Source organism: Dendropsophus ebraccatus, chromosome 1 (assembly GCF_027789765.1).
Source record: "Dendropsophus ebraccatus isolate aDenEbr1 chromosome 1, aDenEbr1.pat, whole genome shotgun sequence".
Lineage (NCBI taxonomy): Eukaryota > Metazoa > Chordata > Amphibia > Anura > Hylidae > Dendropsophus > Dendropsophus ebraccatus.
Window position 1 is genome coordinate 22,784,110 of NC_091454.1, and position 72,089 is coordinate 22,856,198.

Genomic DNA, 72,089 nt, shown 5'->3' on the forward strand with positions numbered 1-72,089 from the left:
ATGTCAGGAACTGTCTAGAGCAGCAGCAAATCCCCAGGCAGCAGAGAGCACAGTGTCAGACTGGAAAGAATACACCACTTCCTGCAGGACATGTAACAGCTGATAAGTACTGGATGGCTTCAGATTTCTGAATAAAAGTAATTTACAAATCTGTATAACTAGTTGATTAGAATTTTTTTCCTCTCACATATCCCTTTAATTAAAAATCTGTCTTTACCGTTCTGTCTTTACTGCTTCTAGCCAGACCTACATGTCTCCATGGCTACAGACTACAAACAATCCCTGTGTGAATTAAAGGGGTTATCCAGTGCTACAAAAACATGGCCACTTTTCCCCCTACTGTTGTCTTCAGGTCAGGTGCAGTTTGCAATTAAGCTCCATTTACTTCAATGGAACCGAGCTTCAAAACCCCACCCACACTGGAGACAACTGTAGGGGGGAAGTAGCCATGTTTTTATAGCGCTGGATAACCCCTCATTTACTTCAATGGAACTGAGTTTGAAACCTCACCCAATCCAGAGACAAGAGAGGGGGAAAAGTGGCCATGTTTTTGTAGCGCTTGATAACCCCTTTAAAAGACATACATGGCATGGAATGTGGGTGCAGACTATAGAGGGGTGTTCTCTAGTCTGTAATGCTGGCACATATTTTCATTATGTCTGGGGTTAAAGGGATACTCCAGCAACAAGTTATTTCTTTGATATCCACTGGTGCCAAAAAAAAAAGTGCCAGAGATTGGTAATTTACCTCTTTTTTAAAAAAAAAAAAAAAAAAAAAAAAAAAAGTCTTCTAGTACTTATCAGCTGCTGTATGTCCTGCATAAAGTGGTTTTCTTTCCAGTCTGGAGAGCAGGATAGGTTTCTATGGGGATTTGCTTTTGTCTTTTACAGTTCCTGGCATGAACAGAGGTGGCAGCAGAGAGTGCTGTGTCAAACTGGAAAGAATACACCACTTCCTGTGGGATATACAGCAGCTGATAAGTCCTGGACGACTGGAGATTTTTTAATAGAAGTACACTGCTGTCTACAAGAGTCAAAACGTCTTGTAAAAGATCAACATTCAAATTTTTTTTTTTTTTTTTTACTTTTAATCACTTCAAACATTTCCCATAAGAACCAACAAAAATACGAATCTAGCAGAGGTAATACATGATTTATCTGGAATGATGAAGTACAGGACTGTCAGCCCTAAACAATGGGAAAGAATACACACGGACATAGAAAATACATGACATAGAAATACTGGAAAAATAGATCCTTCATATCGCCAGAAAGAAATGTTCTGTAAGGTTCAGCAACATAATAGACCAGCAATGACTAAGGAAAAAAGTGCTGCGGCTAGCTACAGATACAAGGTGTTATTATAAGAGCATACTGTAGGGGGCGCCAAAAGTCACCAGCTAGAACAACGTACAAGCCCGAATTTTAAGAGTAAAAGTTTAAGTCCTAACACATGACAGTATCACAACCTTTTACTGCAAATGTTTGTGTCTCCATGGTTACAGACTACAAACAAACCCAGTGTAGTCTGATCCTGCTGTTTCAACAGGTCATAATCGTAGCGGGTTTTGAATATCAGTTCCATTGAATTGAAGCGCTGAATTGTAATACCACACACAACCTGAGGACAGGGGCGGCACTGTTTTGGCAAGAAAGTAGCTGTGCTTTTTCTAATCCTGGATAAACCCTTTAAGGATCAGACCTGATCTACAGCTAAGGAGATGCATCTGTGTAGGAGATGTCTGCAAACATTTTAAATGAAATGTGGAATATTCCTGCAATTCCTATTTTAGAAGCCTTGAAGCAATAAAGAATCAACTTTTTATGCAAATATACTATATAAAGCACGATTCCAATAAAAAGCCTCTACCCGCTCTCAAACACCTCTTACCTGGTTTTATTGAGGGTTAAAAAAACATGGCCGCTTCCTTTCAGAAACAGCGCCTCTCCTGTCCTCAGTTTGGGTGTATTATTGCAGCTGAGTTACACTGAAGTGAACTGAGCTGAATTGTAATACCACACACAACCTGAGGACGGGGGTGGCGCTGTTTCTGGATCCTGTATAACCCCTTTTCAGGTCAGTAAGTATGCCAGGTAGCCGATTGTGGTATAACCTGCGGCCTGCCCCCATACCAGTGCAGACTGTATGCCTGTACTCTACAGCCCTGGCACCTGAGGACTGGTATGTTCATACGCACTGTATATGCTGGGGATATGGATATAAATAACTGGACATAGCATAAAATCTGCAGTGTATACAGCACATGTGAATATACCCTAGGAAAGGACGTCCTCTAAGTGCTACATGAGGATCATCTTATACCAGGGCAAGAACGGACATGACCCCTTTAGAACTACAAGACTTTTTGTTCTCTATTTCCCCATTATATCCCATGACTTTGGAGTGTATACGCTCACCCAGCCAAAACTCCAATACACGCGCACACCTGGCTCACCTGAGCGTACATGTGTTCATGTGCATCTTATTCCCCATGAGAACAAAGTATCGGACATTATAATCCTACATGTCCCTGACATTTGTTATTGAGGAATTGGTGGGACACTGACATACATATTAGACGGTCAACCGATCACGCAAAATTGGTAAATTCAGCCAACGTGTATGGTCACCTTAAAGGGTTTTTACACTAACGGCCATCAATGTCTGATCAGTGGGGCTGGTACCTCTGCTGGATAGCGGAGGCGCTCCAGCATATACACAATGAATGGGTCCAGAGGCAGATACATTGTGTAGTGGCCATGTTGGGTTACTGCAGCTTAGCTCCCACTGAAGTGAATGCTGATCAGATATTGATGGCTTATCAATGTAAAAGTCCCAGAAAACCCCTTTAAGAATCTGTACTCCCTGTCCAGCCTAGGGAATATTCTACACAGAGACACATCATGATCAAAACACCATAGTCACAGCAATAACCACTGGCACACGCTGCTACATGCACACTGTATAATGGTAACGTGGTCAAGTGTGATGCAACTGTACAATGCTATAACCCAATAGTACATAGGTGATACCTAAGGCTTCTTCTCTACAGGACCGAGGTAGGGCAAGCTACCCTGCCCCATGGAGAAACACTGTAGTGAGAGTCACTGATATCCTATGGGAGCTCATTTTGGATAGACCTTTAAAGGGGTTATCCAGCGCTACAAAAACATGGCCACTTTTGCACCACCTTTGTCTCCAATTTGCAGGTGCAGGTTTTGAAACTCAGTTCCATTGAAGTAAATGGAGCATAATTGCATACCGCACCTGAACTGGAGACAACAGTAGGGGGAAAAGTGGCCATGTTTTTGTAGCGCTGGCTAACCCCTTTATGTCTTCAGTTTAGATGCAGGTTTTAAAAACTCAGCTCCATTAAAGTAAATGGAGCTTAATTGCAAGCCACACCTGACCTGGAGACAAGAGAGGGGGAAAAGTGGCCATGTTTTTGTAGCTCTGGATATCCCCTTTAAGAAAACCCCCAAAGCTACAACGGGGGCCTGGCCATAAGCTCAGTACTACTCAGGATTCCCTTCTATCTAATATGCAATGTAAGCAAAGAATCATTCACATCAATGGAGCTTTGGTTACGACAATGACTAGATACATAAGGTAACTAATTTCTCAGCAGCACTAAAGGGGTTGGGATGATCTATAGGGCACTGCATGCATTGTGGGGTCTATGGCAAGTCAGTTGGATGTTACCTATGAAAAGGCCATCAATGCTAGATGGTCAAGGGACAACCCCCCAAAATTCCAGCTCAGGCCTAATGCTGCTGCTGCTGCCAATATGCAACAAGGCAAGGGTGAACCTATGTAAACCCTTTAAGCAGATGATTGGAAGGGGTGCCAGGAGTCAGACCACCACCGATCTAACGTTGATGATAATCACTTTATAAGTGGAGCATATTCGAGTCCGATCGTTCAGTATTTGATCACCGGTGGCTGAAGAAGTTGGATGCAGCCTAGGGAGTCCTGGAAAACATGGATACTGCCTATGGCCTATGACTTCCTAGGGCTGCATCCAACTTCTTTAGCCAAGAAGATGCTAAACGATCAGACTCATCTAGTAACCATATATTAGTGCCATACAGGACTGCCGACCTCCTGTTATTCCAGTTAACAAAGCTCAGATGGCAACTGTCCTTAAAGAGCCCCTGGCACTTGAAAACTTTACCTGTGTCGATATCGATTATGGTGTGGGTGCTCGGGCATCCTCATATTGTTAGATGGAGCTGGAAGAAGCATGCGGCTGTGCGCTTCTCTCTGAAGAAGATGGCCGACACAGAGTTATAATGGAGACTGTCTGCAGCGTGACAGAAAAGGAGTGAAGGGAACAGCTGCACGCTTCTCCTGGCTGAGAGCGTCTGAACATTTAGACCCTAAATGATTGAAATGTTTGATACTTCTATTTGATTCCATTATGGATATATTTGATATCCATTAGCAGGACCTACCACAGGTGTTTGGCTATAAGAATCAGGTTGAGGGGCGCCATGCCTGGCGCTGATCTGTAGACAGCCGTTATGGGGGTCTTACCTATTGACTGGCAAGATGAGGTTTGCTCTGCTCTGTTCAGATATATGACTAGTCTGACTAATAGTCCATTTGAGCGAGATCTGACAATGTTACGTTGACCAAATGCCAGTCAGGATTGGGTGAAGCTTTCTTCTCAATTCCCATCCGAAGCCAATGGTATAATTCCGCAGGATCCAGGATTCAGACAGCTGCGGATGCTCGGAAAGCTTTTAAACAACAAGCGCTGAGCAAAGTCACGCTCCTGACAGTCCTATGAAGACGCACTTAGGTGTCTACCAAGGGCAAGCGGCCGAATTAGAAAACGGCTTTGGAGGTGTGAGGAAATAGGAGGTGACAAAAAAGGAAGGAAAAACATCTGCAAACTCACAGATTTAAAGGGATTCTGCAGCACGTCTCTCTTCCTCCTGATCTGACACTAAAGACACGGTATAGAGGAGGAACGGTGTTGTCAGTCGCTTCCTCCTCGTTGCCCACTTGCTGTCTGTGCTATAACCCGAACAAACAGTGAGTGAGGAGCTGTGGTAGGGGGTGTTCAGACGATCCCTAGATCGTCAGGGTGGCCCACTGAAGTCGATGGTGGTCAGATGCCGCCGCTCCTACTGCACGGGGCGAACAGCAGCGGACTGTCACTGACCTGATCGGGCCGTTTCATCATGTTGGAAGACCGCGGATCAGCCGACATCATGCATGTACTACATGTCAGGAGATGTTGGAACTTGCTGGGAGGGAAGCATAGGAAACCTTAGACCCTCTAGCCGTTGCAAAACTACAATTCCCATCATGCCTGGACAGCCAAAGCTTTGGCTGTCCAGGCATGATGGGAATTGTAGTTTTGCAACGGCTGGCGGGCTGAAGGTTCCCCATGCCTGACCTAGAGGGATCTCTGAGTCCAATTATCTGCAGCTACATCTCCCCACACCCTATGTTCGATTGGGCAGAGGCGAGAGGTGCCGCACAACCCCTCAAACATGGAGCTCTGCTGTATACTATATGTAAATGACAGCATCGGACAAAAACCATGCCATAAAAGGCTTTGTCCAGAAAGAGTGCCGCTCTTGTCCGCTGGCTGTATTTGGAATTGCAGCTCGATTTAAAATGCAATACCAGACACAACCACTGGATGAGAATGGCGCTGTTTTTGGAACAAATCAGCCATATTTCTCTCTCTTCATACGACTAGAAACCCTGATGAGTGATATAAGACGTTAATAACTAGATGGCGCCAGTAATGAGATCTGTAACAAGGTGGCTTGGCACAGCTCCGTAATGAATGAGGTGGACTGTATAAATGTACACTATCTGTAACAAGTCCGAGGAGCTGAGGCGGCGGTCACGCGGTGGCTTCGGGTGCTGTGTCCTCCTCATCCACCACGGTAATAACCTCCTCCAGGCAGGCTGACTGGGCACACTCCTGAGAATGGTTGGTGTTGATGCTCTGGGTCTCGCACTGGGGATGGACGGACACATTGACGGCTATCTCCTGCCCTTGGACAGAGCTGTCCTCCGAGTCCCCGGCGGGGGATCCACTCCGGTTCATACCTGGACTGATGGTATAGATCCCGCCCACGTGATCTTTCTCAACCTGGTCCGGGTCATCCAGCCGTACGGCCTCAAACATTTCTTCCATGAAAGCTCTGCAGTTAAAGATGAGCGGGGGCAGGGGAATACTTCTGGCTAGCTCTTCTATGTAACGGGCAAACTCCATGGTCTTAAACTGGGTCACCTTGGCCAGCTCCAGGGTCTTGGCGGAAGTGATGATGGGGATCCGTTTTGCGATTTCGAAGGCCTTCTGCAGCTTCTCGGCCCCCTCGGTACGGAAGAACTCGTTGATGGCTTTCTCAGTCTTTCGGAGGTGGCTGCTCATCATGCAGAGGCGAGTGATATTCAGGATGAGGGTGATGGTGAAGGTCACCAGGCAGACGATCATGTAGTAGATCCCCATATCACCGGACGTAAAAGTCACACGGAGGGTAACGGTGTAATAGGAGGTGGCGTTCCCAACCGGACACATACAGGTGTACCTCCCCCGGTCAGCGAAGGTGACGCTGGTGATGTTAAGGGCTCCGCTGGACGAGATAAACCATTTACCTCCTAGAACGTAAAATACAAAAGAAAGCAAAAAAATCAGCAATAGTCACACAACATTTTTTCAGCCAGTTTTTTTTTTGTCTAAAATAACAGACGTTATTTAGCTGTCTGGCAATGACGGCTGTTGGTACATTATTCTAGTTTGGGGTTTCTAATTGGACTTGCGGCTTAATTGAAAAGTCCATTGAATTTAATAGTAAAAACGGAGACAGAACGGTGGAAAAAGAAAAACTAAGAACTAATAAAAGACGTCCGCTGTTTGAAAAAGACGTCCGAAAATAATGATCATGAACGTCAGGTGTAAAAACGTCTGTTATTCGATACACTGTGTGCATTGGACGTCCATCTTTCCATTGACTTCAATGCATTGACATTGCAGTCAGTCAATTTGCGGCAAAAACGGACGTTATTTTAAACATCATAATCGTCCGCCTTTTCTCTATTTTTTAACATTGTGTGAACATAGCCATAAAGTAAAACATAATGTTTTCATAAAATCTATTGGGTAATTCTGGGCTAATACACAGGGGATTCTCTGTTAAAGGGGTAGTACAGCGAAAAGATTTGTTATTTACTTCTATGTAAAAATCTCCAGTCTTCCAGTACTTTTTAGCTGCTGTATGTCCTGCAGGAGGTGATGTACTTTTTCCAGTCTGACACAGTGCTCTCTGCTGCCATCTTTGTCTATAGCAAAAGAGGTTTTCTATGAAGATTTTCTACGGCTCTGGACATTTCCTGACATGGACAGAGGTGGCAGCAGAGAGCACTGTGTCAGACTGGGAAGAATACACCACTTCCTGCAGGACATACAGCAGCTGATAAGTACTGAAATTATCAAAGTAAATTACAAATCTATATAACTTTCTGACACCAGTCGATTTGAACTCAATTTTTTTTCACCGGGGTACCCCTTTAACACTTCAACTCTCTTATGGTGGTACTGATATCTTTTTTAATATATTATCCTTGTGGCTCATAATCACTAAAGCAGTGACAACAGTGGTCATGAAAAAAAAAAAAAATAAATAAATTGTCGTTGCTGCTCGTTCTGTTGACAGCCATTCCTCTTGATCCCCCTTAGCAAGGCTAAGCATGGTGGATGTGCTCAGAACGGGAAGAAGGGGATGAATCACTGATAGACACCTCTGACAAAGGACTGGATGTGATGAAATACAACCGGTCAGCCTGTCCAGAAGACATGGGTAGCTTTGGCTAATGTTCATCTAATGCACAGGTGTTAAACTTGCGGCCCTACAGCTGTTGCAAAACTACAAATCCCATCATGCCTGCATAGCCAAAGCTTTACCCATGGCTGTCCAGGCATGATGGGAACTGTAGATTTGCAACAGCTGGAGGGCCGCAAGTTTGACACCCCTGCTGTAATGTGTTTCCGGTGAAAATCTTTTTTTTTCAGATCAACTGGTTTTAGAAAGTTATATAGTTTGTAATTTACTTCTTTTTTTTTTTAAACTCCAATCTTCCAGTACTTATCAGCTGCTGTAAGTCTTGCTGGAAGTGGTGTTTTTTCTTTCCAGTCTGACACAGTGCTCTCTGCTGCCACCTCTGTCCATGTCAGGAACTGTCCAGAGCAGCAGCAAATCCCCCTAGAAAATTACTGGACAGTTTCTCTATTAGGGTGGGTACACACTACGGAATTCTCGCGGATAAACTCCGCGGAATTCCGCTGAGTTTACCCGCAAGAATTCCGTAGTGTGAACCCACCCTTAGACAGAGATGTCAGCAGAGAGCACTGTGTCACACTGAAAAGAAACAAACAATTCCTGCAGGACATATTCTTTTCTTTTCAGTGTGACACGGCGCTCTCTGCTGACATCTCTGTCTAAGAGAGGAACTGTCTAGTGGTTTTCTATGGGAATTTGCTGCTGCTCTGGACACTTCCTGACACGGACAGAGGTGGCAGCAGAGAGCACTGTGTCAGACTGGAAAGAATACACCACTTACTGCAGGACATACAGCAGCTGATAAGTACTGGAAGACTTGAGCTTTTGGCTTTCTGCACCAGCTTACCTCCTTCCACCTCTCCCAGCGGACGCCCTTTGGAATTAAACCACACCACGTCCCCATTCTGGCTGGCATTAAGGTGGCACTCTATGACAGCGCTGCTTCCCTCCTTGGCGATCTGGTCGCGGTGTGCAGGTGAGCTGGCGGAGATCTGCAGCTGGGCATGGAAGGAAGCATTGTGCAGGCTGAGCAGGTAGGAGCTATTGGGTGAGATTTGGGCGCTGGTCAGCCGTCCTGCCAGGCTGCTGCAGACAAGGAGGAGGAGGGGGAGGCAAGTAAGAGATTGTTCCATCTGATCATATAGATGCAGCTATACGCTCCACAGCAGAAGGCTCAGCTCACGAGTCTGAAGTGGAAGCTCGTTCTTCTCCACCATCGTCTTGCAGCCGTGATCCTGTCTTGAAGAGAAGAAAACAGGACTGGTTAATCTTCTCTGTGACTACAGAAAGCAGTCATCACTTACAGCTATATACATGCTGAAAAACAAGTTCCATGGAAGCTACAGCGAAAACCAGATCCTGCCAGGTTCCCCCCGCGTCAGCACTTGTGGTCACGAGGTTATTGTCTGCAGATCGCTCAGAGACGAGAAGTTCTGCGGCACAATGAGAAAGACGTCTGGAGTACGGGGGAAGGTATTACAGTCAGCACAAAGGGACACCAGCTCCAGTGTCTTATGTCACATCCCCCCGGTGGGTGAGGCAATGCCATGGTCTTCACCTAGCTCTAACGGAATTTTTTTTTTCCTTTCAAATCAACTGGTTACAGAAAGTTATATAGAGTTGTAATTTACTTCTATTTAAAAAATCTCTAGTCTTCCCATACTTATCAGCTGCTGTATGTCCTGCGGGAAGTGGTGTATTCTTTTCAGTCTGACAGTGCTCTCTGCTGCCACCTCTGTCCAGAGCAGCAGCAAATCCCCATAGAAAACCGGACATGGACAGAGGTAGCAGCAGAGAGCGCTGTGTCAGACTGGGAAAAAAACATCATTTCTTGTAGCACATGCAGCAGCTGATAAGTATGGGAAGACTTGAGATTTTTCATAGAAGTAAACTACAGATCTAAACTTTCTGACACCGGTTGATTTGAATGAAAAAGATTTTTAGAGGAATAGGGAGAGGAACTGAAGAGGAAAGTTTTCTGCTTGAATTTCGTTGCCTATTCAGCTCTGGCAGACTAGGAGCAGAACTGGAGCTAGGGATGCACCATGCACCGAAATATCGATATTTCGGGCTGAAAAACGGTTCGGTACCAGGATTTCCTGGTATCGATACTTTATTTTAAGCTGCACTATTAGGCAGCTTAATATAAAGTATAGCGCAGAGAACACGGCCAGCGGCTATCTGAGCGCCGGCCGTGTTCTCTATGTGCCTCTCACTGCCCCTGCAGTCTCCTCCTCTGCACTTCCTTCCTCTGCTCCCGGCGGCGCCAATTTCAAATAGCCGGCACTTTGCGATTGCTTGTGCCGGCTATGTAACTGTGTAGATGCCCCCTCCTGAGCCGCTCCGTATGCAGCAGGGGTCGGCTACCGTGTGTAACAGACTCCCGCTGCCAGTGTCTCTCTGATAATAGAGTGCGGACTCTATTATCAGAGAAATGATTTATGCTGAAGAGTCGGAGCTGCACGGAGGAGAGCGGCTGGAGGGGGAGAGGAGGACGGAGAGGGAGAGCGGGAGGGCCGGGAGAGGACACATGTGAGGATCCAGCCGGCTGGCAGGTGGGGGAGGTGCGGGGGCTGTGAGGTGCCGACATCAGCATAAGTATAAGTAGTGCATAGCAGAGCCGAGTGGGCAGGGCATAGCAGAGCCGAGTGGGCAGGGCATAGCAGAGCCGAGTGGGCAGGGCATAGCAGAGCTGTCTAAGCATTGTATAGCAGAGCCGAGTGGGCAGGGCATAGCAGAGCTGTCTAAGCATTGTATAGCAGAGTCGAGTGGGCAGTGCTTAGCAGAGCTGTCCATGATCGCAGTACGCGGTATAGCGGAGCTGTCTAAGTGATCACTGTACTCTGTACACAATTATGTAAAAAACGTAAACCTTTATTTTTAACGTAATAAAATTAAAAAAAAGCCCATAAATTGGTATCTGTAATAGTGCAGGCCTGAAGAGTATAGAAAACATTTCAGGTTTCTATCATTTGTTTTTTAAATATTTTAATAAGTATCAAACTGGTATTGAGTATCGAAATAAAAAAGTTAGTATCGGTATCGAACTCAAAATTCTGGTATCGTGACATCACTAATTGGAGCTCCCATTGACTTCTATGGGATTTCTCTAGTGGAATCCGCCCAAAGAACTCAGGAAAAACTGTACAAAAGTTCCACCGTGTGAATAACAGAGGGGAAATCCCATTGCGCACAATTCACAACTGAACTCAAGCGGAATCCACAGCTAATTTCATGTGGATTCCGTTTAAAAATTCCTTGCTTATTCCACTACAGAATTCGTGTGGACAACTTCCAGCGGATTCCGTTGCTCGTCCCCCTGCCGCTTGAAGTTCTGCCCGTCCCATAGACTCCATTCTATGCTCAGGCGGATTCCACCGCCCCCCCCCCTTCCCCAAAGAATTGTCATGTCAATTCTTTGGGTGGACGGCAAAATCGGCCTGAGCATAGAATGGAGTCTATGGGACGGGCGGAGATTTAACAGAATGGGCAGGAAGTTATCCGCTTGATTTTCAGTGTGCACATACCCTTAGGGCCCTATTCCACCGGACGATTATCGTTCGCATAATCGTTAACGATTAACGATGTCAAACGACCGCTATTGCGAAAGACCTGAAAACGTTCACTTATTTCCATGGAACGATAATCGTTACTTATGATCGTATCTGCAATCGTTTTTTCTTCGCTATTTCTTCGTTGTTGCGTTCGCATCTACGGCGAACGACCGAACGACGTCTTATTCAATGCGAACGATTTGTGAACGAGCAACGATAAAAATAGGTCCGGGTCTTATAAAGCGATCAACGATTTCTCATTCGGTCGTTAATCGTTAACTGCATTTCAACCGAACGATTATCGTTTAGATTCGAACGATTTAACGATAATCTGAACGATAACCGTCCGGTGGAATAGGGCTCTTACATATAACCTCAAGATACACTGGGACAGACAGACCAATAGCTACAAGTATAATAGCTCTATGTGCTCGAATTGTATAGTGGCCCGTTTAAGTAGCTGAACACCCCCCAAAATCTGTATGTGCTGCAAAGCTGCTGCAATGTGCAGTAAAGCGCACCTGGTAGAGATTTTTCTGCGGCGTGTAAACCTCTATTCTTTCTGTAAGAAGTGCCCTGCAGCGTGGGATAATCCGGCACGTATAAGTGAACTTTACACACACACATTACACATGGACCTGACTGACTGGTCTGTGCACTTTTACCTCCAACTAAGGACAAGTCGTGCTGCCGTATGACTAAGAAAGAGGCTGTAAACAATAAGAATAAGATCATAATAAGGGGCTGAGAGAATAAGAGCGCCATAATAAGGGGCTGAGAGAATAAGAGCACCACAATAAGTGGCTGAGAGAATAAGAGCGCCACAATAAGTGGCTGAGAGAATAAGAGCGCCACAATAAATGGCTGAGAGAATAAGAGCGCCACAATAAAAGGCTGAGAGAATAAGAGCGCCATAATAAGTGGTTGAGAGAATAAGAGCGCCATAATAAGGGGCTGAGACAATAAGAGGGCCATAATAAGTGGCTGAGACAATAAGAGCGCCATAATAAGGGGCTGAGAGAATAAGAGCGCCATAATAAGGGGCTGAGAGAATAAGAGCGCCATAATAAGGGGCTGAGAGAATAAGAGCGCCATAATAAGGGGCTGAGAGAATAAGAGCGCCCATGTACTAAGTAGCCAACTGAATAAGAGCATGTGTAATATGCAGATAAGAGCACTACAGCTGAGTGTATAAAGGACAGCCATGTCCTAGGTGGATGTGTGAATAAGGACACCTGTGTGCTAAGGAGCCGAGTGAGTAGGAGCACCAAAAATAGCCAGGTGAAAAATACCATGGTGTTAGGATAAGTGACTAAGAGCACCTATATGGTGAATAAGTAACTGAGCAAATAGGAGCACCCATGATAAATGAAGTGAGTGGATAACTGCACCCTCTACAAATAGCTGAGTGGATAAGAGCACTAATAGGTGGTAAGATGACTAAGAAAACCCAGAAAATACAGCTCAGTGGATAAGAGGGCCCCTATATAGAGCTGAGTGAATAAGAGCGCCCACTATATACGGCTGAGTGGATAAGAGCGCCCCCTATATAGAGCTGAGTGGATAAGAGCGCCCCCTATATAGAGCTGAGTGGATAAGAGCGCCCCCTATATAGAGCTGAGTAAATAAGAGCGCCCCTATATAGAGCTGAGTGGATAAGAGCGCCCCCCCTATATAGAGCTAAGTGGATAAGAGCGCCCACTATATAGAGCTGAGTGAATAAGAGCGCCCACTATATAGAGCTGAGTAAATAAGAGCGCCCCTATATAGAGCTGAGTGGATAAGAGCGCCCCCCCTATATAGAGCTAAGTGGATAAGAGCGCCCACTATATAGAGCTGAGTGAATAAGAGCGCCCACTATATAGAGCTGAGTGGATAAGAGCGCCCCCCCTATATAGAGCTAAGTGGATAAGAGCGCCCACTATATAGAGCTGAGTGAATAAGAGCGCCCACTATATAGAGCTGAGTAAATAAGAGTGCCCCTATATAGAGCTGAGTGGATAAGAGCGCCCCCCCTATATAGAGCTAAGTGGATAAGAGCGCCCACTATATAGAGCTGAGTGAATAAGAGCGCCCACTATATAGAGCTGAGTGGATAAGAGCGCCCCATATATAGAGCTGAGTGGATAAGAGCGCCCACTATATAGAGCTAAGTGGATAAGAGCGCCCACTATATAGAACTGAGTGGATAAGAGCGCCCACTATATAGAGCTGAGTGGATAAGAGCGCCCACTATATAGAACTAAGTGGATAAGAGCGCCCACTATATAGAGCTGAGTGGATAAGAGCGCCCACTATATAGAACTGAGTGGATAAGAGCGCCCCCTATATAGAACTGAGTGGATAAGAGCGCCCACTATATAGAGCTGAGTGGATAAGAGCGCCCACTATATAGAGCTGAGTGGATAAGAGCGCCCCCTATATAGAGCTGAGTGGATAAGAGCGCCCCCTATATAGAGCTGAGTGGATAAGAGCGCCCCCTATATAGAGCTGAGTGGATAAGAGCGCCCACTATATAGAGCTGAGTGGATAAGAGCGCCCACTATATAGAGCTGAGTGGATAAGTGCACCCACTATATAGAGCTGAGTGGATAAGAGCGCCCCCTATATAGAGCTGAGTGGATAAGAGCGCCCACTATATAGAGCTGAGTGGATAAGAGCACCCACTATATAGAGCTGAGTGGATAAGAGCACCCACTATATAGAGCTGAGTGGATAAGAGCGCCCCCTATATAGAGCTGAGTGGATAAGAGCACCCACTATATAGAGCTGAGTGGATAAGAGCGCCCACTATATAGAGCAGAGTGGATAAGAGCGCCCACTATATAGAGCTGAGTGGATAAGAGCGCCCACTATATAGAGCAGAGTGGATAAGAGCGCCCACTATATAGAGCAGAGTGGATAAGAGCGCCCCCCCTATATAGAGCTAAGTGGATAAGAGCGCCCACTATATAGAGCTGAGTGGATAAGAGCGCCCACTATATAGAGCTGAGTGGATAAGAGCGCCCACTATATAGAGCTGAGTGGATAAGAGCGCCCACTATATAGAGCAGAGTGGATAAGAGCGCCCACTATATAGAGCTGAGTGGATAAGAGCGCCCACTATATAGAACTGAGTGGATAAGAGCGCCCACTATATAGAGCAGAGTGGATAAGAGCGCCCACTATATAGAGCTGAGTGGATAAGAGCGCCCACTATATAGAACTGAGTGGATAAGAGCGCCCACTATATAGAACTGAGTGGATAAGAGCGCCCACTATATAGAGCTGAGTGGATAAGAGCACCCACTATATAGAGCTGAGTGGATAAGAGCGCCCACTATATAGAGCTGAGTGGATAAGAGCGCCCCCTATATAGAGCTGAGTGGATAAGAGAGCCCACTATATAGAGCTGAGTGGATAAGAGCGCCCACTATATAGAGCTGAGTGGATAAGAGCGCCCACTATATAGAGCAGAGTGGATAAGAGCGCCCACTATATAGAGCTGAGTGGATAAGAGCACCCACTATATAGAGCTGAGTGGATAAGAGCACCCACTATATAGAGCTGAGTGGATAAGAGCGCCCCCTATATAGAGCTGAGTGGATAAGAGAGCCCCCTATATAGAGCTGAGTGGATAAGAGCGCCCCCTATATAGAGCTGAGTGGATAAGAGCGCCCACTATATAGAGCTGAGTGGATAAGAGCGCCCACTATATAGAGCAGAGTGGATAAGAGCGCCCACTATATAGAGCTGAGTGGATAAGAGCGCCCACTATATAGAGCAGAGTGGATAAGAGCGCCCACTATATAGAGCAGAGTGGATAAGAGCGCCCACTATATAGAGCTAAGTGGATAAGAGCACCCACTATATAGAGCAGAGTGGATAAGAGCGCCCACTATATAGAGCAGAGTGGATAAGAGCGCCCCCTATATAGAGCTGAGTGGATAAGAGTGCCCACTATATAGAGCTGAGTGGATAAGAGCACCCACTATATAGAGCAGAGTGGATAAGAGCGCGCACTATATAGAGCAGAGTGGATAAGAGCGCCCACTATATAGAGCAGAGTGGATAAGAGCGCCCACTATATAGAGCAGAGTGGATAAGAGCGCCCACTATATAGAGCAGAGTGGATAAGAGCGCCCACTATATAGAGCAGAGTGGATAAGAGCGCCCACTATATAGAGCTAAGTGGATAAGAGCACCCACTATATAGAGCAGAGTGGATAAGAGCGCCCACTATATAGAGCAGAGTGGATAAGAGCGCCCCCTATATAGAGCTGAGTGGATAAGAGCGCCCACTATATAGAGCAGAGTGGATAAGAGCGCCCACTATATAGAGCTGAGTGGATAAGAGCGCCCACTATATAGAGCAGAGTGGATAAGAGCGCCCACTATATAGAGCAGAGTGGATAAGAGCGCCCACTATATAGAGCAGAGTGGATAAGAGCGCCCCCTATATAGAGCTGAGTGGATAAGAGCGCCCACTATATAGAGCTGAGTGGATAAGAGCGCCTACTATATAGAGCTGAGTGGATAAGAGCGCCCCCTATATAGAGCTGAGTGGATAAGAGCGCCCACTATATAGAGCTGAGTGGATAAGAGCGCCCACTATATAGAGCTGAGTGGATAAGAGCACCCACTATATAGAGCTGAGTGGATAAGAGCACCCACTATATAGAGCTGAGTGGATAAGAGCGCCCCCTATATAGAGCAGAGTGGATAAAAGCGCCCCCTATATAGAGCTGAGTGGATAAGAGCGCCCACTATATAGAGCAGAGTGGATAAGAGCGCCCACTATATAGAGGAGAGTGGATAAGAGCGCCCACTATATAGAGCTGAGTGGATAAGAGCGCCCCATATATAGAGCTGAGTGGATAAGAGCGCCTGTCTTTGTTTTCCATAGCAACCAATCACAGAGGAGCTTTCATTTTACCAGACCAGTGTAAGAAATGTAAGCTGAGCTGTGATTGGTTGCTACGGACAACAAGGAAATATCTCTGTAACAAGTAATCTCTGTATTGATAGATCAGCCCTGATCCCTGCAGGAGACACCCTGACACCGGGTAAGAGCCCCACACCGGCGGTACCGGTAACCGCCTCCTTCATGGAAATCTCCGTACCGTACAGTCACACAGCAGCCCCCGCCGCCTCCTCCCTCTCACCGCTCTCTCCGGACACTCATCCCCGTCCTTCCTGCAGCGACATCAGCCTCTCCTCCCAGCTCTCGCCACCCGGAAGTCCTCCCAGCCTGCTGACAGATCACTTCCGGGTCACGGCCGCTTCCTTGACCCCCGCGGTGTCGGATTACCGGAGCTGTCAGTGACGTGGCGGGACGGCTGCGGACACCGGGCACGCTCAGCTCCAGCACGCAGGTAACGTCAGTGAGGACTACAAGGCCCAGCATGCCTCACCGAGGATGGGGGTTATAGTCCTGCAGCGGTGTCCTCACTACAACTCCCAGCCTGGCGCACACTGCACGGAGCTCACACTGTCACTTGTTTATATGGGGAGAAAACTTTCTTTTCTGACTTTTAGAATATTTTTTCTCTTATCAGGTTGTAGTTAAAGGGTTTTAGAAAGTTCTACAGATTTGTAATTTACTTCTATTTAAAAAATCTCCAGTCTTCCAGTACTTATCAGCTGCTGTATGTCCTGCAGTAAGTGGTGGATTCTTTCCAGTCTGACACAGTGCTCTCTGCTGCCACCTCTGTCCATGTCAGGAACTGTCCAGAGCAGGAGAGGTTTTCTATGGGGACTTACTACTGCTCTGGACAGTTCCTGACAGAGGTGGCAGCAGAGAGCACTGTGTCAGACTGGAATAAATACACCACTTCCTGCAGGGCATACAGCAGCTGATAAGTACTGGAAGACACGAGATTTTTTTTTAAATAGAAGTTACAAATCTATATAAATTTCTGTAACCAGTTGATTTGAAAGAAAAACATTTTTGAGAGAGTACCCCTTTAAAGATCCCATAAATAGGTGACATAACAGGTGTAGGGCTGTCAATCACGCCGAAGCCCCGCCACACAGCTGTTTAGCAGTGTAGACTATGTGGAGTGTATAGATCAGGGATGGGGAACCTTCCGCCCTCCGGCTGTTATAAAACTACAATTCCCATCATGCCTGGACAGTTCTTGCCTTGTAAATGGGTGGTTTGAGAATTTTGTAGGAGCAAAAAAAAAGGAGAACAATTATAGAATTAAAAAAAATAATAATAATAATTAATTAAAGTAATAATAATAATAATTTGATTAATTTATTAATTAAATAAAATAATAAAAATAAATAAAAAAAAGTTGAATCCCCACTCCTTTAAAATAATTTGTTTTCCTTCTAGATGTTTTAACCATGTCTGATAAAGACAGCATAGAGAACAGCGGGGAAGCCGCTCAGCCCCAGGAGGAGGAAGAAAGCGCAACTTCTAAGAAGAGCAGCAGCTCAGAGGAAGGAAAAGCCGTCTCAGAACCGGTGGCCATAACCCGCAAACGTCCCGAGGCCAAATCTAACAGCGTGTCAGCCGAGGAGGAGGAGGAGAACCAGGCGGCTGAGAGACCGGAGCAGGTGAGGAAGAGGTCACCTCTGTGTGCAGGTGCTTGTCAGAATGGGTTTAAAGGGAACCAATCACACTAAAATTGGGCATAAAGCTAAGGAAACGTACTGGTACATCAGCCAGCACGCTTCCTAACCATCCCCCTGCCCCCTCCGTCCCATGAACATTCAGCCCGCAAAGTTAGTTTAATCGTGCCCTGCGCTCTATGCAAATTACCATACAAGTAGTCATGGTGGGCGGGACGTCTGTTCAAGTACAACGGTGGGCGGGGTCTTCGTCAAGTAGTCACTGGGTCCTGGGCCGACTCCTGTAATCACGTGTTGTAAAGCGGCGCCTGGTGACGTCACTTGGGGGGGGCAGCATTGCACGTCGGCCACGCCGACGTCTTTACTAAGCTGCGCATGCGCAGTGCAGCCTGAGAAGACGCTGCTATACTGCTCTTGCGTGGCGTAGTACAGCAGCGGCTTCACCCACTGTACTGCGCATGCGCAGCTTACTACAGACGTCGGCGTGGCCGACGTGCAATGCCCCCCCCCCGAGTGACGTCACCAGGCGCCGCTTTACAACACGCCTGGAGGGGCGTGATTACAGTGCAGGAGCCGGCCCAGGACCCAGTGACTACTTGACGAAGACCCCGCCCACCGTGACTACTCGAACAGCCGTCCCGCCCACCGTGACTACTTGTATGGTAATTTGCATAGAGCGCGGGACACGATTAAACTAACTTTGCGGGCTGAATGTTCATGGGACGGAGGGGTCAGGGGGATGGTTAGGAAGCGTGCTGGCTGATGTACCAGCACGTTTCCTTACCTTTATGCCCAATTTTAGTGTGATTGGTTCCCTTTAATACCATCCCTATAAAGCTTTTATATATTTTTTGGTGTCATTTTTTGTGCAGTGATCTGTAATTTTTTTTTTTTGGTACCTCACTTGCACATTTGTGACTTTTTGATCACTATTTATTCAAAATTTTCTGGTTGTGATGTGACCAAAATTAAGCAATTTTATACTTTTTTTTTTTTTTTTTTGCTTAGGCTGGGTTCACACTACGAATGAAAAAAATGGATGGATTTGTGTGCATCTGTTTTGATTCGTTTTTTTTCATTGATTTACATGTCAGTGTGGTTGACCACATTTTTGTGTATGCTAAAAAAAACGGATAGGTTTTGATTAGAGATGAGCAAACCTGGAGCAAGCTGGAGTCCATCCAAACCCGAACTTTCGGCATTTGGTTAGCGGTGGCTGCTGAACTTGGATAAAGCCCTAAGGCTATGTGGAAATCATGGATATAGTCATTGGCTGTATCCAGGTTTTCCAGACAACCTTAGAGCTTTATCCAAGTTCAGCAGCCCCAGCTAATCAAATACCGAACGTTCGGGTTTGGATCGACTCGAACCCGAATCCGGTTCGCTCATCTTTGATCCCTTTTTTTTTTTTTTTTTATTATGGAAGTCAATGGAAAAACAGATCAAAATGGATGCACATAAATGCATCCGTTTTTTTTCATCTGTTTTTTGTTAAAACTTGGTGTGGACCCAGTCTAACGCTATTCACTATGCAAAATCAGTAATGGCATAATTTTATTGTTTTTCGGGTGATCCCGCACGTAGCAAATATGTTTTTTTATTTTTTTTATTCATTTTTAAAATAGGAAAAGTGGGTAATTGAAACTTTTATTATGGCATAGGATTTTTATTAATAAAGAAAACTTTTTTTTAACAGTAATTTGTAGCCCCCTGAGGTGACATCTGTGAGCAATACACAGATTGAACTTAGAACTTAATGCCATACATATGCACTGCAATGATCTCTGCAGTGAGTGATTCATTACAATTACTTCATTATTGTGCGTTTACATGTAACGATTATCGTGCAATTTTGCACGATAACGATCGAATTCGAACTATAATCGTACGTGTAAACGCAGCGAACGATCCAACGACGAACAAGAAATCGTTCATTTTGGTCTTTCAACATGTTCTCAAATCGTCGTTCGTCGTTAACAAAAAATTCGCAGATCATTCCGTGTAAACGGTCGTTCGCCGATTTAACCAATGTGTAAGATAGGCTTAAGCGATCGCAAAACGATTTTCCGTACGATATAATGTACCGTCTAAATGCTGATCGTTATGAAAAAAAAAATCGTTACTCCGACATCGTTAATCGTACGATCGGGCCAATTATCGTTTCGTGTAAACGCACCTTTACTGGAGCCCATAGCAAACAACTGCTAAGGCCGGATCAGCGTCATTATGCTGCTGAGGCCCCGCAAGTAAGAAGGATCGATTCTGCCTGCAGACCACCAATTACCCTATTTATTATTTAAATGTTGCTGTCATTTAAATAGTTAAATAGAGAGCGCAGGGGCAGTGCCATCCACTACCCTACTGTTCGCTAATTTTGACAATGTAGTCTCATAGACATTGTCAGAGTTAGCAGATCTGGAAATACAGCCGGGGAGTAGTTTTAATTTAACAAGGTTGGCCACTTTATAGTAAAATACTTGAGTCTACAGTATTAGTTGGTGTACTCACTGTATATACTGACAGCAGCTCCCTGTGTACCTCATAGACTCCTCTTCTCCAGGTTGTGCTGCCCTGCTCTGTGGTAAGTCTGTCCATAAGCTGGCCGACATGGAGGAGCATGTGACCATGCCCCGCCCCCCCATTGTCCTCCCCTGAGCCTGTATATGTCTATGGAGGACACTTGGGGGCAGGGCATTGTCACATGCTCCTCCATATCGGCTGCCTTATGGACAGAATCACCACAGAGCAGGACAGCACAGCCTGGAGGAGGGGAGTCTGATATTAGCTCTATGAGGTACAGGGAGCTGCTGTCAGTATATACAGTGAGTACACAGGGAGCTGCTGTCAGTATATACAGTGAGTACAGTTACTAATACTATACACTGAACTATTTTACTATAAAGTGGCCAACCCCTTTAACTTATAACATTGATTTGTTGTCTACCACTTCTTATCCGCCTTCTTACTGTGGTCATACAGTGAGAAAGAACAGGAGATTCCCATTTAAGTGATATCTTGAATTTAGGGTCTTATTTCACAGGACGATAAATCAGTCAAACAGTCCGAACCCAGTGTGAAAGTGCTGAAAAACCATGAGGGAGATCATACTGGTGTAATGGTGGTTTTACACTGAACGATCATCGTTCGAATTTGCACGATAACGATCGAATTCGATTGATAATCGTACGTGTAAACGCAGCGAACGATCAAGCGACGAGCGAGAAATCGTTCATTTTGATCTTTGAACTTGTTCTCAAATTGTCGTTGGTCATTCGCAAAAAAAAATCCCAGATCGTTCCGTGTAAACAGACGTTCACTGATTTAACCTATGTGCGAGATAGGCTTAAGCAATCGCAAAACGATTTTTCCGTACGATATATCGTTCCGTCTAAATGCTGATCGTTATGAAAAACACATCGTTCATTCGAAATCGTTAATCGTGCAATCGGGCGAATTATCGCTCCGTGTAAAAGGACCATAAAGTAGAATAGGCTCAGTTGCCCCTAGCAACCAATCAGCTTCCACCTTTCATTTTCCAAAGAGTCTGTCAGGAATATAAGGTGGAATCTGATTGGTTGCTAGGGGCAACTGAGCCAGTTTCACTTTACACCATGTTTGATAATAGGGGCCTGTGACTGATCCCTGAGATTACAGACTGGCCCGGGCTTTCTCATTCAGCAGTAATGTGAAGGGTTAAAGCCATAATAATATATATTAATATATAAAACACTTGAAGGTTTTCACCTCATGTGAACCTGACATACACAGGCGGGGGAGTTTACCTCCTGTGTGACAGCGCCCCAGTTGCAGGCATGGAATAAGATGTCACCTCCTCAGTACACAGCCACACGCTGTCATTTCTTCAGGGTGTAGGCGTGTTGGTCTCGCACATCACATACACATCTATGCAGTGTAAACACAGTCTAGGCAGGCAACGATATTAACCCCTTATAGCAGAATGCTAGACACCTACATCATCCTGCCTGATCACATGGAGCTCAGCCGTGACTGGTAGCTTGCCTTTTAACCCCTTATAGGGGTACTCTAGGAAAAAAAAAATTCTTTCAAAACAACTGGTGTGAGAAAGTTATATAGGTTTGTAAATTACTCCTGTTTAATAATCTGCAGTATTCCATTACTTATCAGCTGCTGTATGTTCTGCAGCGCTACCCCTGTACTCAGGCTATGTGTGGTATTACAATCGGCTCAATGGAAGTGAACTGCAAAACTTACACTCAAACTGAGGACAGGATTGGTGCTGTTTCTGGAAGAAAGTGGCCATGTTTTTTTTTTTTTTTTTCTTACACTGGACAACCCCTTTAATGGTTGCACAATGCTATGTAGGACTAAGAGGCAGCAGTCTATTCCTTCTGGCTTCTTATTGCTATCCTAGGTGATTATAATTCTTTTGTTTTTGTCTTTGTAGGACTCTGCGGCCAAATCTCCATCATCATGGGGCTATTGGGGTAACTGGGGCAAGTCTTTGCTTTCTACAGCTACCGCCACAGTGGCAACTGTCGGTGAGTATAACCATATAGGATTATCGGAGCACTAGTTCACACATAGACATTCTTAAAGGGATTATTCAGAGTTAGGGCCCTATTACACAGGACGATTATCGTGCGAAGAATCGTCATATTGTTTGAATTTAAACGATAATCGTTCTGTGTAATTGCATGCAACGATCGAAAAATCGTTCGTATATCGTTGATTTAGATCTGAATTTAAAATTATCGTTAATCGTTCGCTGTAATTCCACATTCGTTCGCTCAAGTTCCACATTTTTTCACTAATCGTTGAGTGTAATTGCACACTGTTCATTGTTTTGCTGGGATCAGAAGGAGTAAACGATCATAGTAACGATTGTAACTAACGACCATCGTTCTGTGTAATATGGGGAACGATTTCAGGTTAACGATAAATAATCTCATTTTCGATTGTTTATCGTTAGTCGCTAATCGTTAAAAATCGCTCTATGTAATAGGACTTTTAGAAAAAAGCACGGCTGCTTTCTTGCAAAAACAGCAACACCTCTGTCCTCAGGTTGTGTGTGATATTACAAGTCGGCTCCATTCACTTCAATAGAAATGAGCTGCAAAACCCCCACACACAGACTGAGGAGAGTTGTGGTGCTGTGTTTTTATAATGCTTTATATTCCCATGTATTGATAATAGTTAGTAAGTTGCCCGGCATATACCATAAGACACTCTTTGGGCATGCATTTGGCACCTAAAGTCTATGGACGTGTTGGCAAAGACATAAAATCCAAGATTGCTGCAGGTTCAGCTATAAAAACTTTTGGCGGTCGGCTGTTCTGTATACCGCAGCTTGCTGCAGCTATAAAAACACATGGAGATCATACAGTTTACTGACTTACCTTGTTATACCCGGTCAAGTTCAACATTTTAAAGGATATACTCTCCTGTGTGATGTCCGTGTACAGGGGTATATGGTTGCATTGCATAATACATCCCCTTCCCTGTTTACCCTCCCAGGTCACGGCATCACTACTGCCATTGAGAAGGCGGAGAGCTCATTGGGAGTCCCGAGTCCTGTAGAGCTGTCATTTAAGGATCGTGCGGAGGCTGCAGAAGGCAAGTTACATCTATATATATTTATTTCTATGCTCTCATACTAGTGTTTTACACTCCTGGCTTTATCGAAAATCGGTGGTGTCTGGACACCCAGAATGCGACCCATCCAAACTTTTTCTCAATGGATTATATTTATTCTCTTCATACAAATTATAAGAGTTTAGAATGGATTTATTTATTTTTTGCTACGTATTGTAATATGTTTACTGCCTTTACCTTGTTAGATGCTCCGGCTGAAGAAAGCAGCGAATCCAGAGAGGCGGAGGGCTCATCCCCCATTACGGGGGCACTGGGGTTCCTCTCCAGTATCTCTACAGCTGTGCAGAGTACAGTAAGTACAAACGAGGCCTGGATGACTGTCTCATGTGTAGGGGGGCCCCCTTGGATGATGTCAGGGGAGAGAAGGTTTGGGCATGTTGGCTTTCTGCGATACTGTACTTAGCTGATCCCCCCCATTAGTCTTCTCTTCTGAAGTCCTTCTTGGTCGTCCATTCACCAATGCATTTGGTACCTTGGTTTGCCTAAATAATTATCTTTATTCCACAGGAGCTGAGTCTATGATGCATGCCCTAGGCCTGCTATGCCTCTCTTTTCTTCTTTTCCACCCCCCCCTCTCCTGTCATCAATGTTATCAGCAGATTGCGCATGCACCTTTGCGTCCTCGTGTTCTAGGCTACCACATCAGTGTGCCTGCGCTGTCTTCACCCAGCGTCTAGGACTTCTTATTTATGCTGCACAATCGCTGAGAGAGGAACCGGCTCCACTTTGCAGCCCCTCTCACAGCTCTCGGTGTGCTGTAAAGTCCCAGGTATAAACAGGAGCACGGACTTGGTAGCCTAGAACAAGAGGCACGACACTGGCGCATGCACAATCTGCTGATGACAGCAGTGGTGGCAGGACCTACTTGCCGTGGGCTTCACAGAGAGGAGGGGGGAGCGGAGAAGGAAGGAGAGGCATAGGCCTCATTGACTGTATGTCATAGACGTAGATATGTAGGACATACAGCAGCTGATAAGTACTGCCCTCCTCGTTTTTGCCACTATTATAAGGTCTATAAGAGGCCAGACGTGACTGGAGATGTTCTTCAGTCCCTCTCTGCCTTACTTCCTCTCCCCCATAGCTATGACCTGTATTTTAACCCCTTCCCGTCAGTAACATGTATATATACGTTCCTACTGCACATACCCTGTGCAGTAGGAAAGTACGTTCCTGACTGAGGGGCTTCTGATGTGTGCGGGACCGCTGCAGTGAAAGCGGTCCTGCACACATCAGTGTGTCCAGGGCCGTAGGTAATGAGAGGCAGCTGCGATCCCGCAGCTGCATCTCATTAACCCCTTAAATGCCGCGATCTATAACGATTGCAGCGTTTAAGGTACTCAATGACAGAACAAGCTTCTGTCACTGAGTGATCGGGGACCTCCGCAGCCATGCTGCGGGGTCCCGATCACTTGTGCCGACAGGCTGGGGTAAGTCACTTACCTCCATCCTGTCGGACGGACGATCCATGTATAGAGCCTGCTCTCAGGCAGGCTGTATGCATAGATCGCCGATAACACTGATCTGTGCTATGCTATGGCATAAGATCAGTACATTCAATCTATTGATTAAATGTTTTACAGTGATAAAAAGTGTAAAAAGAAAAAGTGTTATAAAACAGTTTTTAAAAGTATAAAAAAAAAACTTATAACCCCCCTCCCAATAAAAGTTTAAAAGACCCCCCCTTGCCCATTATAAAAATAAAAATGTTAAAAAATAAATAAATAAACATATTATATATCGTAGTGTGCGGATCTATTAAAATATAACATTATTGTTCCCGCACGGTGAATGGCGCAAAAGGGGGGGGGGAACACCAGGATTGCTGATTGTAATAAATTATATATCAGAAATTTTTTTTATAAACAGGGATCAAAATTTTTCTATTACACCAATATGGTATTAATAAAAACTAGAGATCATGGCGCAAAAATGACCCGGACTTTTGTGCATTAAAGGGCTCTGTCTTGAAGGGGTTAATAAGATGTATATTGAATATTGTTTTATTGTTGTTTGCTGTAAAATATTCTATACAAGCACTGATGTGTATCCTCTGCCTTAGGGGAAGACTGTTCTCACCGGAGGGCTGGATGCCTTGGAGTTTATCGGCAAGAAGACAATGGACGTCATCGCAGAGGGAGACCCAGGCTTCAAAAAGACCAAAGGCCTGATGAACAGGAATGCTACCTTGTCACATGTAGGTCAAGGCTGCTTACTGTCACTATGCTAAACTGGACAGGTCAGATGGCATTATGTATTCCAGATGTTACATAAAGGTTAGGAGTCCAATGAACAATCATCCTGCCCATGTTTAACCTGTTGGCAGCCATAGAGGCATAAACCATCAGAGTAATAAAGGGATCGCCATGTCCTGTCAGATGTGAGGTGCGGCTTTCATGGATTAGAAATTTGGAGACTTTGACCACCTTGATCTCTTTTTCATTTTTCCTGAATAATTTAGCAGTTTGTCTGCGGCATCATTCTGCGGACACAGGGCCACTGCTATTAGGGTCCTGAAGGGGGGACAATGGTTAGTAATGGAAGAGACTCAGAGATTTATCAGACATGGTATAAAGTGAAACTGGCTCAGTTGCCCCTAGCAACCAATCAGATTCCATCTTTTCATTCCTCACAGACTCTGTGGAAAATGAAAGGTGGAATCTGATTGGTTGCTAGAGGCAACTGAGCCAGTCTCACTTTACACCATGTTTGATAAATCTCCCCCAAGGTCTCCCAGCACAAAATTGCCCTGAGAATTACACTTGTCTTCTTCCCATAATGCATCCTGATGCCATCTCTTCCACAGGTAAGTAACACACGCACCTAGCTGCCCACTTGATGTAATATTAAACATCATTCGTCAAAGCAGGCCGCCTTCTAACATTGCTCTATAGTCCAGGTTTGAGGCTCCCATGCCCACTGTATACACTTGTAATGGACAGGGATCAGCATGGGCACACTGATTGATTTACAGCATGCTGCAATGCCCTGTTTGATCTGACACCTTTCTATCGTAGTCTGGCAGAAACCTTTCCGGCATCAACATGGGCATGCTGATTGATTTACAGCATGCTGCAATGCCCTGCTTGACCTGACACCTTTCTATTGTAGTCTGGCAGAAACTTTCTCAGCAATCTCTGCTACAGTAGCTCTTCTGTGGGATCGGACCAGACAGGTTAGCCCTTAAGAGCCCTATTCCACCGGACGATTATCGTTCGCATAATCGTTAACGATTAACAATCTCAAACGACCGCTATTGCGAAAGACCTGAAAACGTTCACTCATTTCCATGGAACGATAATCGTTACTTATGATCGTATTTGCGATCGTTTTTCTTCGCTATTGCGTTCAATGCGAACGATTTGCAAACGTTTTGCGAACGAGCAACGATAAAAATACGTCCAGGTCTTAGAAAGCGATCAACGATTCCTCGTTCGGTCGTTAATCCTTAACTGCATTTCAACCAAACAATTATAGTTTAGATTCGAACGATTTAACAATAATCTGAACGATAATCGTCCGGTGGAGTAGGGCCCTAAGACTTGCTGATTTGGGCATGTACTGACCGAGTAGTCTAGATATTACTATGTAATGTATACATAAAAAAACCTCGGTTGTACAGGATCCTCATATTCTTTTCTTACTCGTCTGTGACGCAGGTGTTACGAGAAGCGAAGGAAAGAGAAGAACAGCGCGTCAGCAGTGAGGTCACCACCGAGACAGAGCGACGCGCCCACTACGGACTGCTATTCGATGAGTATCAGGGTCTGGCTCACCTTGAGGCATTAGAGATGTTGTCGAAAGAGAGCGAAGGGAAGGTAGGTGTAATAAGCAACGCCGTTACTGTCCTTGGCTCACCTGTCTGTGCTAAACACGTCATGTACTATTACCCATCATCTTCATAAGTAGAGACAATAGAGAGGGTACAAGGGCACTCACCATTTAAACTTTTTCATATCTGTTTCGCATTATTAATTACGCAAAACAGCTGCTGAAAAGTTACTGGCGCCCCCGCTACCTGCCGTGTCTACAATGGACTTTTAAAGATTATTCCACAATAAAGATATGAAAAAATTTTAAATGGTCAGTGCCCTTATACCCTCTCTATTGTCTCTACTTATGAAGATGTTCCGTATATCTATCCCATAAGTGAGCACCACCACACCACATAGTGCAATACTCTAATAGCTCCCTGCTACGTGAACTGGACATAGTAGTGCCGATTGCTTTTTCTACTATTTGTTACCATCATCTGTCATTTACTTGTGAGCCCAAATGACAATGATAAGTCATACATTGAAATTAAAAGCCAAAGTGTGCGTTTACACAGAGAGATTTATCTGACAGATTTTGGAAGCCAAAGCCAGAAATGGATTTGAAAAGAGGATAAATCTGTCTGTGTAAACACACCATAAGGGCCCTATTACACAGAGTGATAATCTGCTGAATCAGGCTGACTGGGCAGATTATCGCTCCGTGTAATAAAGACAGCAATCACCCAATGACAACAATCATTGGCCTATCATGTGTTTTAGTCCTAACTAAAAAATGAGCGGCCGCCGAGTGCACATGGCTATTTTCAATAGTGATGTGTGGCTGACGGCTGAAGACTATGTAAAGAAAATAATAAAGTATATACATACTTGTGCACGCTCCCCGATGCCTCCCTGGCTTCTCCCCACAGCCAACGGTGCAACTTCAGAGCCGGTCTTTCAAGTGACGGGCTGCTCAGCCAATCACTGCCTGGGACGGGACTGCTGCGGCCAGTGATTGGCTGAGCAGCCTGTCACTTGAAAAACCGTCTCTGAAGTTGCACTGTTGGCTGTTGGGAGAAGCCAGGAAGGCATCGGGGAGCATGGACAGGTATGTATATACTTTATTATTATATATGTGTATACAGCCCTTGCTGCACGATTATTGAGCCGTATAATGAGCTCAGTAAACGAGCACCGTGTAATACGGTCCTAACTCTTTCATAAGCATTCATGTTCAAATCAGCTGTTGGTGCATATTGGGTGTCAGGGCTTCACTGATGGACAGTCCGGATTCCCAGTTAACCATAGGATTGTGAAAGTCATGTGAAATGTATGTAATGTTTATGGCCAATCTTATTGTCTACATAGTCCTAAATGTGTTGTTTGTACCCTAAGGTGAAGTCTATTATTGGGGCGCTATCGGGAGAAGAGCTGGCAGAACTTAAGCAGGAGCTGGAGTCCCTGAAGGAAGTCTTCTCAATGGAAGAGTTTGATGATGATGAAGAAGTGGAGAAAGGTAGCAGCCCATCTTTATAATCCTCTACGTGCAATATGGATCATTTTACTTCAGAAAGCTTTTCTCAGAGATCAGAGATCATAGAAGTCTATGGATAGGGGAGGGGGAGAAGGGAGCCAGTGCAGAGTAAGTCACAGACATACAAACTCCGTTGCCTTTAGCAAGTTGTCTACTATCTCATCTCAGTATTCGATTCACAACTTATGGCCCTATTCCACGGGTCGTTTTAGAGGAGCAAACGAGCGCTATTAGCGCTCGTTTGCTCCTCGTTCGCCGCTCGCTGCCGCCGCTATTCAACGCGGCTGCAGCGAGCGGGTGAGTGCGGGAGGGGGCGGCGGGGAGCTGCGGGGGGGCTGCTCGGAGGATCGCTGATCGTCCGGGCAGCCCATAGGATACAGCAGCGTCTGCTGCCGATGCTCCTATTCAACGGAGCGACGGCAGCAGATCGCTGCTATATCAGTCGCTTGTTTTTCAACATGTTGAAAAACAAGCGACTGCAACGATCAGCCGACATGAACGATGTCGGCTGATCGTTGCACTCTATTCCACGGAACGATTATCGTCCGTAGCGGTCGATATCGTCCGAAAACGAACGATAATCGTTCCGTGGAATAGGGCCTTTACACTGCTCAGTACTACTCTATAATGTCCTCCTGCCCATAAGTCTATGGGCAGGGAAGGGGGAGGAGGGAGCAAGTGAAAAGTCACAGACATATAGGCTCTCTTGCTTCTAGTAACTGCTACACTTTGCTTACTTACAGCTTACTTTGCTCAACACTGCTCTATAATGTCTTCCATGCTGTTTCTGAGGGTGTGCTATACATTTTAGGAGGCAGGATCTTCTCTTCTATGTGTATGCAGTGTATGGGAGACATCAGATTGTCTCCTTCGTACTATAGAGGTAAAGGAGACCAGGATCCCCTTTTCTGCGTATTGAAGACATCATCATAGCTAGTCTACATCCAATACTGATAGGGAAAACTGATAAGTAGATATGAAGCCAGCAGAGGGGAAAACTGCTGATAAATCTGCGATCCAATATATATATTGTATTCACCATGGATAGTTATATTACTCACTGAAGTAAAACATATTTCTTATTAAAGCCAATAAAATTTCATGGAGTATGTGATGATTATAAAGGTACAAAGTGCGACCTTGCCCTGGTGACGTCCTGTTGTACTTAGTTCTCCGTGTACATAAATGGTTGTCCAGGCTGTGATTGGAATAACCTTTGCGGCTGCGTAGGAGGATCAGGCCATAAGCGGCCATGTTGTGGGATTTATCTGGCAGACGGTTGCGGTGACCAGTCAGTGTGAGGCTTCTGTACTTGGGAGTTAATATTAGATCAAAGCCGACCGCTGCACAGTCGGACTTGGTCAGTCTGCATTTATTTTCCTTACCGTCCACCTCTTGTCTGACCCTCAGCGTGTAAGAAAATGCAGCGGCTTCTGATATGGGGGATTATTTAGCATCAGATTGTAGTTATAGTAAAGGGAAAAGGAGGATTTATTACAGATTGCAGTTACAGTTTCTTTCCAAAAACTGAAATGTCACTATTGGATTGCTGCTACATCTGCTTACTAAAATCCAGGTTTCAGCCTGCTGACACAGTTAGATGTAACACCTCCTCTCTCCACTTCCCATCCCTATCCCTGCTTCATTGACAGTCTGCTGGAAGCTGAACGCCAAGCAGAGATAGGAAAGGAAGAATACAGCTGCAGGGTCAGACTACACAGCATTTGTTTGTATTCTGTTACCATAGAAACACACAGGTATGCATAGGAGTTAATCCACCTTTAGGGTGCCTTCACACCTACCGTATCGCAGTAGAAAATCCGCTGCGGATCCGCGGATTTAACTAAATGAATGAACACAGCACTAAATCCGCACTTACAAATCTGCTGCGGATCCGCAGCGGATTTGACAGTGCGTATTTAACGCTGTGTTCATTCATTTAGTTAAATCTGCTGCGGATCTGCTGCGGATCCGCACCGGATTTTCTACTGCGATACGGTAGGTGTGAAGGCACCCTTAATTTTAGATGCATGGAAAAACAAAGATGTATCATTGCAATGAGACTGTCATTGAACATAGGTGACGTGATATGTGATATTGCTTTTTTTTTCAGCGGATGAGGATTTTGTTGAGGAAATATCCTCCCTGTTTAAGGAGCTGCAGATCTCTGTAAGGCCTGAGAAGCTGACAAATGTGAGTATACCTTTAGTCTGGTAACACAATGGCAGTATGTCCTAAAGAGGGCTATATGGGTACAGTGTGAGAACTCCTAATGTCTCAGACCAGGGCTGGGTATGTTGTATTTCAAGGTTCCCAGTGATATTTAGGCCTGCCAGAAAATGCTGCTAAGGCCAATTCACACAGAGCAAAAGCGGCAGAACTTCTCAGTCTCAGTCTCACACGCCTCCACTTCCATCACTCTTCGCTCAAAGAATTGACATGTCAATTCTTTGAGCAGAGAGCCGCGGAGAGCGGAGGTGCACAAGCCCTCCCATAGACACACTATGTGAGACTGACGCAGGCGAAATTCTGCGACAGACAGTTCTGCCGCTCCGTGTGAACTGGCCCTTAGGGGTTATCCAGGATTAGAAAAGACACAGCTTTTTTCTTACAAGAGCAGTGCCACCCCTGTCCTCAGGTTGTTTGTGGTATTACTTGTTAGCTAGTAATTTAATTTAGTTAACACTTCATTGCCAGGTTATTTGCATTCTGGGAAGAGCAAGCCCTGTCCAAAATATGTAACACACTGGGTTTCTATGATTTCTGTAAGTTGTGTAAGCTAAATGGAGGTGTTCAAGGGTGGATTTGGGCTGAGCCGCCAGCACTCCTGAGATGTCAGTCTTACTTCGTCATGACATGTAATTCTGAACACTGTATGGCAGCGATCCTTGATTCTCTATGTGAATACTAAGATTAGTGTATAATAGACTCCATACATGTGCACTATGTGACGGTGTTCCATGATTCTTTGTAAGAACACCAAGATTAGTGCACTATATGGCGGTGATCCTTTTAGTCTCTATAATAATAGTGACACTAGTGTAGAAGGAATGTAAGGTATGAGTGCAGGTCATGAATGATTCTTTAAAGTGATATTGTCACCCCCCCCCTTTCCAGATAAGGAGTTCTCGGCACTATTTTTAAGCTTAGATTGTGGACATTTCATATCCTACCTTATAAAGGATTTCTTGGTGGTCCCTCCCATCAAAAATGCATGTCATTGTTGGTGGACAGTGCCTAATGGCCCTTGTGCCCCATATCACTGCCCATATCTGCGCAGTAGGTCCGCCCCCTCTGTTACATCATCACCATCTAGGCCCCACCCCTCCGAAGCGTCATCTGAATGGGCTGACCTAGAGAGATAGCCCCACCCCCATATCAGAGCGGGGCCTAGGCTTCTAGGTCGGCCCATTCCAATGATGCGGCGGAGGGGGCAGGGCCTAAATGGTGATGAGGTCACAGAGGGGCAGGGCATACATCGGCAATGTGGGTGTAGATATGGGGGGTGCAATGGCAGTTAAGCCCCGCCCTTACGTCCCTCTCCTCATCAATAACATGTAATTTTGAGGGAAGAGACCATCAAGAAATCCTTTATACGGTAAGATATGAAATGTCCACAATATAAGCTTGAAGTGTAACTGTCCTTTTCTTTTTTTGCAGAAATCAATAGTACAGGCGATTTTAAGAAACTTTGTAATTGGGTTTATTCGCTGAAAAATGTCTTTACTGTTCTCTATGGAGAGGGGAGGGGTGGAGGGAGATGAGGCACCAAAACAGGACAACAAAGTTAATTTACAGCTACATCACCTGGCTATCTCCTCTGAAGTCAGCACTGACCTCTCTGACCTCTAAGTACACAGCTCCCACTGTGTAATCCTTTGTTCTCTGCTGGCGACTAATCTCCCTGAGCATTATGTGGCGGTATTCCTTGATTATCTATGAGAATACCGGAATTAGTGTATAGGAGATTATGTACATAAACACTATATGGTGGTCATAAATAATTCTCTATAAAAATACTGAGATTCGTGTATAAGAGACTCTATACATGACACTGTGGCGGTAGTCCTTGATTGTTTAGGAGAATACTGAGATAAGTGTATAGGAGACTCTATACATGAGCACCATGTGGCGATAATCCTTGGTACTCTATGGGGGGAGATTTATCAAACATGGTGTAAAGTGAAACTGGCTCAGTTGCCCCTAGCAACCAATCAGATTCCACTTGTCATTCCTCACAGACTCTTTAGAAAATGAGAGGTGGAATCTGATTGGTTGCTAGGGGCAACTGAGCCAGTTTCACTTTACACCATGTTTGATAAATCTCCCCCTATGTGTATAAGAGATTCCCTACATTATGTGTCAGTCCTGAATGATTCTCTATGAGAATACTGGGATTAGTGTATAGGACATTCCATACATGAGCACTATATGGCGGTGATATATGACGTTCTCCAGTCATTATACCATTAGGTTATTCATCTTATGTGGACCTTTCTGCAGCCTGGCCATGTTAATCTCTCTTCTCATTGACTTTCTGGCCTGAGCTAACCCCTTCATAGACGTCTCCTTCTTGTAATTACTTTCCCTCGCTGACATCTCTTGGCATTTCAGGCACGGAAAGCCGCTTATAACTGGATGATTAAAGTGGAAGAGGAGGAGAAAGTGACGGGAGAGGAGGATAAGGCCGATCCACAGAGAAAATCCACCGTGGAGGTAACAGTGACAGTAATTGGATCTAGTTATGGCTGCCATGGCTTCATTGTTTCATCATACATTTTCCACCATTAAAGTCAATGGGGAAAAAGGCGGCAGCAAAGTGAGCTGGTCCTGATGGATAGGGCACTGTGGTGGCAGTAGTGATCATCAGCTGCCAGACACTTCTAATGCCTCTGATGCTAAGGGGAAGTAATAGGCATCAGCCAGTGACATCCTACCCCTCCCTATTCCTGGGTGTTCTATCTATAATCATAAACAGCTTTTAGGCTGCATGTAATTTTTTATCCTCTTAAAGTAATTAAAGGGGTTATCCAGTTAAAATCTTTCAAGTCAGCTTGTTTCAGAAAGTTATATAGATTTGTACTTTACTTCTATTTAAAAATCTCCTGCCTTCGCAGTACTCTCTGCTGACACCTCTGTCCGAGACAGAAACTTTCCAGAGCAGGAGAGGTTTTCTATGGGGATTTGCTCCTGCTCTGGCCAGAGGTGGCAGCAGAGAGCACTGTGTCAGACTGGAAAGAATACACCACTTCATGCAGGACATACAGCAGCTGATAAGTATGGGAAGACTTTAGATTTTTAAATAGAAGCAAATTACAAATCTTTATAACTTTCTGAAATCAGTTGATTTGAAAGAAAAAGATTTTTGCTGGAGTACCCCTTTAAAGTTTATTTCATAGTTAAAAGTTACACTCCAGGAATGGGGATAAAGAGCAGACTTTTGTGTGTGGGGGTAAATGCTGGGACCCCCACCGATCATGAGAATGGAGGTTACCCAGGTGAGTGATAAGTCAGCATGGACACTCAGACGCTTCTCTATTCATTCCCTATTAGACTTCTCATCATTTCCTAGCAATGTGTTTGGATATCCTATAGATGGGGAATGGATGGTGGTGGTCTGCGCGGGCGGTAGTTCCTTTCACTTTGGGGACAATAGACCTCTGTATTTGGGGTCACGCCATAAAACAAGTATGAAGTGGACCCACTCCATACATGTCAGGTGCTGGCTGGGTAACACACCTGGTGTCAGCGGTGAGATTGGATATTACTATGATCCCAGCTGAATAACCTTTATAGACTAAAGCATCTAGGTGGTTAGGGCCCACCCTATTAGTCCTGTTGATTCATTATGTGCTTGTGAATTGTAAAACATGATATGATGTCTATAGCCAGAGACAAGAGCCCCCGACTTACCTGTGTTATCACCAGTGGGTAGCCACATAGACGGATCAATAGGTGAACATATAATACATGTACATGACAAATCTTAAAGGGGTGTGCCTTGTTATTTTTACTTTTCCCCTATCCACAGGATAGGGGACAAGTATGAGATTGCAAAGTATCCAAACCTCTTTAAGGGTCCTATTCCGCGGGCCGATGAGGGCCAGATCAATAATGTAAACGAGAGTCGATCTGCTAGATCGGTGCCCGTTTACTGGGCCTATTACACGGCCTGTTAATCATTTATCCTGAATGTCCTTTCAGCCCTTGTTTAAACACCATACTTTACCAAACCATGTTGCAGGGCTTCTTCTGCACTCCTTCTTTCTCCCGTTCCCGCACGCAACAGCAGCTGAGCTGACAGACCGCTCGGCCAATCACTGGCTGCGGCGGTCCTGGCCAGAGATTGGCTGAGCGGTCTGTCAGCGTAGACAGGCCGCACCGAAGCTGCTGCTGCATGCAGGACCGGGAGGAAGAAGGAGTGCAGGAGAAGACATGCAACATGGTTAGGTAAAGCATGGTGCTTCTGAAATCTTCGGTCGCCGGATGCGCATCGCTATTCCACGCAGCGATGCACGGTTGGTGCCCCATGATTTTAGGTTTGAACTTAAATTACCGATAAGCCAATGACACGATCATCGGCTGATCGTTGTCTCTATTCCACGGAGCGATTATCAGCCGATTTGGCCGATTATCGCTCCGTGGAATAGGGCCCTAAGTCTGCCAATTGGTAGTAGAGGTAGGTCCCATAGAAGCGACCACCTTCTATCATGTTTATAAGCCCCCCTCTTATAGTGACATAACAGGGGGTTTAATAGAGATCAATAGAGTTGGATATATATATGGGAAGAAAGTAAGAAATTATTTTGTATGTTTTATTACACAGATCTGACCCGTTAATTGCTGGACCACACTGTAATGTTTTCTTTATTGTCAGGATATCCATGAGTTTGCCATCCGGAGCCTCGCCGAGCTCACAGCCTGTGCCATAGAAGTCTTCCACAAGACGGCGGCTTTAATTCTGCATGGTGACACCCAAGTGCCGGCAGTGTCACGGGGCAAAGCACTCTCACAGTAAGCGATGAATCGGTCTAGATTGTAGTGATGGGTATAAGAATCTAGAATGACCCCAGTAAGGGTATTCAGTGATAAAATAAAGCAGTGTTCCTCTATCTATGGCTCTCCAGCTATTGCAAAACTACAACTCCTATTATGCCCTGACTGCCCTCGGCAGAACAGTACAGAATAGAGATGACTAGTTATTTGGAAAGCATCTGTAGTAATACTGTAAGCATTATGTAATAGCCCTTAAAGCAGGGGTAGGAAACCTTGGCTCTCCAGCTGTTGCAAAACTACAACTCCCATCATGCCTGGACAGACAAAGCTAAACCTTTGGCTGTCAAGGCTTGATGGGAGTTGTACTTTTGCAACAGCTGGAGGGCCAAGGTTGCCCACCCCTGCCTTAAAATCAATGAAACATCCGTGTGGTGTACGGACATGTCAGGTCTAGGCATACTTTATAGAAGCTTCTGCTAACTAAGGAATGAAGAACCTGATACGCACTCTTGGCTTCCATGTACACATAGAAGGAAAATATATTAAGAAGACAACCCCTTTAAGTTTTCTCACTTTTATTAACTTTCTTTGCCAGAATGACTGTTGCGCTGTGCAAGGATCTGTCACAGCTATCAAAGAAGATGACAACACTCCTGACTACTGCAGGGGTAAGTGTGACCAATGCTGCCATAAAAGACATATATTAAATCTTTATCTATCTATCTATCTATCTATCTATCTATCTATCTATCTATAATAAGTTTCTATTTCATGCAATACTATAGACTGATCACTAGATGGCAGACTTAACTTTTTATATTTTTAACCCCTTAAAATGGTATTCTTAGTTAAACTTGTGTTGAAATGAAGGAAGAAGTGAAGCCATAATAATATTCATCACACATTCTTTATGTGAGGCACATATGGAAAGTATTTGTCATATTTTTACTCTATCTAGGCATCTGAGAAATCGGACATCCTGAACCCTCTGATGACAGGAGTATTCCTAGAGGTAAGTCTGCTCCTATAGTTAGAAATATTTCCTGCAGGTAGAAGTGTACCTTTAATAGAGTCATGGTACACCACTGAAGTATTGTAGTATTATTGCTCCCCACTAGGTGGCAGTATACTGATTTATACTGCTTTCAATACTGGCTGTGTAAATGCATATGCAGAGCTAGTTGTGTGCAGGCAAAAATATATAAAGGGTAACTATCTCTTCTAGAAACCTATGACATGTCTGAAGGTTTTTTTTTAATTTATTAGCGGGGATCCGGTCACTAAAACCCCACCGATCGCTGGAATAATGCAGAACTACTTATCTGAGCACTGTGCCTATTCATCAGTGAGCTCCGGTGTACAGATTCATGGAAAGTCTATAAAACTCTTCTATAAATCAGTACCCGGTATGCTAACCTTTCTAGGGAGAGTTCTGCAGAGCTGAGTGTATATCCGCCCATTCTAAAATCCATGTATAGTTGTGCCTAGCAGAGTCTCGTTAACATTCAGTTAAAAGATCATTACATAATTGTTATGGTCACATGTAGTTCCTATGAGCTATAATCTGTTTGATGTGTGTTTGACTGGGGTGTGAAGTCTAAGGGATCCTGCGGTCTTCATAAGGCAGTGTGGAGTGCTGCAGGAGTCTTCCCAGGTCCCCAGTCACCATACTAGTCACAGATTGGTGGCAGTAGTAGTGTAGCCGGGAACATAAACAAGGGTCTGTATGGGGAGAGTGGTTAGGAACGCAACAGGCTAGAAGACTAGATGGGAGCTTAGTCAGGATAAGAGCCGAGGGTATTCACTATGAGAGAAGTCCGAATGTGTCAGACTAAAGGGATGAGACAGCAGCGAAGTCTGGAACAGAAGGGTTGTCACCAGGAGAGCGTTTCAGATCCAGGAGGCCAGAGGACAAGAGAGAAGTCAGAAATATATCCAACATATAGAGCCAGGAGTAGAACAACAGGCACAAAACAGATAGTCTAGATGCAAGGCAGAGGCAAAATCCAGAGTCTGGAGTGCTAAACAGGAACCATAGTACAGGGAATGAGTCACATCCCACGGGCAAGGCATAGGATAGACTGCCGGGCCTGCTTCTATCAGTGCTACCCGCTGCCTTAGTACCTAACACTGCCATGCAGCCTATTAGAATGGACCCGGAAGCCATGGCTGAAGACAAGAGTCTAAACAGCAGAAGCTCAGGAACCAGGCGAGGTGGGTAACTATAATCCTGCTTCAATGATTTCGGGTTCACAACCACTGTATTGGATCCAAAATAATGGCTAATCTTATTTTGGATAGGGCCCTGTATACTCATCAGTAATACAGTGCCCAAACATTTAAAAAATAAAGGGGTTAACATACTTATCCTGTGATCTGACGCTTATCCTGTAGATAGGGAACAAGTGTGTTTTCCCAGAATACCCGTTGAGATTCATGTCAGAACATCTGAGGTGTCCCCTTCAGTAGTGACTACACAGTTCCACAAAGTCTTAGAATGTCACCGGCCCTACTCCAATTAGTCCATTCAATTCTGTTTCTGTGCGCTATGGGACCTCGGACACACTCGGGATTGCACAAATCGCACAGGGGGTGCACCTCTTAAATAGACATATTGTACGTACAACAAGTTCAGTAAAAAGCTGAGGGCACTCACCAGATCATAGCAATACTTCTCTATTTCAGCATATATTAAAACCTTTAGTGGCACATGTCATTATTCAGCAGACACCAAACTTCTTCACATGCATAACACAAACATGATGGCCATTTCGCGCGCATGTGCGCTTCATCACATCGATGATGAAGCGCGCATGCGTGCAAAATGGCCGTCATGTTTGTGTTATGTATGTGAAGAGGTTTGGTGTCTGCTGAATAATGACATGTGCCACTGAAGGTTTTAATATATGCTGAAATAAAGAAGTATTGCTATGATCTGGTGAGTGCCCTCAGCTTTTTACTGAACTCATTGGACTACACAGTTCCCACAAACCCTAATGTCTTAAGGTAGCCAGACACATCTTATTTCTCCCCCATACGCCCATACACATGAATGCTTAGTGGAGTAGAATAGAGAGGTGGAGTAAGCTGCTGTAAGGATTGATACTAGGAGACCCCCATATGCATAACATGGCTGCCAGATGAATGAGAGTCTTTGGAATCCACAAGCTCTGCAGCCTCCTCCTGCGCAGTACATGACGTTTCCCATGTCTATATCGGTTCCTTCTAGCGTCACTGATAACATTTTCTGGTGAAATTCTGAAATTAGAATAACCACAGCCCCTGACCCCATTGCTTCCTTTCTCCCTGACAGGCATCAAACAGTGCTTCCTATATCCAAGATGCATTCCAGCTTCTGCTTCCTGTACTTGAAATCTCCCACATCCAGAGCCGGACATAATCTTCCGAGGGTCTCGGGCCGGATCATCATCTCTGTCGTGTTGTTAGGTCTTAACCCAACGCTTTCCGGAATCCCTCTAGTCTTTGACTATGTCTATGTCTGCCTGACCTGCAGCAGGTTTAAGAAAACTAAGAGAAAAAAAAAAAAAAAAAAGCGAAAACCAAATTTTCGAGAGAAAAAAAAAATCTGATTTTTTTTTTTTTTTGACTGGTATGACTGACGTGAGTACCATAAGTATCATACATATATGTGAACATAATGCTTTACTGTTAACTGACTGGCGGCGGTGGGGGGAAAAGCCCCAGTCACTAAAAAATATGGGGTCACCTCTGCATTGAAACCAGCTGGAAACTGGAAGCTGTGTAACACACATACATTTAGAATCATTCAGTGGGGCGGCCATTACGGTTTATACTGGTGACAACCAGCGGTCACGTGACTTGTATCACCAACGATTTGACCATGGTATATAGAAGCCGCCTTGAAATCTGTTGTTGTGACCCGTTTTAGGTTGGCCATACACTAAAGTAGGGGTAGGGAACCTTGGCTCTCCAGCTGTTGCAAAACCACAACTCCCACCACGCCTGGACAGCCAAAGGCTGTCCAGGCATGGTGGGAGTTGTGGTTTTGCAAAAGCTGGAGGGCCGAAGGCTCCCCATTCCTGCCATAGAGAGGGAATGGAATGGTGGTCATGCATGTATACCACTGTGGCCCAATTTTGACAGGGGGATTCATGTGTCTGTTCTCGAGATCACTTAAGATCCCAGCAGTCTGACCCTCCCCCAGTCATAGTAATTCCCTATTCTAAGGATAACTGAGGGGATAACTTCTAATAGGGGGGAAACCTCTTAAAAATACGTTATCCAAGATTGGAAACAGCGCCACTCCTGTCCTCAGTTTGGGTGTGGGTTTTGCAGCTTAGTTCCGTTAAAGTAAATATAGCTTAATTGTAATACCACACACAACCTGAGGACAGGGGTGGCGCTGTTTTTGCAAGAAAGTAGTTTTTTTTTTTCTAATCTTGGATAACCCTTTTAACTGTGACAAAGCCTAAACCCAATGTTGCATCACTAAGCCTAAATCTGTGTTGCCATTAACATACACAAGCAATATTACACTGCCAGCTGTCACAGACCTCAGAAGCTGGGCTTGTTAGCCGTTCTGTGACTTGTAGTGCCAATGGAGCTTGGATACTACCTATTGCAGGCAGTCCTGAGTATGATAAAGTTCACATAGCACATTTGCACCATAGACTTCTCCTGTTGGACTGCGGTGTATGAAGAAGGCCTTAGCCTGAGGTCACAGAGCAATGAGGCGATGCTTTACACCACATAGTCACGGGGAGATTTGTCAAACATGGTGGCTCAGTTGCCCCTAGCAACCAATCAGGTTCCACCTTTTGTTTTCCAAAGAGTCTGTCAGGAATTAAAGGTGGAATCTGATTGGTTCCTAGGGGCAACTGAGCCAGTTTCACTTTACACCATGGAGGAGATTTATCAAACATGGTGTAAAGTGAAACATGCTCAGTTGCTCCTAGCAACCAATCAGATTCCACCTTTCATTCCTCACAGACTCTTTGGAAAACAAAAGGTGGAATCTGATTGGTTGCTAGGGGCAACTGGGCCTGTTTCACTTTACACCATGTTTGATAAATCTCCCCCACAGTGTCCAAAAAGGGAACATTTTAAGGACTTTCAGGTCCACTTCTGCTCTTAAGGGGAATTGTAAAAAGTAGTAGTGCAGCAATGTTCCTGATTTAAAAGTACACTACAGGGACCTGTTCAGGTTCTCTTCATGTTTATATGTATTCTATAAAGCATATAACAGCTGTCTGATACTTAGAATATATTAGCAGGACATCCTAACATATTGAAAATGATCGTTTAAAAAAAAAAATTATTATGAAAAAAGTTTTCACAGTAATTGAGACTTGTTGTCTGTGGCAGTGGAATGGTTAAAGGGGTTATCCAGCGAAAATCTTTTTCTTTCAAATCTACTGGTTTCAGAAAGTTATATAGAGCAGCAGATGTTTTCTATGGCGATTTTGCTACTGCTCTGGACAGTTCCTGACATGGACAGAGGTGGCGGCGGAGAGCACTGTCAGACTGGAAAGGAAACACCACTTCCTGCAGGACATACAGCAGCTGATAAGTACTGGAAGACTGGAGATTTTTAAATAGAAGTAAAATACAAATCTATATAACTTTCTGACATCAGTTAATTTAAAATTTTAACTGGAGTACCCCTTTAAAGACTTTAATGTGATCTTAGGGTAATAAAGGGGTTACTATCACCTTGGGCTTTGTTATAAGGTAGTGAAGGTGTCAATATCACCAAGGTTTTTGTTGTAGGAAAGTTGCAGTGTTATTTCCTGTTCCTTTGGTGGACTTAAAGTAGTGAAGGGGTTAACACGACCGTCCTTTATATTTTAGGGGTTAATAACACCATTGTTTGTGGTCTGGGGTAGCAGAGGGGTTAATGTTTGGTTACATAGTGGTCTGGGGTAATGGAATGGTAATTATTTTACCCCATATGTCAAAAGCTAGGGTAGAAAGAAGATGGCGGTCTAATAGCGGTGGTCTAGTGATGTACAATAAAGGGGGTTCCCTATCCCTAAACAAGGTCATCGGTATCAGATGAGTGGGTGTCCGACTCCTGACAGCTGATCGGAGGGGCCGTGTTGCTTCAACAATATAGCAGTCATTGTTTACCCATTCACGTCAATGGGACTGAGTTGCAGTACCAGGCACAGTCAGTAGCAAACGTTACGTATCTGTGCCGGGTAAACAGCAAAGGGTCCGCAACCTCTACAGTCAGTTGATCAGGGCAGAGTGGGAGTAGAGAGGACTGTGCTGCTCTTCTTTCCGTCACCAGGAAGACATTTAGGGGGAGATTTATCAAACTGGTGTAAAGTGAAACTGGCCCAGTTGCCCCTAGCAACCAATCAAATTCCACATTTCATTTTCCAAAGAGCCTGTGAGGAATGTAAAGTGGAATCTTATTGGTTGCTAGGGGCAACTGAGCCAGTTTCACTTTACACCATGGGGGAGATTTATCAAACATGGTGTAAAGTGAAACTGGCTCAGTTGCCCCTAGCAACCAATAAGATTCCACTTTACATTCCTCACAGGCTCTTTGGAAAATGAAATGTGGAATTTGATTGGTTGCTAGGGGCAACTGAGCCAGTTTCACTTTACACCATGTTTGATAACTCTCTGAGTCTTTTCTATTCGAAACATCTTTGAGGCTGTGTTCACAAGCTGTACAAACACTGGCCGTTACACCATGAACGGCAGTTGTTTAGCGATACCTACGCCCGGAATTAATGATCATGATACATAGGTAGTGTTAAACAACGGCCGTTGTTTGTACACCTTGTTAACATAACTTTAGAATGTCAGAATTTTGACATGTTCTGGGTGTTCAGACCCCCACACAGGGTTTTTCTTTTCTTTTTTTTTTCTTTTTTTTTTTTTTTATATTTCTGGCTAACCCCCTTCAATGGTTGGGAAACAACAATGGCATAAAAAAATTATTTTGCTAAAAAACCACATCGAAATTTTCCGTAAATTAGACCCAAAGCAAAGAAGGGGTTTCTTATGTCTTGATGCCGCTGCATTAGATCTACCTGCAGTGTAAAACCACTGATAGTAGATTTTTCATTGTGTCAAATTATACATCCAGCTCTGCTACATGGGTATCCGTGTGTCTGTCCGTTCTTCTTCCACACAGTCCGACCAGATGGATGTAAGTTATAAATGTAATCGAGATGTGTATATATAGTTGTGGGCTGATGTACAGGTGCTGTATCTGTAGTATAAGAGACACAGATCTAACCATTTGGGCAGCTGCAGTACCAAGGACAGCCACATGGACAAAGGAGGCGCTGTGTTATTTACCATTTTCTTGTAAACTCCTTTAAGACTCCTGAGACACAGGAGGAATGAAGTGAGAAGTGACTTGTTAGCCTCCATAAGACTTGGGCTACACTGCAATACGAGATTTATTTTAAAGGGGTTATCCAGGGCTACAAAAACATGGCCACTTTCTTTCAGAGACAACATGACTCTTGTCTCCAGTTCAGGTGCGGTTTGCAATTAAGCTCCATTCACTTCAATGGAACTGAGCATCAAAACCCCGCCCAAGCTGGAGACAAGAGTGGTGCTGTCTCTGGGAGAAAGTGGCCATGTTTTTGTAGCGCTGGATAACCCCTTTAACCATGGAGTCCATAAGATTACACCTAACTCAATGTATTCCTATGGACATCATAGTTGAAATCAGTCTTGTGACGCTTTAAGTTGTGTGAATGAGTGGAGGACAAACAGGACAACACCCGCAATGGCAGGGGAAGCCGGACGTGTGTGAACAGGACGGCAGCGACGGATGACGTTCATGTTCCATAATAACATATAATGATTCTGATACAGAAAGCAGGATGAATGATCTAGGTACTAAGGGAAGCCATGTGCCCACCATCACCCCTGCTGCCAACCATCACCCCTGCTGCCAACCATCACCCCTGCTGCCATATCTTCTAGACATCTTGTCCTACTAATAGCTCAGGAGGAAAATCTGTATTTTTCTGTATGTGTATTTATACTTATATGGATACAAAACCTGAAATAAACTTGTTTAACAAGGTAACCTTGTGCTTGGTTGGGCTCGGACTGTATGGGAACAGACATTGGAGAATCATTGGCATTTTAGTGATACAGATCCGCCATCTTGTGTCTGGAATATGGCGTCCATAGACTCCTTTGGGGCTATCCTAAAATCAGTTTTTCGTCAGTATCTTTAATAGGAGCAGAACTTTAAATGAGTTATCAAGGATTAGACGTTTTGTGTTTTTTTCAAAAACAGTGCCACCCCTGTCCTTAGGTTGTATGTGGTATTACAATTCAGCTCCATTCTCTTCAGTTGAACTGAGCTGCAAAACCCCATAGCCAAACTGAGGACAGGAGTGGTGCTGTTTCTGGAAGAAAGCAGCCATGTTTGTCTAAGCCTGGATAACCCCTTTAACTGTGCAGTCCCATAAGGTGAAATTTGAGGACACCATACATGTATATGGAACCATGGAGATGTGTGTGAGGACACCATACATGTTTATGGGACCAAAGAGATCTGTATGAGGACACCATACATGTATATAGGACCATTAGAAATGTGTGTGAGGACACCATACGTGTATATGGGACCATAGAGATGTGTGAGGACACCATACGTGTATATGGGACCATAGAGATGTGTGAGGACACCATACATGTATATAGGACCATAGAAATGTGTGTGAGGACACTATACATGTTTATGGGACCAAAGAGATCTGTATGAGGACACCATACATGTATATGGGACCATAGAGATCTGTATGAGGACACCATACATGTACAGTATATGGGACCATAGAGATCTGTATGAGGACACCATACATGTATATGGGACCATAGAGATCTGTATGAGGACACCATACATGTATATGGGACCATAGAGATCTGTATGAGGACACCATACATGTATATGGGACCATAGAGATCTGTATGAGGACACTATACATGTATATGGGACTATAGAGATCTGTATGAGGACACCATACGTGTATAGGAGACCATAGAGATCTGTATGAGGACACCATACGTGTATATGGGACCATAGAGATCTGAATGAGGACAGAATACATGTATATGGGACCATAGAGAACTGTATGAGGACACCATACATGTATATGGGACCATAGAGATCTGTATGAGGACACCATACATGTATATGGGACCATAGAGATCTGTATGAGGACAACATACATGTATATGGGACTATAGAGATCTGTATGAGGACACCATACATGTATATGGGACCATAGAGATCTGTATGAGGACACCATACATGTATATGGGACCATAGAGATCTGTATGAGGACACCATACATGTATATGGGACCATAGAGATCTGTATGAGGACAGCATACATGTATATGGGACCATAGAGATCTGTATGAGGACACCATACATGTATATGGGACCATAGAGATCTGTATGAGGACACCATACATGTATATGGGACCATAGAGATCTGTATGAGGACACCATACGTGTATAGGAGACCATAGAGATCTGTATGAGGACACCATACATGTACAGTATATGGGACCATAGAGATCTGAATGAGGACAGAATACATGTATATGGGACCATAGAGATCTGTATGAGGACACCATACATGTATATGCGACCATAGAGATCTGTATGAGGACACCATACATGTATATGGGACCATAGAGAACTGTATGAGGACACCATACATGTATATGGGACCATAGAGATCTGTATGAGGACACCATACATGTATATGGGACCATAGAGATCTGTATGAGGACAACATACATGTATATGGGACTATAGAGATCTGTATGAGGACACCATACATGTATATGGGACCATAGAGATCTGTATGAGGACACCATACATGCATATGGGACCATAGAGATCTGTATGAGGACACCATATATTTATATTATATGGGACCATAGAGATCTGTATGAGGACACCATACATGTATATGGGACCATAGAGATCTGTATGAGGACACCATACATGTATATGGGACCATAGAGATCTGTATGAGGACACCATACATGTAAATGGGACCATAGAGATCTGTATGAGGACACCATACATGTATATGGGACCATAGAGATCTGTATGAGGACACCATACATGTATATGGGACCATAGAGATCTGTATGAGGACACCATACATGTACAGTATATGGGACCATAGAGATCTGTATGAGGACACCATACATGTATATGGGACCATAGAGATCTGTATGAGGACACCATACATGTATATGGGACCATAGAGATCTGTATGAGGACACCATACATGTATATGGGACCATAGAGATCTGTATGAGGACACCATACATGTATATGGGACCATAGAGATCTGTATGAGGACACCATACGTGTATGTAGGACCATAGAGATCTGTATGAGGACACCATACATGTACAGTATATGGGACCATAGAGATCTGTATGAGGACACCATACATGTACAGTATATGGGACCATAGAGATCTGTATGAGGACACCATACATGTACAGTATATGGGACCATAGAGATCTGTATGAGGACACCATACATGTACATGTATATGGGACCATAGAGATCTGTATGAGGACACCATACATGTATATGGGACTATAGAGATCTGTATGAGGACAGCATTCCTCAGTAATTATAGAGTGAGCTACTGGAAAAACTCCTGAAGATCTGGTTCTTACACATCACTGACCCTATGATCTTCTCACTGTTCACAAAGGTTGTTTACCAGTAGGGGTAGTATCTATAAAGTAGTAAAATACAATACATCTGTTATGACATTGAAGGGGTATTAGGGTAGCATTAGAATAGACATTACACTCGGGGAAGCTGTCTGTGTCAGTAGCGCTGCAGGCGGGGCACAGTGTGTCAGAGTGAGCAGTGATTGACAGTTATCTCTGCTACACTGTGCTATGGCTGCAGGGCAACTGACACAGACAGCTTCCCCGAGTGTAATGTCTATTGTATTGCTAACATGTATTATATAGACATCCAGCAGGTGATGGATCACATTAGGATCTTGGATTTTAGAGGCCACCTTGATGTTCTTTGCCTAAACAATGTCTGCACTCTGGCCAACCGGGCATTATCCTGCTGGTAGAGGCCGCTGCCATGAAGGGGGGTACTTGGTCTACACAATGGTTAGGTAGGTGGTATGTGTCATAGTAACGTCCACATGATGCTAAGACACAAGGGGGTAGATTTATGAAACATGGTGTAAAGTTAAACTGGCTTAGTTGCCCCTAGCAACCAATCAGATTCCACCTTTCATTTTCCAAAGAGTCTGTGAGGAATGAAAGGTGGAATCTGATTGGTTGCTAGGGGCAACTGAGCCAGTCTCACTTTACACCATGTTTGATAAATCTCCCCCAAGGTCTCTAGCAGAACATTCACCACGGCATCACTCTTATCTTCTTCTCATAATGCATCCTGATGACATCTTATCCCTAGGTAAGTGATGCACATGCACCCGACTATCCACATGACACGTGATAAAACATGATTCATCAGACCAGGTCATGTTCTTCCACAACTCAACGCCTGCGAGCAGGCGTAAATCATGATAAATGAGGCGCGTGAGGAAGCCACACCTCCTCCCCGTCTCGTCACGCCCCCCAAGCTCCCCCAGCCCGCCCATCGGGTGAGTGGGGGTACAACAGGCGTACGCCAGTGAGAAGGGATGAATCTCCACCTTCTCCCTGGAGTACGCCTCGGGCAGATGTTTGATAAAAGTACCCCTTTAAGTTCACTTTAAAAAAAACAAAAAACAAAACACTGGTTATCACTTTTTGTTAAGTTGAAATAAAATGCTTAAAGTTCTCCGTCATTTCTGAAAAAAGTTAATTCAAAAGGGACAGCTAATATGGCTGCACCTCCTGTTGTCATCCTTGGCTGCTCCAACACCGTAGAAGAATATCGATATTTCAAGATTTCGATTAAAGGGGTTATTCGGCCAGGATCCCTTTTTTTCAAAATGCTTCGGGAGGGGGTGGGTAAAATAAATAGCACTTACCCCCCTGACTCCTGCACTGCTGCCCGCATCCCAACACTCTGGTCCTCCAGTGTCCAGCAATGTGATGTTATAGGCCCATTCAGTCTTCAGCCTTTACCACTAAATGGCTGAGTGGCCTTGCAACATAATATCTCAGAACCCCTGGAAGTGGTCTGACACCGGGGTACTGGAGTGTCGGGATGCAGGCGGCAGTGCAGGAGCCAGGGAGGTAAGTGGGCGTTATTATTATGACCAGACTCTGGCTGCTATTCAGACTTCTGATTACTTATATAGTAGATGAAAATCCTCTTTTTAGCACATAGACAGTACATAGGACTTCAAAATGTCAAAAATGACTTCTGGCATCCCCCAGAAGCAAGGGTCATGCAGGCTCATGTGACATTGCTGGGAAATTCCTTGCCCTTCAGGTTCAGTCAGATGTTTGTCTCTTTTTACTACAAGAGACAGAACAGGTTGAATTTAGTTGATAACATTATGGTGATACCAAATATACATTCTGGTGTATATTTGGGAAAAAATGGTGAAAAATAAGGGTGCTTTATAAAATAGTAATTATTTCTTAGCATTAAAGGGGTTATCCAGCGCTACAAAAACATGGCCACTTTTCCCCCTACTCTTGTCTCCAGGTCAGGTGCGGTTTGCCTCCATTTACTTCAATAGAACTGAGTTTCAAAACCCCACCCAAACTGGAGACAACAGTAAGGGGAAAGTGGCCATGTTTTTGTAGCGCTGGATAACCCCTTTAAGGACACCAATAATGCTGACCAAATGTCCAGCCCCATTTGTTGAAGTGCAAGGAACCCTACCATGCGCTACCTGTTACTGCAGACCCCCATTATTCTGCTGCTCTCTGGCCCTTTGGTCAAAAAATCCTCTTCTGATCTTGCCAAATGTGACGTTTTGGCTCACCAGTCCAGACCCCCTGCCCCCATTTTTCTTCCCTCTCTCCCAGTTCCTATATTTTAGTGTACAGCCGCATGACCAGAAGGTATAGCTTTTTCAACACAGTTATTAAAGAGTTTGTTCACTAAATTTATTTTTCTTTCATATCAACTGGTGACAGGAAATTATACAGATTTGTAATTAACTTCTATTAAAAAAAATCTTGAGTCTTCCAGTACTTATCAGCTGCTATATGCCCTGCAGAAAGTGATGTATTCTTTCCAGTCTGACACTGTGCTCTCTGCTGTCACCTCTGTCCATGTCAGGAACTGTCCAGAGCTGTAGCAAATCCCCATAGAAAACCTCTCCTGCTCTCCAGTCTGAAAATAGTACCGCTTCCTGCAGGACATACAGCAGCTGATAAGTACTTGAGATTTTTTTAATAGAAGTAAATTACAAATCTCTGGCATTTTCTGCCACCAGTTGCGTTGAAATAAAAATTTATTTGGTGAACAACCCCTTTAAAGATGAATAAAGATGAATATTGGCCAGACATCTCTGAGTAGTAGATGGGCGTAACTTGGTCCCACTGGTATATCTGCCACTTTTTAGCTGATGCCCACACACTGGTGGAGCAGCTTACATTTAGTTCTACTTATATGCCATCTTAGGTGTTGTGCTTTTAGCGCAACGCCAGTAGGTGAATAGACCCAAGACTAATAATACTAGGGCAATACTGTAACTTATTCACTCTATAATGCACTTCTTTAGCCATATACAGACCTCTGTCTGTAAGCCACTTAGATACCATAGGGGCAGTTGACTGTAGCATCTAAGGGGATAAATGGTCAGGATTGGAGTTATCTCTGATCCTGGCCCTTGCAGCTGGAGCCCAGCAGAATCAGCTTCAAAGTATGTGTCCAGCCTTACCTTTCCTTTAGTTAAGTGAATGCAGATTATCATGAGAAACATCTCACGCATCACTGACCAGATGAGTTAGGAAAGGACAGATGTATATGGCGGGTGCTACCATGGGGTTGAGAGTCTCAGAGGTGGTCATGTTTTAGCTATAGAGAGTGGGACTGTCCTGAAAGAATAGATGGAGACTATATTATACAGACATATACACATATCTTATTTTCAAGCAAACAACTGACAGTATTGCATCATAAAGAGACCTGTACTTGTGGTGTCAGCACTCGGGGAGTGACCATGTTATATACATGCAAGCTGTGTATGGTGAAATAATAATTACCAGGCATATGTCATCATCCCTTCATACTGACTCACACATTGTAAACTGTATCTAAAGGAATTGCTTAAGAGTCAGAAAACATTCAAGGTCTAGTAAGTTCTGTGGCCGAAAGTTGCTAGCTGACAACAGCAGTGGGTTAGGTGGTGTTTTTTTTTTTTTAAGATTGCCATTTGTCACGATGGCCAGGAATGGTGATACCCATCCCCTGGACACACTGGCACTGGGCTTTGTTAAGGTAGTACAATAAGTAGGTGCAGGTGTGGCAGAGAGGAATGAGCACAGAGTCCAGCACTTAAACAGAGTATAACTTTTACTTAGGATTTTTCAGTAAAAAGAGTGCCAAAAACAATCACAAACGGTACAATGTCCTTTCTCTTGATGGACAACACAGAATCTCTAGCATTGGGTGCTTGAAGTGTAGGTTAGGAAGAATAGCTGAGTTGAATAGGTTAGGTAGGTGTAGCTGAGTTGAGTAGGTAAGAAGGCTTGGGGACCTTGCCTAAGTAGTGCAGTACTATGCTGGGATGGTTTTGTAGTGGCTTTGTATAGAAGACTCTCATACTTACAGTTAGAATCAACTGATAGGAGAAGACTGCCTTTTGCCAAACAAGTCCGGCAAGTGTCAGGTTTGGCAGTACAAGTCTCAGGCTTTAACAACGGGGTGAAGCTAACCTCCTAAGATTACTCCTCCGAGTAGGCTAAGGTTCAGTGGAGTACTTCAGCTTATGCTCTTTGCTCCTCTGCGGATCAATCCTGGCCTTGAATTTTCCTGACTTTTAGAAGAATCCCTGGCGTTGGCAAGGTTGGACCCAGGCGACAGTTACCCCACCTATAGTTTAGCAGTTATCAAGATCTCTGTTTTACACAACTACAGAAGACCCTCCCACCAGGAACTAACTCTCCTAAATAGGGGTGACCGGGACTTACCTCCCATTAATGGGCAAAGTGCTAGAAAGAGGTGTAAGAGCGTGATTGAGTAGAACAGTGTGAGGCACACAGGCTATTGATTGGACAGAATAACAACAGTAAAACAACAGGCGAGAGTGAGACACCAAGTGGTGATAGTGCAGAAAGGCACCCATCATCCCACAGCGTGACACCTGACAGAGTTACCTTTGGATCGGTGGAATACAGGACTTAGTGGCACACCTGAAATCATTGGCCAGATCTTACAATACCTTTAAATAGGAATGACATTTCTGAGAAATAAGCAGAACATCTGAGGATCCATCAATGATGTTCCACCTGAGGATAAAGTGGTGACGTTGGTTGGAGAGGAGCACCATTTTATTAGATTCTCTGATGCAGAATTCCCTCCCATTGATCACATGCCAAGTTTTCTGGATTTGTTATGTATACCAAGAATCTGCATAGAGTCGCCTCACACTATCTATCTATCTATCTATCTATCTATCTATCTATCTATCTATCTCCTATCTATCTGTCTATCGATCTATCTATCTATTATCTATCTATCTATTATCTATCTATCTCCTATCTATCTATCTATCTATCTATCGATCTATCTATCAATTATCTATCTATCTATCTATCTATCTATCTATCTATCTATCTATCTATCTATCATCTATCTGCTATCTATCTATTATCTATCTATCTATCTATCTATCTATCTATTATCTATCTATCTCCTATCTATCTGTCTATCGATCTATCTATCTATCTATCTCCTATCTGTCTATCGATCTATCTATCTATCATCTATCTATCTCCTATCTATCATCTATCTATCTATTATCTATCTATCTATCTATCTATCTATCTATCTATCTATCTATTATCTATCTATCTGCTATCTATCTATCGATCTATCAATCATCTATCTATCTATCTATCTACTATCTATCTATCTATCTATCTATCTATCTATCTATCAATCATCTATCTATCTCCTATCTATCTATCTGTCTATCGATCTATCTATCTATCTATATAAGGCAGAAAACGAACAGCACAGCTTAGTAGTTAGTCGGTGCCAGCAGACCCAGGTCCTGACTTCAGACCGAAAACATATATCACGGGAAAGTCCACGGCACACAGGTTCAACGTGAAAAAATAAGTGTTTATTCAAATCATGCAGCAATCCAGTACGCAACGTTTCGGTAGCTTCTTGCCTCCTGATGCTGGAACGTCTGCTCCCCGGCCTCCCTCCCCTCCTCATCCTCCAGCGAGATTTATCTATCTATCTATCTATCTATCTATCTATCTATCTATCTATCTCCTATCTATCTCTTATCTATCTATCTATCTATCTATCTATCTATCTATATATCACGGGAAAGTCCACGGCACACAGGTTCAACGTGAAGAAATAAGTGTTTATTCAAATCATGCAGCAATCCAGTACGCAACGTTTCGGTAGCTTCTTGCCACCATTTTCCATCTATCTCCTATCTATCTATCTATCTATCTATCTATCTATCTATCTATCAATCTCCTATCTATCCATCTATCTCCTATCTATCTATCTCTTATCTATCTATCTATCTATCTCCTATCTATCTATCTCCTATCTATCTATCTATCTATCTATCTATCTATCTATCTCCTATCTATCTATCTATCTATCTATCTATCAATCTCCTATCTATCTATCTCCTATCTATCTATCTATATCCTATCTATCTATCTATCTATCTATCTATCTATCTATCTATCTATCTATCTATCTATCTATCATCTATTTATTATCTATCTATCTATCTATCTATCATCTATTATCTATCTATCTATCTATCTATCTATCTATCTCCTATCTATCTATCTATCTATCTATCTATCTATCTATCTATCTATCAATCTCCTATCTATCTATCTATCTATCTATCTATCTATCTATCTATCAATCTCCTATCTATCTATCTATCTATCTATCTATCTATCTATCTATCTATCATCTATTTATTATCTATCTATCTATCTATCTATCTATCTATCTATCTCTCATCTATCTATCTCCTATCTATCTATTTATCTATCTTCTATCCATCCATCCATCTATTATCTATCTATCTATCTATCTATCTATCTATCTATCTATCTATCTCTCATCTATCTATCTCCTATCTATCTATTTATCTATCTATCTATCTATCTATCTCCTATCTATCTATTTATCTATCTATCTATCTCCTATCTATTATCTATCTATCTATCTATCTATCTATCTATCTATCTATCTATCTATCTATCTATCATCTATCTATATTTTTCATAACTATTATCTATCTATCTCCATCAAGTTCAACAAATACTTTTACCTAAAGTGTCTCCCTTAGGAGGCTGATGCAGGGATGCAGGTGGAAACTCCTTGATCTACCAGTTCCCCTGGTTTGGATGGGTGTTGGCTGTTTGGCGGAACCCACCCTACATGATTTATAGTCGGCATCACTGATATTCTGTGTGTAGTGACTGCAGAGAAGCCAGACCTGAAGCCTCCTCCTGGGAAAGGTAACTGCTATATCTCCTACATGCTGGGTTAAGATGGGAAAGAAATATCCTAAACAAGAGATATGAGTTCCAGGACATTTTAAAGGGGTTGTCCACAATTAGGAAGAACATGGCTGTTTTTAAGGGTGGGATTCAAACACCAGGGTGGCCCCTTGGTGTTTCCCTATTTATGTTCCAATACTCGCAACCGAGTGGGACTTAAGGGGTTATTTATCAGGGTGGTGTGGTGCTCTCCCTATCATGGAGGCACCCCGTGGCAACAGGCTAGAGATATCTGGCTATCCCATGTTTTGAGACTCGCAACCGAGGCTCCATGGACTCCTGTTTGCATATTTAAATTTTTGGGGGCATCAGTGGAGACTCTTGATTGAGTACTTCATTGGAATTTTTTTTCACTGTTCTCCTTGAGTTCAGTGATAACTGTGTTTTGTTGGTTAAAATAATACTGCCATACACTGTGCTTCCTGAATATAATACTGCCATACACCGTGCCTCCTGAAAATATTGACAAATACTGTACCCCTGAATATAATACTGCTGCAGACTGTGCCTCCTGAATATAATACTGCCACACACTGTGCCTCCTGAATGTAATACTACCAAATAATGTGCCTCCTGATTGTAATACTGCTATACACTGTGCCCTTGTGTCACACACTGCAAACCTTTGAAAACAACAGACCTGTGCCCCCTAAAATGTATTATTTTGCCCTTGGAGTTTACACACACACACACACACACACACACACACATACACCGTGCCCCCTTAATATCCCCTAATTAACTGTACTATACTGCACTATTCAATTTGATTATATTATGCCCTGTAATATAATCAACTCTAATACAGTGTGCTCCCTTAACACAGCAGTATAAGATATTCACCTGTCCTGGCAGCTGGAGGTACAGTAGGCGGAGTGAAACCTACTTACTCTGCTGTATTGTACAGGGTGTTCTGGGCATGAATCCAAGGGCTCCCTAAGAGTATGTTCACACAAGCAAAAACTTCCACTTTTTTTGACACAGAAATCAGGATGATTTCCATGTTAAAAACAAAACAAAATATGCAGTGTTACTTTGGAAAACTTTCCTCCCATTGACTTGATAGATGAGGAACCCGCACACACAATGAGGTGACAATGTACGTTATGATACCTTTAACTTGTGGCTCTTTAGTTCTCTCTAGTTCTTCTTTCCCTCTAAAGCAGGATAACAATACCTATATGTGAATCATACTGAAGCTCAGAGGCAGAAGTGCTGGTCTGCATGTCCTACTATGGCAGTATCCACAATGACTTTACATCCACACTGCACCAGGCCCAACCCGAAGCCCTGAAAGGTCCAAGTAGATGTCTTTAAAGGGGTTATCCAGCGCTACAAAAACATGGCCACTTTCCCCCTACTGTTGTCTCCAGTTTGGGTGGGGTTTTGAAACTCAGTTCCATTGAAGTAAATAGAGCTTAATTGCAAACCGCACCTGAACTGGAGACAACAGTAGGGGGAAAAGTGGCCATGTTTTTGTAGCGCTGGATAACCCCTTTAAGGCACTTGCATACCTTCTCATCTCTCCTGCATTTAGGTGTGGAATACAATAGAACACAGGATATATTAAATTCTCCACGGGGGCAGGTTATGTATGTACTCCCCCAGAGTACATAGTGGGACACTGCAAAAATATCATAAATGGGGGGACACTTATTCCAGTGATATTTTGATTGTCAGGAACTGTCCGCTATCCAATCACTGTTCCAAAACGTCATCTGAATAAGGACAAGAACAGCAGAAGGGGCAGTAGGTATGTGGTAGCGGCTTCTGAGATATATTTAGGGAGGAACCGTCCAAAAAAATCCTCAACACTGTGTAAATGTGCAGCTACAGGAAATGTTAGGTGGAGGTTTCTTTTGTGAAATGGGAGCTACAGTCTATTAAATGAAAGGGTTTCCTGTACCATGGAGGTTTACCCACTGTGCTCACAAAATACATGAATTGCATGGACCGTGAACGTGTAAAGAGGATTAAGGTCTATGGAGAACAGGCAGATGCATGAACCTTGTGGTTGTGTACATTGTGTGGACAAAGCCTTAGACAACAATCATACCACATTGTATTAACCATCAATGCAAAAATTCAAGTAATTCCAAGAGGTTCCCTTTTATTCCCTGCACGGTGGATGTTTACTCAACAAAAGACATGTACAGCACAATTATATGCCTCTTTAGTTTGGATTGGGTTTGTTTATAATTGTGACTTAGATAACAGAAATCCAGGTTATTCCAAAGGGTTCACTTACTTTAGTTTGGGCCCGTATGCCTATCATTGCTCATTTAGGTAAAACCAATGTACAGTATGCCAAATTTGTATTAAATCCGGCAGAGCTAAAGGCAGTAAATAGGACACAACAAATAGCTTCCCATATCTCAGCTTCCATGACTTTTGTTACATGGTGGGTAGGGTTTGTGCAATAACTGTATAAAAAATTATATTTCTCCTTTCCAGGAATACAGCAAGACTTGATCCAAGATGGCCGCCATTGTGAAATGTAAGTACAAGGGGACTGATAACACTTTACTATCTGAACTATCTTAACTCCATTTGTGCCATATAAAAATATACGAAAATATATGAACACCAGGTGACTCAGTTTAGCCATTGAAATGAATGACATCTACTCTTCTCCGCCGCAGTATATATCAGCATCTTGTACTTATCCATTTGTATATCCAGTATATATCCATCTTGCAGGATACAGATGGATACTTGTGAAGGAGGCACACAATGCAGAGTGAACCTAGCCTTACATCCAGTGACTTACAGGGGGCATCTTTTCTGACTGTAGATGTTCTCTTTCTTCCCATCTGGCCCAGACCATTATGATGACTCCTTCCATACACGTATTTGTAGAATCTGTTGGATAAACTTAGGCTCTGCACTTCTTCTGTCATCATGTTCACCTTTTCCCTTCCTAAAGTACTCCAAATGGTCCAAATGGTCCAAATGGTAATAAAGCACCTCTTGGTAGGTAGGTGGCCATTTTGGAATCTGCCACCCTGTAAGTAACCATCTCCTTCTGCCTCCGTCTGCCCTACAGTAGGTAGATATGTTCCTCCCCAGGAAGTGAGTTTCTCCCTTGTAGCTAGCCAGATGCCATTAGTAGTAACTGGTTTGTGCCCCCAAGTAGTTATCCAGTTTCCTCCCAATTGGAAGCCGGCCCCCCCCAACCTTGATACATGCCAGTATGTAGATAGTTGTCTCCCTCAGTTGGTTGTTGTCCACTGTAGATAACCAGGTGCCCATTTATAGGTACAGTGATGCTCCTATAGGAAAATAGATGGCCCAAATAGCTATCTGGTGCACCCCTATTGGTATATTCCCCCCAAGTAGGTAGATGCCCCTCTGTAGGTGCACAGAGCCCCCTCCAAATACTTACCTCTTCTCTACTCTCTCGGAAGTAGGGCCCGCTCATCCCCGGCTGCTCACAGCAGGCACATGCACAACAAGAGAAATCATCATGCTTTTCAGCCTGCTGTTCCTGGCTTGCTGTAGTCTGGGATCTCCAGGTTATGCAATGGGGTGAGGAATAAAATCGGTGCTTATTCACATTGCTGATCAACGACAAGTGCTTAGGGTTCCAGCAATTTTACCCCCCTCTCCTCCCTGGCCAGGTGGTGGCCTAGGAAGGTGCCAAGCCGGCTGACCCTTTGTCCCAGTCCTGACATGTAGATATCTTATATTCTTCTTTGCAATACCACCTGACACAACAAGGTGGATTATAATGTTTGTAACTATGCATGAGCCAGATTATCTCGTATAACCTCCATAGTCGCAACATATAAGAGTCTAATCAGTTTCTGATAATCCCCCCAGTTTTCGGAAAGGATGATGACAAAGATAAAGACAAGGATAAGGACAAAGATAAGGACCACCACAAAGAAGATAAAGACAAAAAGGATAAGGACCACCACAAAGAACATAAAGATAAAAAAGATAAAGACCACCACAAAGATGACAAAGATAAAAAGAACAAGGACTGCCACAAAGAAGATGATAAAGACAAGAAGGATAAAAAGGAAAAGAAGAAAAAGAAGGATAAAAAGGTAACTATTTTCATTACAAAAAGTGGGGAGGCATCTCTCGACCTACTGGGGGGCAAATACCTACTGGGGGCACCGGCTACCTACTGGGGCAAGTACCTACTGGTTGCACCTGGCTACCTATAGGGGAGCAACTAACTTCTTAAGGAGGCACATATTTAGCTACTGGGGGGCAAATATACCTATAAGGGGCACCTGGCTACCTACAGAGGGAAAATACCAACTGGGGAGGCACTGATGTACCCAAGGTGGACACGTATCTAACAACTGAGGAGATACGACCTACTGATGGTGCCTATCTACCTACTTGGGGCAATTAAAGGGAACCAATCAGCACATTTGTACATGGTAATTTCCTTGGGTAAAGAAGACAGGATGAAATGAAGGGAAAGGATGAAAGCTGGAAGGAAGAGAAAGAATTAAAGAAAGGAAAAGGGTTGAACAATGTAAATAATAAAGGGAGGGAATGAAGGAGGGAGGGTGGTAAAAGAGTGGAAGGAAGATGGAAAAGAAAGAAGGGAGGAAAAAAGGAAATCGTGGAAGGAAGAGAAAGGGCAGAAGGAAGAAAATAAAGTTTTCTGCTGGGATCAGTGAATAATGATCAGTACAGGGTATGACAGGATACGTGGTATGACAGGGTACAGGGTATGATAGGGTACATGGTATGACAGGGCACAGGGTATGACAGCGTACATGGTATGACAGGGCACAGGGTATGACATGGCACAGGGTATGACAGGGTACATGGTATTACAGGGTACAGGGTATGACAAGATACGTGGTATGACAGGGTACATGGTATTACAGGGTACAGGGTTTGATAGGGTACATGGTATGACAGGGCACAGGGTATGACAGGGTACAGGGTATGACAGGGTACATGGCATGACAGGGCACAGGGTATGACATGGCACAGGGTATGACAGGGTACATGGTATTACAGGGTACAGGGTATGATAGGGTACATGGTATGACAGGGCACAGGGTATGACAGCGTACATGGTATGACAGGGCACAGGGTATGACATGGCACAGGGTATGACAGGGTACATGGTATGACAGGGCACAGGGTATGACAGGGTACATGGTATTACAGGGTACAGGGTTTGATAGGGTACATGGTATGACAGGGCACAGGGTATGACAGGGCACAGGGTATGACAGGGTACAGGGTATGACAGGGTACATGGCATGACAGGGCACAGGGTATGACATGGCACAGGGTATGACAGGGTACATGGTATTACAGGGTACAGGGTATGACAAGATACGTGGTATGACAGGGTACATGGTATTACAGGGTACAGGGTATGATAGGGTACATGGTATGACAGGGTACAGGGTATGACAGGATACATGGTATGACAGGGTACGGGGTATGACAGGGTACATGGTATGACTGGGTACAGGGTATGACTGGGTACATGGTATGACAGGGTACAGGGTATGACAGGGTACAGGGTATGATAGGGCACAAGGTATGACTGGGTACATGGAATGATTGGTTACCGTACATGGTATGACAGGGCACAGGGTATGACAGGGCACAGGGTATGACAGGGCATAGGGTATGATAGGGCACAGGGTACATGGTATGACTTGTTACATGGTATGACAAGGTATTACAGGCTACATGGTAAGACAGGGTACAGGGTATGACATTTCTATTTGATCGGGCTATACAGGGACTAAAAAATAAAACAACTAGAATGACTACTCTGACCTGTATATGTAACTAAACCACAGACCACTCATTTTTTTTTTGCTTTTAATAGGATGGAGACAGTTCCAGCTCTGACAGCGATTCTGATGTAAGTCCAGACAAATATCCCATGTGTCCCATCTCTATATTGTAATAAGGTCCAAAATTGTGGGCTGCCTGCAGCTGTGCCCAACCAGAGCTTAGGGGGTTAATGTATACTGTATTGAGTTCATTATATTTCAGTGTACAGTATGTAGAGAACCCATAGAAGTCTGTGGGCTCATACTGTAAGTTTGTATGTTTCTAGATATTATGTCTTTCCCCACAGTGTCATGAGGAATCTTATAGAAAAAACATGTGCTACGTTCCATCGCAGTATGTATTACATAAGTATTCAGCCCTGGAAGCTGTGTACAGTGTATGTCGCCTCCAGCAGGAATGCTTATGTGCTGCCTTACAGGGACTATATGTATGAGACCAAGAATTATTCGGCCTATGGGGGAGATTTATCAAACATGGTGTAAAGTGGAATTGGCTCAGTTGCCCCTAGCAACCAATCAGATTCCACCTTTCATTTTCCAAAGAGTCTGTGAGGAATGAAAGGTGGAATCTGATTGGTTGCTGGGGCGACTGAGACAATTCTACTTTACACCAGTTTGATAAATCTTCCCCTTATGTGTTTACCTGGGAAATCTCTACAGAAGGATCAACCTTTTGGGCGGAGGTGAAGTGGGGTGATAGGTAGTGGGAACATTGACTACATTGAAAAAGAGGGTCATAACAAACACCTCAGATACCATATCAAAGCTCCAACGTAACAAGCAAAAATGGATGAAAAAAAAACAGATTGCAAAACCGTAGTGTGAACAGAGCCTAATACCTCGGTGTTCGAAAGCATCTGAATTCGGACTGTTCGGTATTTGAACGTGAATTTATCCGGAAGTAAAGTATGGAATTCAAACTTTACTTGGTATCTGAACCTGGTGAGTTTAGCACTGGTGAGGCTTCACATACAGTACAGTGCTGTATAAGACTGCTGGAGTGCATATACAGCACATTAGTAGTACAGGCAGTGCATCACCATCTCCCATCCTGTACTGTACAAGACTACTGGAGTGTATATACAGCACAGTAGTAGCACAGTCAGTGCACCACCATCTCCCATCCTGTACTGTATAAGACTGCTGGAGTGCATATACAGCACAGTAGTAGTACAGTCAGTGCACCACCATCTCCCATCCTGTACTGTATAAGACTGCTGGAGTGCATATACAGCACAGTAGTAGTACAGTCAGTGCACCACCATCTCCCATCCTGTACTGTATAAGACTGCTGGAGTGTATATACAGCACATTAGTAGTACAGTCAGTGCACCACCATCTCCCATCCTGTACAGTACTGTGTAAGACTGCTAGAGTGCATATACAGTACAGTAGTAGTACAGTCAGTGCACCACCATCTCCCATCCTGTACTGTATAAGACTACTGGAGTGCATATACAGCACAGTAGTAGTACAGTCAGTGCACAACCATCTCCCATCCTGTACTGTATAAGACTGCTGGAGTGCATATACAGCACAGTAGTAGTACAGTCAGTGCACCACCATCTCCCATCCTGTACTGTATAAGACTACTGGAGTGCATATACAGCACAGTAGTAGTACAGTCAGTGCACCACCATCTCCCATCCTGTACTGTATAAGACTACTGGAGTGCATATACAGCACAGTAGTAGTACAGTCAGTGCACCACCATCTCCCATCCTGTACTGTATAAGACTACTGGAGTGCATATACAGCACAGTAGTAGTACAGTCAGTGCACAACCATCTCCCATCCTGTACTGTATAAGACTGCTGGAGTGCATATACAGCACAGTAGTAGTACAGTCAGTGCACCACCATCTCCCATCCTGTACTGTATAAGACTGCTGGAGTGCATATACAGCACAGTAGTAGTACAGTCAGTGCACAACCATCTCCCATCCTGTACTGTGTAAGACTGCTGGAGTGCATATACAGCACAGTAGTAGTACAGTCAGTGCACAACCATCTCCCATCCTTTACAGTGCTGGGGTGGGGGTGGGGGGGCACTACAGTAAAGGATGAGTGAGGAGTTATGCCAGGGTACATGGTATGACAGGGTACGGGGTATGACAGGGTATGACAGGGTACGGGGTTTGACAGGGTACGGGTTATGACAGGGTACATGGTATGACAGGGTACATGGTATGACATTTCTAGTAAAGTTTCTTAAAACGAGGGCTCCATAGCAATATGTAGAATGGAGCTGCACTTTTCTACTGTCATCACCCCCTAAATTGATGTCATTGTCAGAAAACAATATTATTACAAAATTACATTGTGTAAGGCCCCCTTCACTCGTCCGATAAGAAATCCGTAAAATGTCTGGACTTATAGGGTTATATTGGGCAAGAACCCTTTGGCATGTTCTAAGCTCATGTAATATCAGGGTGTGACCAGTAGGTGGCAACATGTTGCTTATTTTTGATCACAACAGAATTTTTTTTTCCTTTCTGGCACATGTTGCACCGTTTTGTATATGAAAAAAAATCCCAATTGCACAATGTGTATGTATTGTATGTATGAATATAACCGTGAACCTGTTGTTACAGCTCCCACAATTCCCCTTTAAGAGACCAGTGACTTGACTTGCAGACTAAAGCTACATACATTATATCTCATAATCTGCCATTCTGAAACGGTCAACATTTCTGTATATTTTACAGGGAGAGAAGAAAAAAAAGGACAAAAAATGATGTCTCGGGAAGTCTATGGCCGGTGCTGACCCCCTTAGAAGAAAACCTTGTTACTGTATGAGTCCATTGCTGTGTTTTATACATATAGGTGTTATATCATGCTTTATTATTTGGTCACTATGAATTTCTAATAAAGTTAGAAGTCAGACATTAACCTTCTCAGCAGTTCTTCTATAGCATCACACTGGGATGTGTATGACTGCTTTATATTAATAGGCCGGACACCATATCATATCAAGGCAAGCAACCAGCATTCATTGTATAACTAATAAAAGTATATATGACATGTTGGGACTATAAATGAGTAAGTACGGGTTTACATGAACCTGTACACTCTGTATTTGAATCCTGATGGCTGGAGAAGATGGATGCAGCCCATGCCTGGATAACATAGATACAGCCTATAGCACTGGCCTATTGCTATGCCTTAAAATGGGTATTTCGTAAACTACAAATTTAGAGGATAAGTGCCTGAACGCAGAGGGACCTGTGGGACCCCCTGCAATTTCAAGAGCAGAGACAAGACTCACCTCCCGTTCAGATTTGCCAGTAAATCTGGTGTCTTTTCGAGGGGTGGGGGGGGGGGGTATGGTGGTATTGGTCAGGTCTGGTGTGGCGGTGTTACCCAGTCACAGTTTATGTTTTGAGCAGTAAAAACCATGAAAACATGATTCAGAAAATGTTTCTACATGTAGAGAAATGCATGTGGCCGAAACCACTCTCCCCCACGCTCCCCAAGATGGGGTGTCTTCAGGTTTAGTGCCTAGGGCAGCAGCAGCTGTTAATACGGGCCTGTACACACCCAGGTAAAACTAGTTCACTCAGGTGCCACAGCTAGTGCAGTTCGTTGCTGTGCCCTACTCCAGCCACTAGGTGTCACACTCCCCCTGTGCACAGCTGCAGTAGATGTGAAAAGGTTTAGCCTGTGGTTACATTCTGTACCCCTCCCTCTCTCTTCCACACACTTCCTGGGTAGTTCAGTTGTAGTTTGGCTAGAGAAGAGACAACACCTGTTTTATTGAGAGACTCACACCGGTAGCTATGTGCTGCTTGACCTAGACGTAGGGTAACCGGATAAATAGGAAACACCCTTGCCTATGCCAGGATGTTAACTTCAGGACAGTCACCCCTCTAAGAAGAAAGGAAGAGGGACTGATTCTCAGTAGAGCACAGATTACATGTTAACCACTCTCTACTGACAATGCTCGACTATATGGGAAAACTTTCACTAGTTAGGTTCACCCAGAGACCTGGGACTCACAGGGCGGTCTCAGAGACTGTTTAGGCCGAAGGTGGTAAGATAACACAGATTTATCTCAACGTGAATACGAGGATTTCTTAACAATACCCTACACTTACATTTTGACAGCAGGGGCGGAGCTAATGTCTTATGGGCCTTAGTGTAAGAGGCCAACTTGGGCCCCACCCTTCCTCCAAGCAATACTATATATATATATATATATATATATATATATATATATATATATATATATATTCTTTTTTTTTTAAACGCAGCACTCTTCAACAATGTGAATTGGTGCGAACAGCTACCCCAGGATCCCACTGGTATAAACTTATATAAACGTACAAAAAATGCTACAACACTCCAGAATTCAAACGATTAACTGTGTGTTTATTTTCCCATAAAGTGAATAGCTATTCACTTTATGGGAAAATAAACACACAGGTTTTCGTTTGAATTCTGGAGTGCTGGAGTATTTTTTACCCCTCGGGGCACCCCTAGCAAGTAATGTTCTACAAAATACAAAAGAGTCATACAGTAACTCACAGGTGACGTCTTCTTTGACCTAAGGCAGGGGTACTCAACAACTGTGAAGAAACTGTGCACTCTCCCTCAGTATACAGCCCCCTGTGCTCTTCCCCTCCCATATAGCCCCCCTGTGTGCTCTCCCTCAGTATATAGCCCCCTGTGCTCTCCCCCTCCCATATAGCCCCCCTGTGTGCTCTCCCCCTCCCATATAGCCCCCCTGTGTGCTCTCCCCCAGTATATAGCCCCCCCCTGTGCGCTCTCCCCCAGTATATAGCCCCTCTGTGTGCTCTCCCCCTGTATATAGCCCCCCTGTGCGCTCTCCCCCTGTAGTATATAGCTCCCCTGTGCTCTCTCCCCCAGTATATAGCCCTCCTGTGCACTCTCCCTCAGTTTATAGCCCCCCTGTGCGCTCTCCCCCAGTATATAGCCCCCCTTGTGCGCTCTCCCCCAGTATATAGCCCCCCCTGTGTGCTCTCCCCCTGTATATAGCCTCCCTGTACGGTCTCCCCCAGTATATAGCCCCCATGCTTTGCTCTCCCCCAATATATAGCCCCCTGTGTGCTCTCCCTCTCCCACATAGCATAAAAAAAACAAACACTTTATACTCACCTGTGCGTCCTCTTCTCTTCCTCCTGTGGCTGCACTGCAGCAGTCACTAGAGGCCGCCCCCTGTATATAGGATTCCCTACTGTGCCCCCATATAGTAATAATGCCTCCTGTTTAGCCTCCATATAGTAATACTGTCCTCTGCTGTGTCCTCTATATAGTAATAATGTCCCCTGTGCCCCCATACAGTAATAATGCCCCCTGCTGTGCCCACATGTAGTAATAATGCCTCCTGCTGTGCCCCCCATATAGTAATATTGACTCCTGCTGTGCCCTCCTTATAGTAATAATACCCCCTGCTGTGCCTCCATATAGTAATAATGCCCTCTGCTGTGCCCCATATAGTAAGGATAATGCCCTCTGCACTGTGCCCCCCATATAAGAATAATGCCCTCTGTGCTGCCCCAACACACAAATAAAAAAACAAACAAACATTATACTCACCTAATCCAGGCAGGGAAGCTGGTCTTCTCTCTTCTGGCCTCAAGCCTGAGTGCGGGGAAGGATTCTCCAGCAGGCACGATGACGTCACATCACTGTGCCTGCTAGAGGGTGGGATCATGTCCTAGCCCCGGCCTCTGCGGGCAGCACTGAGATTAGTGAGGGGAGGGTAGCGGCTTGGTGGGCAGGTGGCTTTCTTAATGGGGGGATGAATTTCTTAAGTGAGTGGCAGTGGTGCGGCACGGTGCCATGGGTGAGGGGCTTTCTTGAGTGAGGAAGCAAGGGGCAGTGAGGTGGCAAAGGGGGGTCAACGCTGGCGGGCTCTCTGCCCGGCAGAGTGCTGCACTAAATAGGCAAGGGCTCCTATCTGACCCCTATTTACTACTTCTTCACTCAACTCCTACTCCTTCTCTACCTCAAGTTGCCTTTTGAGATACTTATTGTATTATGGCACTGAGTACCTAAAGCACTGCTATATTTTTGTATCACACTGAAGCCATTAAGTAAAGTTCGAGCACTTGTTTAAGTGGGAGTCTGTCATCTTTGTCGCCGCACCTTGCACTTCACACCTCACACCAGTTGGACCAAAGATCCGGTGCCCGTGAGTCTGGGGGTGGATATTACCACTCCTCGCCACCATGACAAGTTCCCCCAAAACACCAGAGCCCACCAGCTGGTGCAACACCAGTATCCAGCACCCCAGGCTAAGGCACTATGGTTTAGACTTTAGTGCTTTTTTGGTAGCACTGTACTGGGAGGTCCATAGTGATACTATAAGTTTCTTAGTTAGAGCAATGTGTTTGGGATCCCTGTGTAACTTGTACAGGTCCATGAAGAGTATATGATGCCGACTAGGGGACGCTATTGCTCAATGGTTCTATAATGGTGGTACTGAAATTGGTTACATTGCCAGTTAGTTTCGCTATGGTGTCCCAACTGGGTCTGTTATATTGCTACTTTACCTCTCTCTGTAATGTGGACAACGGGGCTGAGAGCCCTGCACCCATCTGAGGGGTATGGGTAATATTACAAATTTGTATTTCTGTTACAGAATTCATCTTTCTTAGCTAAGAATTTAACTTTTTTTTAAAGCTTTCCATTTATTGGCCTGCAGCCATCTGGACATGCTGGGAGTTGTTGTCTGCCATAGGTTGCATACCATTGGTGTGTAATATTCTTGCTTGGTTTTAGTACGTAATAAAAGCTAATATCATCCCCCACTTATATACATCCGTATGTAGACTGAACTTTGCACACAAGGAATTATCATGGTGCAACAGTATAATAACATTTAATAACTCCAAGACACACATTGGCACCTGGCTTTATTCCACTGCCACAATAACACCCTAACTAATCAAACAACAACAGGAACAAGAACACCATGGAAAATTACAGACTGTGAGGTATTAAAGGGACTCTAACACTGGGAGAAGTCAGTATCCCTCCGTACTCCCTCAATATTGACCATGTATACAGAATGGGCTGACAAAATTTAGTTTGGAAGCTTGAGACCAAGTCAGGTGTGGTGTCCCACCACAGGATGCTGTCTATGGCACCTAAGTAACTCCCTCAGGTTCACACAAGTGGGAGATGTAGTATAGTATTTTCCACACTAGGTGTCACTACTGCCTCTAGTTAACTTGTAGCACAGCTGAAGGAACAGAAGGGTTAATTGTTTTGTACCACATGTTATGTGCTGACCAGTCACAGGTGCTAGTTCTCTTCTGTCCTATCTCTTTTTTTCTTTCTCTCACACACACACAGCCTCACTACTCACAGGAGGGTTTAGTTTAGCCCCTGTAGGAGGAGTTCATTCCTGGTGGGAGGAAGTGAGGAGTTAGTGGTTGGAGGTCCAAGCGGACAGATGTATGAGACCCTACTCAGTTACAAAGTTCTACTAAATCCTAGGACAACTATGTAGCGCTAAGCTCTACTAAGAGGAGAGAAGCCACATAGGAAAACCCTTGCCCATGCCAGGAACCTCTCTAAAACGTGCAGGGCAGTTACCTGAAGCAAGAGGAGCTGACCCCAGTAGGACAAAGCTTCGGGGAAAAGGTCTATGTATCCTACTGCACAGTGCAAGATGACTGGAAAACCTCAGAAGTTTGCTACACCCAGATAACTGACGACTGGGGCTTGTGTTACCCACTTAGGATGAGTATCCCGCAACTAGGGGGCATAAGGGGGTTTAGAGCCAGTATAGGCATCTTTGGCTATTCTCTTCTACCCTATCTTCTCCTACACCTGTTCAGGGCAGAGCAAACTTACTGCAATGGGCAGGGCCCTTCTGGCAACTCCTCTCCTCTCTAATACAAATCACCTACTACTAGTACTACAAACACTGGTCCTACCTCAACTGTCAGCACCTAAGTTCTCAGTAAAGATTTGTACTGTTTCATCATGTGTACTGTTAGCTCTAAGTTAATCCCCAGTAAAGTATTCTTTTTTTGCCAAAATGCATGTGACTCTGGTTTACTCTTTGAGCACCTGCACCTACACACCCCTGTATACTTGAGCTATGCTCTCTTTCTGTGCTGTTGCAGTGCCAACAGTTCAGAGTGGGTCTAACACCACTCCAGGCTACTGTGACAAGTGCCCAAGTGCTCCTAAACACCCTCGAGACGCCGACCCGCCTATCACACAACTTCAAAGGAGATTTATAGGAGTGTCAGGAACTGGAGCGCAAGGGTTCGCTCACACTTGTGCTGTACATTTATCTACCATGATGAAGAATTTCATGAGTTTGATATGCGTAGTAGTTTTATGTCTTTTTTTTTAAGTTCTTTTTTTTAAGTTCTAATAAATTGTTAAGTTTTAAACTTATCTGAAGCTTAGTACAGTCCAGTCTTCTTTCCACTGCCCCATTCTTATCCATTGAACAATCAAAGACAGCACTCCATGGAGGGACCGCAGCCCCTCTGCGAACCCACAATGGAGAGAAATAGCAATCACACCTCCAATCCACTTGATCCAAAACTCAGGTGAGTAGGTGTAGGTCATCCACCACAAGGGCCAGATAATACAGGATATAAAACAGTTTAACAGAACAGTTACATATATTGGTATAGTCTTACATTGGTTATCTATATGTTTGTTGCATTGTAACTTTTATTATTTGTCAGGTTGTATTAATTGGGTACTGTCCCTTTAAATTCAGTTCCATCTTTGTTTTTTATGAATGATGATGTCATTTCATATCTATATATACCTATCTATCTATTATATATATATATATATATATATATATATGTAGTGTGAAAGTTCAGTACCCTCATGCACCTGAGAAAGAGGTCGGTTCGGCCTGGAAACACGTTGTGCTTTTACCCTTTTATGTATTTTATTGTTTTGCTAATTACCTTTTATATCCTATATTATCTGGACCTTGTGGTGGATGGCCTGCGCCTACTCACCTGTGTTTTGTATAAAGTGGTTTAGAGGTGTGGTTGCTGATTCATATCCATGGGCTGTGTTTAAAAGCATAGAGGATTGTCAGCGGAAAAGGACCACCTGATCCATCTAGTCCGCCCTTATAGTATTTCCTTTATTATTAGTTGTAATGTCACTATCTGTGTGGTTCTATTATTTTGAGGGTCACTATCTGTAAGGTGCTGTTACAGATAGGGGTATTATGTATACGGTAGTATTATTTTGGTTCATTTTCTTGGTGGTACTATTTTCGGATATACTGTAGGTCATTAATATTTGTGGGGGCACTGTCTTCATGGAACTAACAACATGCACTTCCCTAGCTCCAGCGCTGACACCAGCAGTCTACCAATCTGGTCCTCAGCCCCTTCCTGGTGGTGAGAAAGGACCTAGAATGTGATGGAGCAGGCCCGCTCAGCCGGGACACTGCTACAGCCACTGAGCACATCTGTGGTGTACTCGACCGGTCACTTGCTAGATGGCGCCACTACTGTGGTGGTTGGTCGGAGTATAGCTCAGCCCGTGGTTGTTCTGTTGTTCTGTTGTGACGCCAGTGCCGTTTGGGCACACAGGTATGGAGGCACACCTGCTTTTATTTTAGGATGGCTGGCCCTTTGCCCTGTGGTTGGTGACCTGCCGGGCTGTGAGGGGGTCCCTTGGGTACTTATCAGGGTGGTCCGGAGTAGAGTTGTGACCCACCCCGACTGTCGGTACTGCCACCCACAGAAAGGGGAGATGACCCAAGGACAGTGTAACTACTGTGTAGGTGCTAGAGCAATAACCACTGAGTCCCGTTATCATAACTAAACTCTTCTTTAGTGAAGGAATACTTAAAGCGTAACTGTCATTTCAGGGCCATTTTTTTTTTTAAAACATTAAATATCAACAGTTCAAGCGATTTTAAGAAACTCTGTAATAGGTTTTATAAACCAAAAGAGTTTCCTTATGGACTGAAAAAGCAATCTCCCAGCCTCCCCCCTCACTTCAGAAGAAGCAGGATTTCTGTCTCCATTATGTGGCTATGGAGAGGGGAGTGACTGAGCACGGAGCAGTCCTGCACAGCACAACACCCTGCAATCTTCTCTCAGTAAGTTCATAGATAAGCACTGACCTTTCTGACCCCAGAATCCTGCGTTTTAGGTGCCCAGACAGTCTACAAACAGCTGACCTTCATGTCACCTCTTCCTGCTCCCTCATCTCCCTCGGCCCCTCCCCTCTCCATAAGGATAGAATGGAGAGAGCAGAGCCGTCTTCACTGGCTTCTCTGTAATGAAGACGTGTTTGCCTGATAATGCACAGATAAGAAGTCAGGGGGGGAGGCTGGGAGATTGCTTCTTGAGTACAGAAGGAGGCTTTTATGGCTGATAAAACCTATTACAGAGTTTCTTAAAATCGCTTATACTACTGATTTCTGCAATAAAAAAAAATATGACAGTTATGCTTTAATACACCAGCTGACAATAGACTTCTCACTTGACTGGACAAAATCTGTGCTGAGAGGTTCCGCGGTAGACTAATAGTGCTGGCTTGGTTGTGTGCTGAGAAGAGTAGAGAGCTCAGAGTAGTGAAGAGGAGTAGGTCGTGAGAGTCCCAAGCCAGTTTAGAAATGTGCTCTGCCGGAACTAGAAGAAGAAGTAGAATACTTGAGAATACTTGAGAGTAGAATACTTGTGCCCGTGTTTCGACCTCTGTCGTGACACCACCTATTGCCCTGTCAGGTAACCCATCCTAACAAGGTGACACAAGCCCCAGTCCTTGTTACCTGAGTTGAGCAAGGTGGCCAAGATTACCTGGTTACATCTGCGCTGCGAGATACGTAGGCTTCTAGCAACTTTGCTATATCTGGATCACTTTTTCTAGCTTTAGGATACTGTCCTACACCTTTAAAGATGTTTACGATGTGGGTTGGGATCATCCCTGACTTGTCCTCTCTTGAGTGGTTTAACACTGCATAGTTAGAAGAAGGGTTGCTTGAGAAGAAAGAGTCTCTGTGTTTCCCATGTGCGTCTGTTTACTATTACACTGCAGACTAGACTACACTGGCCTTGTTCTCTCGTCCCTGACAGGGGACCTGGCAGAGCCAGGGCCCAGCTAGACTATAGCAGGAATAGTCTTGTCTTGCTTGCTCTCTCTATCAAGACTTGGATAAGACTAACTAAGTGTGGGTGTGTATTTCCTCGCTCCATGTGACAACTTCCTACAGGGTATGTAATAACTCATGTGAGTGGTGGAGAAGAAAGTGCGAAGAGAAAGAAGAATAGGGTTAGGTGAAGAAGAACAGCTCTCATTGGTGCACAGATCACAAACAAACAGTAACCCATTGTTCACTACAGCTGTGCAGCAAGTACAGATACGGATACACATACTAGCGACATCTAGTGGCAAAACTTCATTACCACTTTACTTTGAGTTCAGGCTTTTGCGAGGGGTGTACAGAGTAGCAACACCTGTGGTGGGACACCACACATCCATTACTGTTATGCCTCATTGACATATCCATTGCCCTCTTTCTAACCGTGGACCAGCAGCTATAGGCAAGGCTACAAATGTGCATCTGTAACTCTCCGCAAACAGTCTACACTAGCGCAGACCTCTTCATTAATGATAGGTCTGCACTATGGCTTGCCCCTTTTTTTTCTTTTTTGTGTCATGGATCACGGCCCACACATGACGCCATAGAAATTAATGGTTCTGCATTCTTTCTGCATTTGCGGGTCTGCACAAAATAACCGGACACTTGAAAGGTGCCAAACTATACAAAACAATGAAACAATTCTTCAACAATTCTGCAAAACAGAACAATTAAATATAGAATTTTTTTCTTCTTTTTTTTTTTTTTTTACTAAAAGGTCTTGATTTAGTTGTGCATGCCAACTAATTCACTAAAATGTTTGCCATTCAAGCGTCTCAACTACAGTCAAGATCAAGAAGTTGGTACCGCAATGGGCACCACTCTCGCACCTAACTATGAAAACTTCATGTGGAGAAAGTAAATGGGCACAGTCACTATAAAAAAAAAAAAAAAAACTTTTAATATGTCATGGAGAAATATCAAAAGTTTTCTTAAATTTTTTTAATTAATTGCAGTCTCAACTATACCTTATAGGTTATGCAAGGTGAGCAAGTGGGCCTAAAGGTCCCCATACATTTTAGACTTTAGTTGCCCACATCTGTCAGTATAAGGTGTTTGGGGCTCTCCTGAATGACATCCGACAGATGTCGGTGGAGATGTCGGTCAGGTGTGATGGAAAATCACTACCTGACCCCTTTGTTCAGGGAAAGATAAGCTGCAGTGAGAGCTCTCTCACTGCTGCTAAACCCCCCTCGACTGTGCCAAACATTCCTGTGGGTAGGGAGGACAGGCAATGGGCAGAAGAGATAACTGACTGCCAAGCGATCGATCGCCTGTCAGTCATTGATGGTGCATGGCCAGCTTTACTGCTATCTAACACATACTATGGTTTTTGGGATAGAGCAATTAATAACCCATGAGGACATGATAAGAACATCCAACCTCCAGGCAGATCTGTGCTTGTTCATATCTTATCCTAGTGTTACAGTGCTACAGGGCAACAATTCTATGTAAACCAATGTAAATGAGAGGGTGTGCATCACTGAGAACCATCCATGCATTGCAAAGTTCTACAGGTGATCATTTTCTAGCTGAATTGTCTATAGACGCTAATGGCAGAACCTTGAACAATTCCTCATGTTTTATGGCCTCATGGTTAAGATATGTAGTCTGCCAACGTGCCAGCCAAACCTTGTGTGAGCCTATACCTGCTTCAACCAGAATTTTCTTTGGTTATGAATT

The 72,089-nt window shown here is 44.1% G+C and overlaps 3 protein-coding genes across 8 annotated transcripts; 2 read left to right on the top strand and 1 right to left on the bottom strand.

The window, feature by feature from the left end:
* Positions 1-3,367: 3,367 nt before the first annotated feature.
* MFAP3 (microfibril associated protein 3) lies at positions 3,368-16,639 on the bottom strand. Of its 4 annotated transcripts, none has more exons than XM_069969090.1 (3): positions 16,504-16,639; positions 8,653-9,040; positions 3,368-6,627 (listed from the first exon to the last, which is right to left on the bottom strand). In XM_069969090.1, exons 2-3 carry the CDS (start codon positions 8,936-8,938, stop codon positions 5,867-5,869), a joined length of 1,047 nt encoding a protein of 348 aa, XP_069825191.1. In that variant the 5' UTR covers positions 8,939-9,040; positions 16,504-16,639; the 3' UTR covers positions 3,368-5,866. The 4 variants fall into 4 exon arrangements, with proteins under 4 accessions (XP_069825191.1, XP_069825184.1, XP_069825194.1 ...); XM_069969083.1 differs by having other exon boundaries at positions 8,653-9,044; XM_069969093.1 differs by having other exon boundaries at positions 8,653-9,044; positions 16,462-16,639.
* Positions 16,357-39,793, top strand: FAM114A2 (family with sequence similarity 114 member A2). Of its 3 annotated transcripts, none has more exons than XM_069969071.1 (14): positions 16,357-16,404; positions 17,682-17,905; positions 22,347-22,440; positions 23,417-23,515; positions 23,740-23,846; positions 25,614-25,748; positions 27,211-27,369; positions 28,702-28,822; positions 30,954-31,033; positions 33,455-33,556; positions 35,718-35,854; positions 36,432-36,504; positions 36,795-36,848; positions 39,150-39,793. In XM_069969071.1, the coding sequence occupies exons 2-14, from the start codon at positions 17,693-17,695 to the stop codon at positions 39,234-39,236; spliced, it is 1,461 nt and encodes a 486-aa protein (XP_069825172.1). In that variant the 5' UTR covers positions 16,357-16,404; positions 17,682-17,692; the 3' UTR covers positions 39,237-39,793. The 3 variants fall into 3 exon arrangements, with proteins under 3 accessions (XP_069825172.1, XP_069825165.1, XP_069825163.1); XM_069969064.1 differs by lacking the exon at positions 16,357-16,404 and adding an exon at positions 16,437-16,696 and having other exon boundaries at positions 17,680-17,905; XM_069969062.1 differs by lacking the exon at positions 16,357-16,404 and adding an exon at positions 16,438-16,713.
* A 13,597-nt stretch (positions 39,794-53,390) lies between these two features.
* Positions 53,391-62,182, top strand: LOC138772804 (uncharacterized). Its single transcript, XM_069953511.1, has 5 exons — positions 53,391-53,457; positions 55,954-55,996; positions 57,322-57,551; positions 59,324-59,359; positions 61,999-62,182. Exons 2-5 carry the CDS (start codon positions 55,978-55,980, stop codon positions 62,026-62,028), a joined length of 315 nt encoding a protein of 104 aa, XP_069809612.1. The 5' UTR covers positions 53,391-53,457; positions 55,954-55,977; the 3' UTR covers positions 62,029-62,182.
* The last annotated feature ends 9,907 nt before the right edge of the window (positions 62,183-72,089 follow it).

Coding starts and splice junctions, on each gene's coding strand:
- MFAP3 (XM_069969090.1), bottom strand. CDS start 8,938: ATGGAACAATCTCTTACTTGCCTCCCCCTCCTCCTCCTTGTCTGCAGC. Junction 6,628..8,652: donor GCTGGGAGAGGTGGAAGGAG/GTAAGCTGGTGC, acceptor TTTACGTTCTAG/GAGGTAAATGGTTTATCTCG.
- FAM114A2 (XM_069969071.1), top strand. CDS start 17,693: ATGTCTGATAAAGACAGCATAGAGAACAGCGGGGAAGCCGCTCAGCCC. Junction 23,516..23,739: donor TCGTGCGGAGGCTGCAGAAG/GCAAGTTACATC, acceptor TTACCTTGTTAG/ATGCTCCGGCTGAAGAAAGC. Junction 35,855..36,431: donor CGGGGCAAAGCACTCTCACA/GTAAGCGATGAA, acceptor TTTCTTTGCCAG/AATGACTGTTGCGCTGTGCA.
- LOC138772804 (XM_069953511.1), top strand. Junction 57,552..59,323: donor AGAAAAAGAAGGATAAAAAG/GTAACTATTTTC, acceptor TGCTTTTAATAG/GATGGAGACAGTTCCAGCTC. Junction 59,360..61,998: donor GCTCTGACAGCGATTCTGAT/GTAAGTCCAGAC, acceptor TATATTTTACAG/GGAGAGAAGAAAAAAAAGGA.